The sequence below is a fragment of the Taudactylus pleione genome, unplaced genomic scaffold, assembly GCF_031769625.1.
Source record: "Taudactylus pleione unplaced genomic scaffold, aTauple2 ptg000188l, whole genome shotgun sequence".
In the NCBI taxonomy this organism is placed as follows: domain Eukaryota; kingdom Metazoa; phylum Chordata; class Amphibia; order Anura; family Myobatrachidae; genus Taudactylus; species Taudactylus pleione.
In genome coordinates this window covers 5,474,949-5,547,037 of record NW_028284590.1, presented here as the reverse complement: position 1 = coordinate 5,547,037, position 72,089 = coordinate 5,474,949, and the positions used below count along the sequence as shown (strand labels likewise).

The window sequence follows — 72,089 nt, the reverse complement described above, 5'->3', positions numbered from 1 at the left end:
GGGCGAAGCAGTATATATACCATTACCACCCTTCATGCAAATAAAGATGTGCCTTTGAATCATTGCATACTAGTAAGCGTTTGCACACAAGGGGAATTTATTAAAGAAATCCACAACCACCTAGCCCTCCATTTTTTAACACAATGGGGGTTAAGATTAAGTAATAGGTTCGGCGATTACAGAACCAGCGTGATTTTGGTGGGAAGCTGACGGACGGAATCCCGACCGCCGGCTTCCCGACTGTTTAATCCCGGCAAGGGATAAATGACAGGCGTCGAAATCCCAACGGGATTTAGAGTTAGGCAACCCCCCCTGGGAGGTTAGGGTTAGGTTAAGGGAAGGGTGGGTTAGAGTTAGGCACCCCCCCGGGAGACTTAGGTTTAGGCAGCGGGGAAGGGGGGGGGGTTGGGTTTAGGCACTGGAGGGGAGGGTAGGGTTAGGCACCCTTAAGGGAGGGTTAGGGGGGGGGGGTTAGGTTAGTTTATACTTACCTTAGTGCAGTCGGGATTTTCACCCGTCAGGCTGCTGCTGTAGGGATTTGAATCCCCGGCCGGCGGTAAATTATACTGATCCTGATTTTGGCAAGTATGTGCTAAGTTTAAAGAGGTAATCAGTTATAAGGCAAAACCAGCATGTTAACAGATTGGCACTTTAAATTTAGTGGTGAAATTGCGCCAGTTCCATAATCCATTACCCACCAAGTGTCACCAATAACAAGAGATATGGTAAGAACTTACCTTTGTTATCTCTGTTTCTACGAAGTCCATAGGGTCCACAGGGTGACCTTGGGGTAGTGCCTACATTTATCTTTATGCTGAATCTACTCTGGGAGGACTTTCTATCACTGTGGATATTTCAACAGGATCCGGACCAGTATATATTTTCCTTCTGAGACACCACTGGAATATCCCTCTATAGGAGGACATTATTGCGAGGACATCTTGCTAACCAGGATTGGTAACGTCTATTTCATTACTGGATTATTTTCCGGAATCTACATACCTACGTTTACTACCTACACCAGTGCCTCCCATATGAGTAAGACATCAGAGTCAATTGACTGATACATATATATATATTTATGATATATTATTCGTGCAGCTATATTACTGCTCCAATGCAGGGAGCAGTTTATCAATACTGTGTTTTATATATGATGTAATAAATGCTTTTTTAACCAAGCCAGATGCTAAAATATTTGTTATACATTAATATTACCCAGGGTGATATCCTGAACCCCACTTAGAATAGCACTTCCCACACTAGCGCTGTTTATTATTTTTGACCTTGGGGTATAGCTGGATCCTCGGGCACCACGGAGTTAAAGCTTTCAGCTGCTCCCAGGATGCACTTGGGTCCATCCTCCTCTATACCCCGCCCCCGAGCTACAGGCACCTCAGTTGGTAAGCAGCCCAGGCCGGAGGAGGAGACGAAACAGAGAGAAGGAAGACTGGAACACACAAGAACCATACTCACAGAAATGGGAGACGGAAAACCGGTGACCAGTCACAGAGCCCACATGAAGCCAGGTGCGTCAGGGCGGGTGCCCTGTGGACCCTATGGACTTCGTAGAAACAGAGATAACAAAGGTAAGTTCTTACCATATCTCTTGTTTTCTACTTCAGGGTCCATAGGGATCCACAGGGTGACCTTGGGGATGTCCCAAAGCAGTCCAACTAAGGGCGGGGACGCTCCTGTGCTGATAGGAGAACCCGGCGCCCAAAGGATGCATCCTGAGAGGCAAAGGTGTCAAACGCATAGAACCTCAAAAAGGTCTGAATGGAAGACCAGGTGGCCGCCTTACACAGCTGAACAGCAGAGGCGCCACGGCTAGCAGCCCAAGAAGGGCCCACAGACCGAGTGGAATGAGCCTTAACAGAGGCTGGAACAGGTAAACCCTCCTGCATATAAGCCTCAATAATAACAGAACGAAGCCAACGGGCTAGAGTCTGTTTGTTGGCAGGCCAACCCCTCTTGTGAAAACCAAAGAGGATAAACAAAGAATCCGACTTCCTCACAGAACTAGTCCGGTCCACATAAAACTGGAGTGGACGGACAACGTCTAAGGAAGCCTCCCCAGCCGAAAGATCAGGCGACTGAAAGGCTGGTACAACAATTTCCTGATTAATGTGGAAACTGGAAACCACCTTAGGCAGGAAATCAGGACGAGTGCGAAGCACCGCTCTGTCCTGATGAAAAACCAGAAAAGGGGGACGACAGGAAAGCGCCCCCAAATCCGAAACCCTCCTGGCAGAAGCAATTGCCAAGCGGAAAACCGTCTTAAAAGTTAGCCACTTGAGCTCCACTGACTCCAAGGGCTCAAAAGGAGGACCCTGTAAGGCCCGAAGAACCACCGCCAAATCCCACGGGGCCACAGGTGGCACAAAGGGAGGCTGGATTCTTAAAACACCCTGGAAAAAGGTGTGTACATCCGGCATAGCAGCAATCCTGCGCTGGAACCACACCGACAGAGCAGACACGTGCACCTTCAGTGAGGAAAGACGTAATCCTAAATCCAAACCCGACTGACGGAAACCCAGAATACGTGAAACCCGGAACACCTGGGGATCATATCTTCTGGCCTCGCACCACTGAAAGTAAGTGTGCCACACTCTGTGGTAGATCCTCGCGGAAGCAGGCTTGCGCGCCCTCAGCATGGTGGTAATAACGGAGCTAGAAAAACCCCGAGACCTCAGGACGGCTGTCTCAAGAGCCATGCCGTCAAAGATAGTCGACCCAGATCCGGGTGAAGACAGGGCCCCTGAGACAACAGGTCCTGTCGTTGAGGTAGGAGGTACGGAGCGTCGATGGACAGGCTCCGCAGATCGGAGTACCACGGCCTTCTGGGCCACGCTGGGGCCACCAGGATCAGTGTGCCTCCATCCTGCTTGAACTAGTGCAAAACAACCACTTCACCGACAGCGCGTCTATCAGACTTGCGCCTGCGTCCCTTGTCCTTGACCCGTATACGGGCAGCTTGTGATTGTGACGGGACGCCATCAGGTCCAGCTCCGGCAGCCCCCAGTTGTCCACGAGTAGTTGGAATACCTCTGGATGAAGCGACCATTCCCAGGGATGCACGTCGTAACGGCTGAGGAAGTCCGCCTCCCAATTGAGGACTCCCGGGATGAAGACTGCCGAGAGAGCTGGAAGATAGCGCTCCGCCCAAGCCAGGACGCGGGACATCTCCGACATCGCAGCTCGACTGTGAGTCCCTCCCTGGTGATTGATGTACGCCACCTTGGTGGCGTTGTCCGACTGCATCTGAACGGCCCTTCCATGAAGAGCGGTGCCGGACGACTGCAGGGCTCTGTACACTGCCCGCAGTTCCAGGATGTTGATGGGAAGAATCGCTTCCTCCGCCGACCAACGACCCTGAAGTGACAAGGAGCCTGTCACCGCCCCCCAACCCCGGAGACTGGCATCTGTCGTGAGCAGAACCCATTCCGGGACCCAAAAGGGGCGCCCCTCGAGGAGATGAGCCGTCTGTAGCCACCAGGCCAGGGACAGACGCACCTCCGAGGACAACACCAGCATCTGAGAGCGGATCCTAAGTGGCAATCCGTTCCATTCCGAAAGAATCAGCCTCTGCAGGGGCCTGGAATGGAACTGGGCAAACTCCACCATGTCGAATGCCGACACCATGGACCCCAAAACTCTCATCGCTGAGTGCACCAACACTCTGCCACTGCTCAGACAACTGTGAATCCGCAGCTGTAAGGAGGAGACCTTCTCTGGAGTCAGAAAAATCCGTTGCTGACGAGAGTCCAGCAGGGCCCCCAAATGAACCATCCGCTGTGATGGGATGAGGGAGGACTTCTTCCAGTAAATACCCTTGGTGCCGTGGAGAGGCCAAAGGGTAGAGCCCTGAATTGGTAGTGGTTGTGGAGAATAGCAAACCGCAGAAACCGTTGGTGCGACGTTGCTATAGGCACATGGAGGTAGGCGTCCTGGATATCCAGGGAGACCATATAATCCCCCGGTTCCATCGCCAGAATGATGGAACGCAAAGTTTCCATCCTGAATTTGGGAACCCTGAGAAATCTGTTCAGGGACTTCAAATTGAGGATGGGGCGATGAGAGCCATTGGGTTTCTGCACCAGAAACAGCGTAGAGTAATACCCCATCCCACATTGAGATTGTGGTACGGGTATAATGACCCCCGTCGTCAGCAAGGCCTCTATGGCTTCCTGAACCTGCAAGGCCTTGGTTTTGTCCTGAGAAGGACTCGTGCAAAAAAACTGGCGAGGCGGCCTGTGCTGAAAAGACAGGGCGTACCCCTGGGAGACCACTTCTCGCACCCAGGCATCCGTGGTGGTATTGTGCCAGCACTGGGCGAATTGAAGAAGTCGGCCACCCACTCTGGGGTCCCCCAGAGGGAGGCCCATCCCATCATGCAGAAGGCTTATCTTCTTGCTTGGAAGAAGGGCGCCTAGCACTCCAGGCTTGCTTCTTTGGCTTTGAGGCGGTCTTGGTTTCGGACTGCCTCAGGAAGGACTGACCCTTTGCCTTGCCCTGAACCCGAAAGGAGCGAAAAGCCGAGCTCCGGACCTTAGCAGGTGTCGTAGCTGAAGGGAGGAAGGCTGACTTGGACTTTGCCAGGGTATCTACTATTTTGTCCAGGTCCGGACCAAATAGTAACTCTCCATTAAAAGGTAAGGCCTCCAAGCCTTTCTTTGAATCAGCGTCTGCTCTCCAAGACCTCAACCACAAGGATCTGCGAGCAGACACTGCTGCCGCCGAAACCCTAGAGGTCAGCAGGCTAGCATCCAAAGATGCTTCTCCAATGTAGGAAGCGGCATCTCTCATCTGTCCTAACAACGCCCTCTGGACATCCGGAGCATCATCCGTAAACGTAACCTCCAAGGCGTTGGCCCAACCCTCAATGGCCTTGGCCACCCAGAAGATGGCCATGGACGGCCGGGCTACAGCCCCTGAGAGAGAATAAATAGACGAATAAATAGACTTCAGACAAGTCTCCACCTTCCTGTCCGTAGGATCCTTCAGCGAGGATATAGACGGCAATGGCAAAGTAGCACTCCTGATGAGGCGTGTTACATGGGAATCAACCGCAGGCGGAGTTTCCCATTTCTTACAATGCGCCTCCGGAAACGGATAATTGGATGCCAACCGCTTCTGTGGCAGGAATCGCTTACTGGGCGTCTGCCAGGCCACCGCCATGTGATCCGTCAACTGATCAGACAAGGGGAACGCTGCAGAAGTAACCTTAGTTTTTTTAAAACTAGGATACCTCGACTTGGGAGCGGGTGCCTCATCCTCAATCAGAAGAATGGCCCGCACCGCCCTAACCAGAGCCCACACATTGATGGAAGACTTAGTGTCTACCTCCTGGACTGAGGCATCTGAGGCTGAGTCATCCTGCACCTCGCCATCATCCGAGGATCCCTCAGAGTCCGAAAAATGCGCAGCCTGCGACATAACTGTGCGTTTAGATGCCCTGGAGGGCACGTCACTGTGCAACATCGACTGAAATGCCGAAGATGCTGCCGCCAAATCTTGGACAGTGTGGGAAAGCGCATCCACCCAGGGTGGAGGAGCTGCCACAGGAGCCTGAAACGGCACCACAGCCTGCTGCGCCACAGGGGTGGACTGTATATATATTGGCAACCCCGCATAGGGACCAACAGACTGAGACCCCGGGGGAGTCTGCAATAATTGTGGGACACCCGGGGAAAGGGGGATGGTAGGCTGGGGCAACGCCCTAGTAGGGACGGCAGTCGGGACCGACAGACGGTCCGCGATGGACACCAGCACCTGGGAAAACATCGCCCATGGTGGCTCCTGCGACATAGGAGGTTAGACGTACCAGGGATCGCCTGGCACCGTCCGCACAGGCCGTCCTGTGACAAATCCTCCCTATCCACTCCTGCAGAACAGCACCTGCAGGAGAACAATACCGGAGCCACGGAGTGCTCAATCTCCTCCTCAGACATGACAGACTATATAATTAAATATACAGTTATGACATAGGAAGAAAACGTGCGCATTCACCAGTGTGCTGGACAACAGCCCACAATATGGTACTGTGTAGCACACAACTGTATGTGACGGACCTCACAAATACGTGATCTATATAAGTGAGGTCAGTAGAAACACCCTTCCCCCGCACACTTGTAGGGCTTGTAGGAGAATTAAAGGGATAGGTATAGGCTGACAGTAAGTAGAAATTAGCACAGACAGGCAGCACTAGCAGAAGTCACATACCATGCAGGAAGATATACTCACTGCACCTTTCCACTACAATCAACCTGCCCAGATTCAGTGTCTGGGAGGGCTATAGTGCTGTGTACACTGTCCTTGTCGGGGGAGAGGTACACAGGGGGACCGGTCCGCGTGCTCCCTGACTGTATCTGCGCTGCCACAGAGAAAATGGCTGCTGGAGACCTCAGAGCAGGAGTGGCCGAGTATCTGCAGCTCAGCGACGCCAGACTACTAGCTGAAAGGCGCGCTGAGCTGAGGGGAGGAGCCGCTAGACAGGGAAGGCTTCCTCCCCTGGCTAGCATATTAACCCCCGGGTTGCCGGCATCCCGCTTGCCGTTTATTCACCCTGGTGGTCTAGTGGTCTGGCGGGGTATGCCTCCACTGGAGGGGGAGCCCGCCGCCACCGCTAGCGCCCCCGGTCTGTCCCCTAGACCGGGGGCATGGGACTGCATTTAAAAGGAACCTGCGCACCGCCGCTAATCAGCAGTGCGTGGCTTACCTTGCTCTCCCCGGCGTCTCCGGCAGCAGTCCCGGGGGAAACCAGAGTCCGGCTAGTACAGACTCTGGCTTCCCACGCCGCGATCCCCAGTTCAGTGCTGGCGTCGCGGCGCCAGCAGGGAGAAGGAGCGGCAGCGTGGGCGTCTGTACAGACAGCCCATCGCTGCCGCTCTGGAGAAAAACTATTAAAAATAAATTTAACTGTAAGTTAAATAAAAATTAAAAGCTTTAGGGGGCTGCTCCTGCAGCCCACCCCGCAGGGTGATCCGACTCCGGCCGGGCACCATCTTAAACTGAGGTGCCTGTGGCTCGGGGGCAGGGTATAGAGGAGGATGGACCCAAGTGCATCCTGGGAGCAGCTGAAGGCTTTAACTCCGTGGTGCCCGAGGATCCAGGATCCAGCTATACCCCAAGGTCACCCTGTGGACCCTGAAGTAGAAAGAATAATTTAAATGACTACACTATATTTGGTTTTCTTTCTTTTGTTGAAAAATGTCACAATCATTAAAAAATGTTTTGTTTTGTTTTTTTTAAAACCCAGCGTGAGGATCCCATAAAGTGATAAAACGGGGAAAATGGCGTGGGGTACCCCTTATTTTTCACTACCAGTACTAGGCAGAATCAGCCAGGGCAAGTGACAGTTCCCCCTCCGTTGGGCCATGGTCTTCCCCGTCCACTCCTCCCACCGGGACATACACTACTCACCTGGGCGGCAAGGTGAGTAGTGTATGTCCCAGAGGGAGGAGGGATGGCATAGACCAGTGGTAGCCAACCTTGGTCCTCAAGAGCTACCAACGGTGCACGTTTTGCAGGTCTCACAGAATCACAAGTGATATAATTAGCTCCACCTGTGGATCTTTTCAAATGTGTTAGTAATGAATACACCTGTGCACCAGCTAGGTGGTCTGGAAAACGTGAACTGTTGGTAGCTCACGAGGACCGAGCTTGGCTACCCCTGGGGTAGACCATGACCCTGGTGGAGAGTGAAATACCGAAGCAGCACCCCCTGTGTCGACTTCTGCGCACACCTATGACTGGCAGTAACTTCTCATTGGAAGTGCTACCTGCCAATCGCACACAGAACTGGTAGTCCCAGGGGGAGGTGTTTTCTTCAGGAGGTAGACATAATCCTGACCGTCGGGATATCGGTGGCTAGACACTTGTCAGAATACCGGCGCCGGCATCCCGACAGTAAATACTGGTTTTAAGTGGAGGACTAGTATCCGCTATTAAGGCAGTTGAGTTAGGGTAAGGCACTAAGGGGGGAGGGTTAGATTTATGGTGCGGGGGGGACGACGTTAGGTTTAGGCACTAGGGGGTTAGGTTTAGGCTGCAGGGAGGGAGGGGGAGGGTTAGGATACTGACAGACAAGTGTAGGTATCCTCACCCTGTCGGCATGCCGGCATCGGGATTCTAGACGCCGGGATCCAGAGCACCAGCACTGGGGCAGTCTGCAGTGCCCCAGTGCAAAGGGTGTTGGGACCAGAAAGCAGCTTGTCGGGCGCCACCGCTCCTCAAGGTAGGTAAAAGCTGCCACTGATTATGACCATGTCGAGATCCCACGGCGTTGTGAGATCTATATACTCACTGGTGACATAGAGAGTGTTGACCTACTGACCACATCCTGCCCTATACAGGTGATTACAGCTATCCATTACTCACAAGGAAGCCCTCGTTGGTGCATTCCGCTATGGATATATCACCATTCGCATGCATCTCACTTGCGGTTCACCAGCCACAGAACCCGGATCCCAGTTGGTGTTTGGCTGACAAATACATATTCCCCATCTATAATTGGCCCTCATGATATAAGCTGTTGCTGTTAGTTACACTTATTTAACAAAACACTGTTCAGGTGAAAACATGTTTGACCAAAACGAAGTAAAGTAGCCAGAAAGCAGAGCATCTGCTATATTTCACAAGTTGCAGGGACAGGCTCTTCCTGCCTGCAGGCTCTCCTTCCCCCACTCAGCAAAGTCCAAGTTCCTGGGGAAAACAAATAGTACTGACCATACAGCTCCCAGATCTAGGTACACTCCTTGTTTGTGTAGTTAGCAGCTGGTGACCAGCTCTGTTCATTCTCAGCATCAGGACAGGATTTGAAATGGGGCAGTAAAGATTTGGCATGAATGGGACCTTCCCGTGCATTAACAAATGTGACATTTGGATACAAATAATCATAAAATGATTTTCTCTACAGATGGAAATACAGCAAAACTATAAAACACTTCGGGGCCCATTTATCAAAGTGTATTTGGGGTAAAATCCCCGAAAACACCCGTTTTCCGGGTTTACCTCAAATACTAAGCATCCCCCGTATGTATTAAGGAGGGACCGCACCTGCTGTGATCCCTCCATTGCCGCTGGCAGCCACCTCCCCCATAGGAGATACGATGCTGCAAGATTTGCCAATATCCGGAATGAGATGCATTCCAGAATTGGCCCCCGCAGCTAACGCCATCTGAAGATGACGTTAGCCACTGTAGCCTATGGGCTACACCGCACACTATTAGCCAGTGAAGGGATCCGCCGATGTGCATGTGCAGTCCACGGGACTCCCCTGCTCTGGCCGGCAGCTCTCCAGAGACATCGCAGGGACGAGCTCCTTTCGGAGTCCGTGTCCCTGCATGCCCCTGATGATATATCTGGCCGATAGGATCGCTTTTTGCAATGTAATCATGGGCGTTACTGGCATGCCCTGAGCGCATTGCAAAAGCGATCATTGATAAATGGGCCCCATAGGGATATAAGCACATCTATAAAGCATTTTCACCAGAAGGGCTCATTTCAGCTTCCAATTTATTTATTACCAGTTATTTATATACAGTAGCACACACATATTCCGCAGTGCTTTACAGAGAATATTTGGCCATTCACATCAGTCCCTGCCTCAGTGGAGCTTACAATCTATGATTATAAATCGGAATTTGACAGACCCAAACAGCGCCCCCTACCCTGCGGTGCCCTGTGCCGTGGCACATGTCGCACCAACCTAGTTACGGCCCTGCATAGTGGTCGCCAAGCACAGATTTGTAGACAATCAGTACAGGCAGAATTGTAGGATACCAATTGATTCAGTATGTTACCATGTTATGGTTCTCATTTATGCCCGTCGGCATAAAATACCAGTAAACACTATACATTATTAGTAAAATACCCTTATTTGTTTACAGTAATGTTATTTCCAGAGGTGACACATGAGGGAAGCTGCGGGCATGTAGGTCCTTGGGAGGAGGCAGCCTGGTGGTCACATTTACACAATGGCATGTTGTAAAGGCCACGTTCCTCTTTCAATGTTTATTTGTGGACACACAACTTTAACGTTTCACCACAATAGTGAACTGTGAGTGTTGATTATGTCACCAATGCCAGCATAGTTGTGTGGGTGGAGATCTCCCAAACAAAAATATATAGATAAGTTATGTTGCCCTGTCTACAAATAGTCCTGTGTTTTGCGGATTCATGTTTATTTAAACATTATAGTTCTTGATTTATGTGTCATCAGAGATCATTAGACAGAACAACAAACCCAGCCACGCAACCAGAGAAGTGCAAGGATTGTGGTTAGAAGACAGTGGTACTGGAGAGCCACAGGTAAAGCTTGTTAAAAGATTACAGTAACATCCTCTCAGTCCAATAAAGCCATCATTGCTTCCTTTATAATGGCAACCCCAGTAAAGGAGTCACAGGTACAGTATTTACATCACAACATCCTAAATGTCGACATTGATAGAATGTCAGCGTTAGGGAGAGAATTAGGCAAAAAAAAAAGGACTTTTGGCCTGATTTGAGTCGCATGCACGACCGATGTCAGGCGCAGTGGAGCGATGTTTTTATACTGCGCATACATCTAAGTCACACCACACATGTCCAAGATGTTAGCGCACAGAGTTGCCGTATCGATTCAGACGTATGGTGATAGAAATGTATTGAGCGTTCCTGGGGGATGACAGGGGTGCTTTCAGCTAATTGCGGATATTTGTATTGCAGAGTTATCCACGTCATTGCCCCTATTATCGGATTCATACCGGTCATCATTATTTGCACCAGCCTTATCCCTGGTGTGAAAGATTGTAACCGGTGGAATGTAAGTTCTTTGGATACAAAAGGTTCATGAAACCGACAGTTGTTCCAATGAAAGGTTATTTATTATGAAAAGGTTAGAAAGTGTAAGTAAATGGTTATAAAACAACTGATTACATGAATATAAGTAACAGACTGAATATATGAAGTCTAACTGAAAGAGTATAAATCAACTTATCTAACAATATATATGTATAGGAATAAGTACAAGTATTAATCAGTAACAACACTAAATATACTGTAAATAAATTAGTAAAGTTCAAACAAACACAAACAATGTATTCATATGGTATTAATGTGAATATACAATATACAAACAATGCCCAAAAGCACTTAGCTGCAGTTAAGCATCTATGCTCTTCTCTGGATGCGGCAGGTGTTACGGCAACTCACACTCTGGATGCCCTCCTCTCGCTATGAGACCAGAGATTTCAGGCAGGAGACACGCTGTGCACTCACGCTTTCCCCACAGGACACTAACAATGACTCTAGGGTCCCCTGTTCCTGGCAACGGGCTAGAGATTCAAATGGAAGACACGCAGTCTGATTGCAATTGAAATAAACCTGCGTTGGAACACCCCATTACAGGCCAGTTAATATGATTATATATTTATATATATATATATATATATATATATATATATATATATATATATATATATATATATGTAGTCCAGTCAAAAACAATTAGAGCACACAACTAATTATGCAAAACATCAAAAATATTTATTGCCACTTAGGGTTAACAGGCCAAACAATATACAGTAGCACATATAGCACACATGTCAGCAGCTATAGCACCATGATACTTATCAACTGTGTCCGCATATGGGTTAACAGCTGTTCTCAAGGAATGTCAAAATGTGTCCCTGAAGAAGTCCTAAATGTAAGGACGAAATGCGCTGGAGGTCATTGTGTGAACCTTTGCTCCTCGATTAATTCTTAGTTCAGAAGAGCCTTCAGTTTTATTATTCAACTAGCTAAAGTACCCGGCATTGCCCGGGTTTAAATCTTCAAGTTATTACGTTTTATTATGTGATGTTGTCCAAAGCCATTCAGTGTTAGGCCTAGAACAGTCTCCCTGGGTCAAAGTTCTGCCCAGCGTACACCAACAGGAGGTCCGACCAGGATCTCAGCCCCCTAGTATGTCTTCTAGGATCCAATGTTACCACTCTGTGAAGTTTTCGTCCAAATTATGTGATGTCGTCCAAATCTATCCAGTGGAAGGCCCAGAATAGGCTCCCCGGGTCAAAGTTCTTCCCGGCGCACTCCGCTGTGAGGTCTGATCGGGACACCAACCACTTCATTAGGTATCCCAAACCAATTGCCACCCCTCTGTGAAGTTTTCATCCAAGTACATCCAGTGAAAGGCCCAGAATAGGCTCCACGGTTCAAAGTTCTGCCCAACATCCCGGGTCAAAGTTCTGCCCAGAGTACACCAACAGGAGGTCCGACCGGGACCTCAACCCCCTAGTGTATCTTCTGGGATCTAATGTGACCACTCTGAAGTTTTCGTCCAAATCCATCCAGTGGAAAGCCCAGTACATGCTCCCCGGGTCAAAGTTCTGCCCAGCGTACACCAACAGGAGGTCCGATCGGGACCTAAACCACCTAGTATGTCTTCTAGAATCAAATTTTACCACTCTGGGATATTTTTGTCCAAATTATATAATGTCTTCCAAATCCATCTTGTAGAAGGCCCAGAACAGGCTCCCTGGGTCAAAGTTCTGCTCGGCGCACTCCACTGTGAGGTCCGACCGGGACCCCAACCACTCCATTAGGCATCCCAGACCAATTGCTACCCCTCTGTGAAGTTTCATTCAAATCCATCCAGTGGAAGGCCCAGAATAGGCTCCCCAGGTCAAATTTCTGCCCAACGCACACCAACGGGAGGTCTGACCTCGACCCTAACTCCCCTAAAACCTGGTCAGGATTCAACTGAACCACTTTGCATTAGTTTCATCCCAATTGGTGTAGGGGTGTCTGAATTCATAACCGGACAGACATACAGACAAACAGACCAATTCATTTTATATATAAGATATATAGGCCCCCATTTACTAACGAGTTTTATCACCAAAACGAGTGATAAATGTCATTGTGTATGATAATGGTGCTCCAGCCAATCACCTCCCAACTGTCAACTTTTAGAAAAATATACTGACTGTTTACATATCAGATTTTGTATTTAGTTTAAAGTTATGTGTACGCTTTTCTATATTAGGGAGGGAATTTAATTATTGCTCCGATCCGGCGCGATTACCATGGCACCCACCTTTCTGCTCACACCCTTCTGAGGTGGCGAACAGAAATGTGCAAAAAAAGTCGTAACTTTTCACATTACGCCCTTTAGTTTGACGGATTTAGCCACTTTATGTGGCTAAACCTGATGCTTTTGGGTACAACAAGCACGACAGTAATTAATTATCGCCACCCAGAGAAAACAATTGAATCACCCCCTAGTAGTTTGGCTGTGATTTTCTACAATCGATCTTCTTGGGTAATGTTCTGCTAGAATGTGTGCGCATTTCCTATATAATATAATATATGGGGCAGCATTAAGTGTTTGCCTTGTACATATTTAGACTTATCATACTATCCCTTTAAACTGGGACACGCATGAATTACACAGGTTCTGTGGCTGGCTGACTTCAAGCCTAGCTCTCACCTGGTTTTAATGAGCCACAGAATCTCTGTAATCCATGAGTGTCCCAGTTTAAAGGGATGATCTGGTAAGCCTGTACATATTACATTTGTGGGTATATTCAATCTGATTTTGCACTTTTGTAGATGTGGCTTATTTGTAAAGGTACATCCTCAGTCAAATTGATTTAACCACCTGTGCTCAACCATGGATATCTCTAAAACCTGGACTGTTGGGTGCCTTGAAGACAGTGTTTACTCTGCCATAGGGAATATGTTTCATGTTTGGACTACGGATGCGCACAGCATCTATTTACAGTGTTAGGGGGAGCCTGTGGGCAGCCCAGCATTTTGGAGAGTGCTGGGCACGCCCTCACAGTGACGTGAACTGTGGTCTTGCGAGTCTCCGTCCCCTTTTGGACTTAAGTGTGCAGAGCTATACCTGCTTTTGCGCATATGCACAGTATAACCATTGCGATAGTTATACTATCAAATAGTTGCGATGCAATGGCTAGTTGCCAACGCATTGCTGGATTTGATGTCGGAAGCCCGGCAACCATTCGATGCCGGGCTTCCGATGTCCATCCCTAGGTTGGAGGGAATTCTTCTTCACAGATGGTCTATTCCTTGAACTTATTTTGCAAGTTTGATTTAAGTTAATCTTCTTTGTTTGTTAGCTCTGTGTAGATTGCACAACAACTTGTTAAATATTAAAAGGACGCAATCCTGTCTGTCTGCGCCTATGTCCTCTGTCCACCAAACGACTATTGTTTTGAACAAAACTGCCCTCTTTCCCTTTCATTGGAAGCTCTCAGACAATTGGTTAATTTGTAACTCCTGGAGATAGAGAGTTGTAGATTTATATACAGCAAGGCTGCTGGTTTGTGACCAGGGAGCTATAGGACGAAAACATGTCCAAGCTGGTGGAATGTGTCCCAAATTTTTCAGAGGGTAAAAACAAAGAGGTGAGTAAAAGTATATAGAGTGCTTTCATTTAATGAATATACATTGAGGTTTTTTTTTTATTCAGTGTCTGTGGTTAAACTGGCTAATTATTAGGTGTTCTGTTTAAGATCTGTCTTTTTAATGTGCAAGTTCAATACACCTTTATTAAAGGGAATGAGTGTTCTTGTAATGACTGGATTCAGCTCTGCGTGTGCTCTGTCTGCAGTTATGTGATTACCCCCCAATAATTGTGTTGCCTGCAGTTATAGTCCTATGGTGGATGTCATGTGAATACCCCCCAGTATTTGTGCTGCCTGCAGTTATGCCCAGGTATAGTCTTATGGGTGGATGTCATGTGAGTACCCCCCAGTATTTGTGCTGCCTGCAGTTATGCCTAGGTATAGTCCTATAGTGGATGTCATGTGAGTACCCCCCATGTGCTGCCTGCAGTTATCCTTTATTTATATGGCACCACATGGGTTCTGCAGCACCTTAAATAAACAAGTTATTAGCAGTTCAAACCAATGCATTACATGGAGGATAAACATTGCTGCATTAGTGCTCATAACCCCTCTATAAGCAGCAGGCTGCCAGCAACCAAGTGTTAAGTGCTGTTGTGGTTAGTTATGAATAAATGATCCTATAAGTAGGGGGAGGAGAAGCACATGAGGGTAGAGGGCCCTGCTTGTGAGAGATTACATTCTAAAGGGGAGGGGCGGACAGATAGGAGTGACACAGATGGGGTAGACAGTGAGGAAGGCGCATGGAGCAGTGGGTTAGGATGGGAACTAGAAAGGAATACGGTCAGAATCCCGGCATCCCGAAGTAAGTAGCGGGGTTAGGGGGGGTAGGTTTAGGGTGCGGGGAGAGGGAGGTTAGCTTTAGGCACAAGCATGGCTGCCATCAGAAAACATGGGGCCGGGACAGACGAAATAGGCAGGGCCCCCCAGCCTCTGACCCACTACAACTCTATTATCCTTATAGTAGCCCCATCTGCATTTTTCTTTTAGTGACCCCGTCTGTATTGTTCTTCTAGTGCCCGTCTGTCTGTACTTTTCTTCTAGTGCTCATCTATTTTTACTCTAATGCACCCTGTCTGCATTTTTTATTATAATGCCTCCTGTCTGCAATATTCTATTAGTGTTCTCCTGTCTGGATTTGTATTATAATGCCTCTTTTTTTTTTATTTTGCCCCTCCTCCATTATTATTTTCTTTACATACAGTAGCCCCTCACCCCACCCCCTGAATGTTGTTTGTCATTAATGTGCTGCGTTCTCCCCTTCTCTCACACACACCCCGTCTGTAACTCCCACAATGCTCCCACTCCACCTGTATATTCCAGATAGGGATCTCCTTCCCCCACCCACGATTTGTACCATACTCCCCCAGGAATATAGCCTACATACCTACAAAGGTAGGCAATCTTCTTATTCCTCTTCCTTCTGTTTTCTCCCGGGCGTCTCCTCTGAGGCATTGACGTGTCGTCATTACATCATGAGCATGACGCTGGTCTGTAGTGAACACTGCAGAGAGATCATCAGTGCTGCCCATTTTTAGGAAGGAGCACCCAGCTCCGGTAGGCCATTGAAAGGATTGGTGTGCAGCTTTCATCAGCATGTCTGGTTCAGCGCACTGGCGCCCCATCCACACCAGTGTTCAGGTAACATTGCCCGGTGCCCAGCCATTGTTACATGACTGATGGCAGTAGCGGGCGGTACTAGGAGCGGGCAGGCCCCCCGTGGCATTGGTAGGAGGGAGGGTGTCCCTGGGCTGGGCCTGTCAGTCACTCACTGCTATTGTGAAGCCGTGGCCGGGTAGGAGCGGACGGGCCCCCTGAGTGTCCGGGCCTGGGACTACAGTCCCGGCAAGCCAGGCCCCCCCCCTGATGGCGGGCCTGGGCACAAGGGAGGAGTAGGGGGAGGGTTAGGATACCTACTGTCAGGTGTCTGTATCCTAACCCCGTTGGGATCCCAAGCACCGGCATCCTGTACCCAACCCGCTGGAAAGTTCTGATGAAGTAGCAGGTTAGGATGGAAGCTGGAAGGCTTTGATGAAGTAGTGAGTCTTGAGAGACCATTTGACAATTAGTAGAGAGATGGAGAGTCTGATAGAGAGGGGGAGAGAATTTCAAAGGTAGGGAGCAGTACAGGCAAAAGCTTGAATACTGGAATGGGAGGAAGTAATTCATTGTCAGGAGAGGTGACATGCGTTTGTAGAGGGAGATGAGGTCGGATTGGGTGAGTGCTTTGTAAGTGAGTGTGAGAAGCTTGAATCGGGTCCTGAAGGGGAGGAGGATGCCCATGTATAGTCATATAATTCATGTAATATGAGCACCCCGAATAATTTAAAAGTTTGCTCCCGGGCTTATGATACTGTATAGCCATGCTGTGTGTATGAGCCTATATTATATTATAGTGGCAGCATTGCATATTGAGCATGTATTTGCATTGTCCCATGTGAAAGGGGTGCGGGCCGTAAGAAGTGGAGGCAGAGCTAATATGAGGATATAGGTGTGTCGGAAAGAGGAGAGAGATTGGCTGATGGTCATAGGCGGTCCAGGAAGAAGATGAAGGCAGGTCAGAGAATGGGGACGCATAATCGGGAGGAGGACACCAATGGGCCGGAAAGAGGAGGGAGGAGGAGAAGGGTGTCGGGGCTGAGCAGTGAATTTGTAATTCTACTTCATTATATTGATACATGGGATTGGCTGCAATTTAAGAGGCTCCACTTAAAATCTTTCCCACTCACCCAGAGTAAGATGTTGGTGCGACACTGCTTTGAGGTGGCCTCTATCAAGATATACTGCACAGTCCTACTCAATTTACCATCATGGCAGCTACCAGTTAGTTAAAACAGACTGCAAAATATATTGGTCAGAAAACTATTTCTAAATTGGTGAACGGAAGTCTTACAAATACGATCCTTTGTTACTTGCAGTTCAAAATGGGACAAATAAGTATGATTAAATGAAGGTTACAGGTAGGATCACCAGGTCAGTCACCGTAACTGGATATCAATTTACAAAAATGCCCCGCTGCAGGAATACGAGATCTTGGGATACCATGCACCTATTTTCCATGCAAAGGTGCCATTTTCATATTGTTTAAAGATCTTCTCATCAAAACTGTGGCTTCTGTGGAGCAGGAAAAATATTCTGATGGAAGGAGCTGGGCACATTGTGGCATTCTAGGCTAAATGCAGGCTGGGGAACACGACAAAAAAAAGGAGACATAGATTTGCAGGATGAAATGTTCCAGTGAGATGTGGGGGTTGGAGAGGGCAAAAAGAGGGTGATCCCTGAATAACTAGTGGTCAAAGAGCTTCCGTCTCATTGCAAGCTTTTATTTTTTTTTTTTTATCACTTTTGTTAAACTGAAAAATATATTATGCAGAAAATAAATAGTTTCATTGAATAATTGGTTTGTCCTGAATTGGTAGAGAGCGGGTCAGTGACGCGCTCCCTCTTTCCATCATGCGCATTCGGTCCATAGCCGCAATTCTGCGCAGTGATTTTATGGGGATAGTTCCTCAGCTGCTAACTCTTCCGGAATCTCCTGGAGACTCCGTTTTTTTACATGGGTGGAGAGTCTACCTCGGCCCTTTGGTAAGTGGACAGTCTCCTGCATCCTAATGATTTCCAGTTAAAGTGGGCCTGGACAATGGGACTTTTGACATGTTTAGGTATAAATTGTGTCATCGCAGCCCACCCCTAGCAACGCTTTAACAAAAATTAATGCAAACTGTCGCAGGTGGCAGGGCAATGATACAACCTACCATGCCCAGTCCCCAACTTTATTACCTCGGTCTCCCTCTCATGGGCCCATCAAAGCGATCAGAGCATGTCAGTACTGTCCACAATCGCATTGCAAATTGCGATCATAATATATCACCCATGGCCCTGGATCTCCTGCGTCACAATTACAACTTTACCTGGCGCCCCTCTAATATCAAATATTTAGGAGTTTATATAACAAGCAGTTATGACCCCCCCCCCCTCCATGCTTAAAACAATTAAACTGGATCTCCTTCGATGGCGAGATCCAATAATTTCCTGGCTGGGCAGGATAGTGGCCGTTAAGATGAACCTCGTGTCTAGACTACTCTACCTCTTCCAGACCTTCCCTGTTGCTGTCCCTAAATCAACCTTATTGCAATTACACAGGTGGCTTGTCCAGTTTGTATGGAAATCCAAGCCTTCCCGTATCAGTTTTCTCACTCTCCGTCGTCCCACTACCAATGGTGGCAACGGGTTTCCTGATGTTACCCTTTTTCTGCTATGCTGCCCATTTAAATTGGGCAATAGCTTGGTTTGCACCTTCCCAGATGCCCAGGTGGGTGGAAGTGGAAGCTAATGCATGTGACATCTTCTTTATGTTATTGTAGGCTTGGCTACACCTGACAGGCCTCAATCTGCTCGCTCACACCCGGTTATTTCATTCACATGCTCCGTTTGGGATCACTGTAAATCTCACTACAACATTACCTCTTATCCATCCCCCATTTCTCCTATATGGTTTAATCCGGCATTTTTTCCGGGTTTTAACCTCACTCGCTTTTCTCCATGGATTAAGATTGGGGTAAGGTGATATCTGATGTCTTCGATGCAGGTGGATGCGCCTCTCTGGGTACCTTACAAAACAAACTCCATGTATCTTCTATCAACAATTTTGCTTATATTCAAGTACGACACTTTATTAATTCCCTCCCCATTAATTCAGTTGTTAGATCTTTGACATCATGTGAGTCTCTATGCCTCCACAATCCTCTCATGAAAGGTATCATAACCGTCATTTATAATTTTTTGCTTAATGTAAATTTACCAGATACTGTACCCCAAGCCATGAACTTCAGTGGAAAAAAGATCTGGGGTGTCCTCCTGCTGAGGACACATGGTCTGTGGTACAGGAAAGGGTATCCAAGTCTTCTATTTCCACCTTAATAAAGGAAAATGCCTACAAGGTATATTATAGATGGTGCCTGCCCATTTGCACAGAATGTATCATCTAGCCTCTGACCGATGTTGGAGAGGATGTGGCGAGATGGGTACTTACACATATGGTGGTCATGCCCTAAAATAGCCAATTTCTGGGATGGGGTCACCATTCTCCTCTCAGAAATCCTTGCAGTACCACTGACTAAGTCTCCCTGGTCTTTCCTCCTTGGATGTCCACTTGAGGGTCTTAACAAACATGCTGATAAACTCTCCTCACATATCTTAAATGCAGCTCAATGTCTAATTGAAAGACACTGGAAAGATATTGACCCTCCTTCTCGACAACAACTCATGAGCAAAATTTGGCATGTGGCGGCTATGGAGAAAATATCAGTTACGATCCTCTAGCAGTTGCTAGAACCGAGATGAAGGTGTTGGAGATACGTGGCACATCGAAGAACAAACACAAGAAGTATAGTTAAATCATGGCAGTTTACAAAATAAATGAATTGATGGACCAGTGAAAACACAACATGTCAATGGTGCAATAAGGAGCTGAAACCATAGGACAGTCAATAGAATATACTGTAGGTTTACAGTCCAAACTAAAGTTGTTAAATGGCCAGGAGGCCTAGTAGACAGCAATGCTTGAAACGTGGTGAAGAAGCAGGATTGCTGGAGGGCCTAGCAGACAACGATGCTTGAAACCTGGTATAGAAGCAGGATTGCAGTATGGCCTGGAGGGCCTAGCAGACAGCGATGCTTGAAACCCGGTGTAGAAGCAGGATTGCTGTATGGCCAGGAGGGCCTAGTAGATAGCGGTGCTTGAAACGTGGTGTTGAAGCAGGATTGCTGTATGGCCTGGAGAGCTCTGTAGACAGCGATGCTTGAACCGTGGTATAGAAGCAGGATAGCTGTATAACCTGCAGGGCTCTGTAGACAGCGATGCTTGAACCGTGGTATAGAAGCAGGATTGCTGTATGGCCTGGAGGGCTCAGTAGACAGCGATGCTTGAAACGTAGTATAGAAGCAGGATTGCTGTATGGCCAGGAGGGCCCTGGAGACAGCGTTGCTTGGACCCAGGGTACTTGGGTCACTTAAAAGTCGGTGAGCAGAATACACGCAGCATGTAGAAAATATAGCTGGAAGTCTGGATGCACAGAGAGCAGCTTGCATAACCAAAAGTTCCACATGAAAACTCTATAGCTGACAGGGCGGCGACAGTCCAGGAAGTTCAAATAGGATCAGCTGCCAATCAGGCAACACTAGGAGGAAACATGTGAAATCCTCTGACGTCTGGGTCTCCTAGCAACCGGCAACCTAGAAGTATGGTCAGGAGCAGGAGGAATACTGGCAGGAGACAATTCCTGGACTGGACTTGTAACAATCAGCTTATCTCCACAACACCGCCCATAAGTTTCTCATGGTTTGGGGTGACTGGTTCCTATACAACAGCACCACACCACATGGGACCCTACCTTCAAGCTTCTCGAACCTCCTGTTTTGACGTTCACAATTTACTTTTATTTATGTGTGTTTATCTATTTTTATTCAGGTTTTCCTAATATGTGTTACATAGACCCGGATTTGGCCTCCACCCTCCTTACTCTGTCCCCCCTAACTTCTACTTTCTTCTTCCTTATACGTGCAGTCCGTACAGCCCTAGTTATTTATGAGGATGATCCCCCCGTGACTAAATCAAAATATGCCTTCTTTAAGGATATTAAGGGTGATACCACTGTGTTTCCCCTATCTGGTTAGCTAGTGGACCATTTAGAGGAGGCGTGGAAAAATCCGGGGAAGCTCAAAGACAGTTGGCCGTCGCATACCCTTTTGCGGATAATTATTTCTCAAAGTGGGAAACTCCTCCACAAGTGTACTCTCATGTCACATGCCTTGTGAAGAGTGCTACATTACCCATGCCCTCCATGTCCTCCTTAAAGGATGCTACAGATCGCAAGGTGGAAATATGCCTGAAGTCCATTTATTCCCTTGCTGGGGGAGCGTCCAGACCGGCTATGGCCGTGTGGTGGGTGGATAGAGCCATGGAGCGCAGGGCTGATAGCTTGGAGGCGTCTCTGGACATTGACTCGTCACCTGACCAGTGGAGTTAGTGGGTAATCTAAGAGACTCGGCTACATACATTAATGAGGCAGCCTTGGATATAGGTCTCCTTGCTTCCAAGATCTCCTCGGCAGCAGTGGCTGCTCGCTGTTCCTTATGGTTGCGTTCTTGGAAGGCGGATGCTGATTCCAAAAGGGGTTTGGAATGCTTGCCTTTTAATGGACAAGTCCTAATTGGTCCTGATCTGGACAAAATTGTGGCTACTCTGGCGGTGGCCAAGTCTGCGTGTCTGCCATCAGCTACTGTGCCATCAGGGTCGGGTTCGTCGTCCTTTTGGCCTTACAGAACCCAGGGTAAGTCCAAGGTACAGTCTTTTCCGAGGCAGACAGCAGCCAAGAGCACTGCAAAGCCGAAGAAACAGGCTTGGAGTACCAGACGTCTGGCTCCCAAGTCCGATGAGAAGCCTTCAGCCTGACTTCCCAAAGTGGGAGGCCGACTTCTTCAATTCGCCCAGTATTGGCGTCTGACCACATCAGACACTTGGGTAAGGAAGTAGTTTCTCAGGGGTACGCCCTCTCCTTCCAGCAGAGGCCTCCCAGCTGACTTTTCACCACAGGTCTTCAGTCCAATCAGGACAAGGCCCTGGAGTTCCAGGAAGTATTGCATTCTATGCTCCAGACTGGGGTCATAGTGCCGGTTCCTTTGTCTCAGAGGGGATTGGGGTATTACTCCAATATTTTTCTGGTACAGAAACCCGGTGGGTCCTACCGGCCAATACTCAACCTCAAATCCCTCAACAAATTTTTGAGGGTTCCCCGGTTCAGGATGGAGACCCTGCGTACCATCATCTTAGCGATGGAGCCTGGGGATTTCATGGTGTCGCTGGATATTCATGATGCTTACCTGCATATCCCTATTGTCTCAGCGCACCAGCGTTTCCTCAGCTTTGCAGTGGTCAATGACCATTTCCAGTTTAGGGCTCTGCCTTTTTGGTCTGGCCACAGCACCTCGAGTGTTTGCCAAAATTATGGCAGTTATGGCAGCTCACCTGCGGATGCAGGGGGTTCGCTTGTTACCCTATCTGGACGACCTCCTGTTGTTGGCGGAGTCTCCAGAGAAACTTCAGTGCCATCTGCAATTGACAGTCTCTGTTACAGAATCACGGCTGGCTGATAAATTGGAAGAAGTCCTCCCTGGTGCCATTACAGAGGATGCTCCATTTAGGAGCTCTGTTGGACTCCTAACATCAGAGGATCTTTGTGACTGAGGAGAAGATCGCTGCGTTACAGGCAAAGGTTCGCATTTGCCTGAGGAGTTGCCGGGTGTCTATTCACTCGGCAATGAGGTTACTGGGTTCCATGGTGTCGATGTTCGACTTGGTGGAGTTCGCCCAGTTCCACTCCAGACCTCTGCAGAAGTTGATCCTCTCCATATGGAATGGGTTGCCCCAGCGATAAAGACACAGACAATGGTGCTTTCCCCAGAGGTACGTCTGTCTCTGGCCTGGTGGCTGCAGACGGCTCGCCTGAACAGGGGCCGCCCCTTTTGGATTGCGGACTGGGTCCTTCTGACGACTGATGCCAGTCACCGAGGCTGGGGAGCAGTGACTGGTCCTTGCTTCTTCTAGGGAAGGTGGACATCAGCAGAAGCTGCTCTTCCAATAAACCTATTGGAACTTTGGGAAGTGTTCAAGGCTCTCCAGCAAGCAAGACAGGTCCTGCACGGAAGACCCGTGCAGGTACAGTCAGACAACGCCACCACGGTGGCTTACATAAACCGCCAGGGAGGGACCCGCAGTCAGGTGGCTCTGACAGAGGTGTCCCACATTCTAGCTTGGGCGGAAGGCAATCTCACTGCAATATTGGCAGTGTTCATACCAGGAGTCCTCAACTGGGAAGCAGACTTTCTCAGCCGTCAAGACGTGCATCCAGGAGAGTGGTCTCTTCACCAGGCGGTGTATCAGCTACTGGTGAAAAGGTGGGGCCTTCCAGAAATAGATCTCATGGCCTCCCGACACAACAACAAAGTGCCGCTGTTCGGGTCAAGAACAAGAGACGCAAGGGCTTGTCTAGTGGACGCCCTGTTGGTCAGGTGGACCTTCCAGTATGCGTACCTTTTTCCTCCGTTCTCCCTCCTTCCTCAAGTGATACGCAAATTCAAGCAAGAAGGCGGCACGCTCCTGCTGATGACTCCAGCGTGGCCCAGACGGCACTGGTACTCAGACCTTCGGATTCTCTCGGTAGACACTCCAATGCTGCTGCCTCAACATCTGGACGTGTTATTTCAGGGTCCTTGTCATCATCCGGACCTTGGTCGGCTGTCTTTGACGGCATGGCTATTGAGACTGCCCTCTTGAGATCCAGCTCGGTAGTTAACACCATGCTAAGAGCTCCGAAACCCTCATCTGCAAGAATTTACCATCGTGTGTGGCATACTTTCTTTCAGTGGTGTCTCCCTAGAGGCTATGCTCCTCGGGTGTTCTGGCTATCCAGCATATTGGCTTTCCTACAGGCAGGCTTAGATCACTGTCTTCGCCTTGCTTCTCTGAAGGTGCAGGTATCTGCCCTGTCAGTGTGGTTTCATCGTAGGATTGCTACGCTTCCTGATGTCTGCACCTTTTTATGCAAGGTGTGCTATGCATTCAGCTTCCCTCTGTGGCGCTTGGGGATCTGGCTGTGGTCCTACGGGCTCTTCAAGGACCGCCATTTGAACCATTGGGCTCAGTGGATTTGAAATGGCTTACGATTAAGACTGTTCCTTCTGGCCATTGCCTCGGCCAGAAGGGTCTCTGAATTGGGGGCTCTCTCATGTCTACCTCCATTTCTCATTTTTCATAGAAACTGGACTGTGCTTCGCACTCGTCCTGGTTTTCTCCCGAAGGTGGTATCTAGTTTCAATATCAACGAGGAAATTATTGTGCTTTCCTTTAATTCACCGGACCTTTCGGTTGGTGAGGCCACCTTAGATGTGGTGTGGTCCTTAAAACTTTATGTTGACCGCACTGCTTCTTTTAGGACATCGGACTCTTTGTTTTGTCCTTTTTATGGCTTTCGGAAGAAGGGTTTGCCTGCCACTATGCAAACGTTGGCAGGATGGATTCGGCTAGCTATTTCTGAAGCTTATGTTCATGAAGGCCTTCCTGTTCCATCTTCTGTTAGAGCTCATTCCACTAGGTCTGTGGGCAGTTCGACGTGGCGCCTCAGCTGTTCAGCTTTGCAAGGCAGCCACGTGGTCATCTGTCCATACTTTCGTACGGTATTATGCATTTGATACCTACGCCTCTTAGGATGCTTCCTTTTGGTCGGTGGATTCTCCTTTCAGCACAGGAGCATCCCCACCCTTAAAGGATACTGCTTTGGGACATCCCCAAGGTATCCTGTGAATACCCTATGGACCCTGCAGTAGAAAATAAGAGATATGGTAAGAACTTACCCTTGTTAGCTCTATTTCTACGAAGTCCATAGGGTTCCACAGGACACCCACCCTGTTGCACCTGTGCTGCAGATGGGCTTTGTTCTGGTCACCGGTTTTTCCGTCTCCTTCTGGTGAGAATGTGATTTCTTGTGTGTTCCAGACTTTCTTTTCTCCTCCTCCGGCTTGTAACGTAACTGAGTGCCTGAGGCTCAGGGGCGGGGTATAGGAGAGGGACCCCAGTGCATCCTGGGAGGATGAAAAACTTCTTCCTTCTTCTCCTGCTTTACCTTTGATGAATGGCCCAATAATGAACATTTTCACCTGCGATTGTAAAAATTAAGCGATGATGAATAGGCCCCTTTGTGTATACATGCATGTATAAAGACTTGGCAATGCAAAATTAACCAAACCCTGTCCCCGCTCCTCAGGTCATTGATGCGCTGGCAGCAGCTATATCTCAGACTGAGGGCTGTCGACTGCTGGATGTTGACCCAGGAGCATCCACAAACCGGACAGTGTACACTTTTGTGGGTACCCCAGAGGTAGTCGTTAATGGGGCTCTGAATGCGGCTCGTGTTGCCTTTAAGATGATAGACATGAGCAAACACAAAGGTAGGTGTTCCATTATAAATGTATATAGTTGTATCATCATTACAAAGATTTCTTTCTGCATTTTGGGGCTGATTCTGAGGTACAGTAGGAGCAAAGCAAGTAACTTTGTATCTGTACCAAGCAATGCTGCCATGCAAGGGATGCAAATACATTTATTGTATTTTGCGTGCAGGGTAAATACTGGCTGCTTTTGCATGTAGCCCACAGATGCTGAACAGCTTTATATTTCCGCTGCAATTTAGATCTGAGGTTGGAAACTCCTCTCACATCTATCTGCTCATTTTAAATCTGCCCCACCTACAGTGCAGCATGATTTCACGAAGGTTCAAAGTCGCTTTCTGTTCTTTGCTTTACTCCTTATTTACCTACTCTCCCGCTATGTCTGGGAGCCTTTCGGGGTGGTCCTCCAAATCCCCAGTGGGTGGATCTCCCGCGTCCCTCCCTCTTCCTAGGGAAATTGGTAGGATGGGGACATAATACTTCGAATGGTATACAATCGGGAAGCCGGCTGCTGGAATCCCGACAGCTGGCTTCCCGGCTGCTTTATCCCGGCGTGGGATAAATGACCGGGCGTCTATATCTAGACGCCTGTCATTTCCCCGACGCCGGGAGACCGGCGCCCGGCATCCCGATCGAAGGGATGCCGGGCGCCGCAAGCGGGGGGAGGGTTAGGTTTAGGGCACCCGGGGGGGACTTAGGGTTAGGCACCCCCCTGGGAGGGTTAGGGTTAGGCTAGGGGGAGGGTTAGGGTTAGGCACCCACGGGGGGAGGTTAGGGTTAGGCACTTGGGGGGGGAGGTTAGGGTTAGGCACCCCTAAGGAGTGTTAGGGTTAGGGGGTTAGGTTAGTTTATGCTTACCTTATCAACGATCTGGATTTCCAGCGCTGTTGGGCTTCCGCTGCCGGGAACTCTGCTTTTGTCGGCCAGGCGGCCGGTGGTATTTCATACCGATTCCCTTGGAATCACAGGTCAGTAGGGAGGGGCATTCCTTTTTATATCTATTTTACTGTTTATATTCATATAAAATGTATGTTCTCTTATGCTGAGCAATGTGTACAAAAATGAGTTTTAAACTAAACCTAGAGCCACTGGTATGATTAATGTACTTTGTGGTGAAGCTTTAATTTTGTCTCCTTCATATTGCACACATTTCCACTTGAGCGCGTACAGTTGTTCCCAAATACGGTGCTTTGAGGACCGTAACTGTCCAGGTTTTAAGGATATGCATGCTTGGGCATAGGTGACTAAATTGGTTCCTCAGTGGTTTTTGTTGGTTAAATAAGAAAAAAAAAAAAATCTGTGCTCATGTTTAACCATGGATATCCTTAAAACCTGAACTGTTAAGGTGCCTAGAATGGCACCCTGCAGCCAGAATTCATGCAGCAGTGCCGCCTGGAGTGTCCTTAGGATGCTTCAGATGGTCACATTGCTGCCCTTACAACCCCGCGGAGCATCCTCAGGATGCTTCGGGCATTGCTGTAATCACTGGTGAATGTGGCCCCACCCATGTGTGATGTCACACTAAGGGGGCGTGGCCTGCACAAGGCCCACAAATGTTCTATATATCAAAATGGCCCTCTGCAGAAAAAAGGTTCCCCACCCCTGCTCTAGGGGCTCTATTTACTAAGCCTTAGATGGAGGTAAAGTGAACGGAGCTGAAGTACCAGCCAATCTGCTCCTAACTGCCATGTCACAGGCTGTGTTTGAAAAATGAGTTAGGAGCTGGTTGGCTGGTACCTTTTATCTCTGTCGACTTGTTCTCCTCTGTATTTCTATTTTCTTCGTGCTACACAGTGACAGCTTAAATACAGCGTCGCCTACTGTCCGTCCAGTATAGTTTCCCAAGGAATACTTTGTAACTGTTACGTGCCAACATTTACCTTACAGTTTTTGTCTTCCCTTTCTATCAGGTGAGCACCCCCGTATGGGGGCCCTGGATGTATGTCCCTTTATTCCGGTCAGGAATGTGACCATGGCAGAATGCGTTTCTTGTGCAAACCGCTTTGCAGAGAGACTGGCGAATGAACTACATGTTCCAGGTGAGCGAAAAGCATCATGGTGGTGTCCCCGATGAACCTAGTCCAGGATTTCTCAACCTGTGGTACAGATTTCCCCAAGGGTGCTTAACTGGTGGAAATCTCGAGTGTTTGGCTTTGTAAAAAAATAAAAATAAATTGTTACCCACTGAGCATTTTTCTCCAATGTCTTATTGGGATGCAGTCAGGAAGCCGACGGTCGCAATGCGAGACTTAGGTTTCGGCTGCGGGGAAATGGGGGGGGGGGGGGGGTTAGGTTTAGGCACTTACAGGGGGGGTTAGGCACTTGGGGGGAGGTTAGGGTTAGGCACCTTTTACGGGAGGGTTAGGGGGTAGAATAGGGTTAGGTTTGGGATATTCACCCCTGCTGTGCTTCCGCTGTCGGGGTTTGAACCGCTGGCCATGCATTTTGTAGATTGAGGTTCCTTTCCCCGGCTCTTACAATGATATCTCCTTCCCCAGGGAGGACTATCATCGTCCCTGGTGACCTTTAGTAGTGTGCACACAGTGGTTTCTGGATCTGATGTAATGCCACCATTCCCCATCTAGGAAGGCACTTGCACATCTGTGTGCTGAGTCACAGGGGGGACCTTGTGCGATTAGAAATGGCTGATTGGTGTGAATGCAGCAATAGTGTATGAGGACACATCTGTGCTTGTTAATAATCGTGCCAGCATATTGTAATGAGGTGTTTGTTTTGTTTTTTGTTTTCTTTTGTTGGTAGGGGCCCCCACAAGTTAGTTGCCCTAGAGCCCCCGCAGACATTAATCCAGAACTTTGCTTCTTCTTAAGAGGAGTGTGTTATGTGATAGCTGGATTTTCAAGGTTGCCACCCTGCCTGATAATCAGCCAGATGAAGGTTTGTGGGGACCCTTATCAATAAAACTGTCAATATGATGTGCTGGTGATGTTTTATAAATTACAATGTGTAAATACTCCCGGTGCCACAAATGTGCTAAACATAGTGCCCCCAGTTCACATAGGCCACTGTGCCTCCTGGCTGGTGATTATATGGGGCTTTATTAACTAAACCTTGGATGGAGATAACATGAACTAAGATAAAGTACCAACCAACCAGTTCCTAACTGCCGTGTCGCAGGCTGTGTTTGAACAATGACAGTTATCAGCTGATTGGCTGGTACTTTGTCTCCACTTTCTCTCCATCCAAGGCTTAGTCAATGGACCCCATAGTTTTGCGTGCAGTGCGTGTGGGGCTCCCTGTTAATCCTGCTCACCTTCCCACTGCTTTGGGTTCTGCTGCCCTGCTGATTTGGGTACTATGACTGCTGCTGCAGAAATGTTTATAAACCTTGCCCATGTTCTGCTATGTTTTGTACAGTATTTTTTAAATTGTCTATTACATACTCTGTAAGGCAATATGGACCCCTTGTGGCGTCCTACATAATACTGTCAAGATTGGACAAAACACACGGTCACACTTTAACTACTAAGATTAGATCCAACACATTCAGTTTTCCTCCGATTTAGAGTTCTGGATGAACTGTGAGATTTGTGACAACAGTATGTAACCCTTTGAGCGTTTCAATCGCACCAGTCCAACCCAAATAGATTGCCTGCCCTAGTGTGACGTTTATATCCAATAAACTTTGTGCAATGAAAAAAGGTGAAACAGACTGGATGGAGTGTAATGCAAAGGCTGCGCTCACAGGATTTCTGTACTTGTATTTACTTGCTGACCAGACTATAAAATAAAATAAAAATATGGCCAACTAATAACTAGCAGCATAGACTGTGTCGCACAAGTGACATGTGAAAGAAAGTTTTTAAGGTATCAAAGAAGCCGTGCCTTATCAATTGGGGTTCATGCTAACAAACCTAAACCTTGGCATAATAAGGTCAGACACTCTGGTGTAGACTGGTAAATGATGGCCGGCCATGATATACGAAGGGTCTTCTGACCGCTGCAAGGTGGGGTGACAGTGTCGCTGGTGTAAAGTAACAACCCAAATCACCGGTGTACAGGAACTTATTATTATTATTTTCTGTAGTATTGTATCTTTATGCAGCTTGTACTAAGTATGCGCTGAACAGTCATCCAACTTTATTCACCAGTGTATCTGTATGGAGAGGCGGCTCGCAGCGAAAATCGAAGATCTCTGCCAGCAGTAAGGGCCGGAGAGTATGAAGCGCTACCTGTCAAGGTACGCGGGGGTCTCTGGCTGTAGGTCTTAAACGTATGGAAATGAGAAGTACTCTGCAATCACTTTATCTTAGAATGTAAGCTGTTACGAGCAGGGCCCTCTAACCTCTTGTGCTTCTCCTTTACTTTACATGTCCGCCCTGTTTTCTGGGAGTGGCCAGCCCAGAGACTGCGTGGAGTGGACGTACGCAGTCTGCTGGGCTCGCAAACCGGGCAGCCTGTGTAATTTTGAGGCTTACTCAGCAGGCCGTCCGCCTTGCGCCATCCACCATCGCAATCACGGATGGTTGCGATGGTGAATCCAGCACTGCGTCTCATTGCTGAGATCGCAAATGCAGCAGGGGGTGTCGTATACCTCCTGTTGCATTTGTATGATTTCAAGGATCGCATTGCAAAGTTGCCTTCGTGAACGGTTCTCTTCAGCGTCATGTATGTCTGTACTGATATTTTCAATATCAATACAGCGTGTGGCTTTATTGAGTAACAAATTTATTTTAAGAAATCTGTATGTGTTGTGTATATATGCCCCCACTTTGTCTAATTGATGGGAATCCTTCCGTAGCACATTGTTTTGTTCATTTTATCATCATTATTTCATTTTAAGCTGCAAAATCCAGAATGGAATCCAGATTTCGGGGAACCAGTCTTTGTTCCAAGTTGGGGGGCATCTGTAAGTGGAGCCCGCAAATTTCTTATCGCATACAATATAAATCTGCTGAGTACCAAAGAACTGGCTCATCGCATCGCACTGAACATTCGTGAAGGTGGCCGAGGGAAAGGACAGGTGAGAGGTAGAATTAATTTATAAATGATTTATTAGATAACTATAAAGAAGGTGACTAGAATCGTAGCAGCGCCCCAAAATATCAAAGACCCAAGTTCATAACAAATTTTATCTACATCACGTAATATTCTTAAAACATTTCTGTTTATATCAGTACTGATGTTCTACAACAATGTAAACAGATCAAATAAGGTGATATAAATAAAATAAAGACCTAGCGCAGTCACAGGGGAAAAGGAGGGGGTGCAAAAATTAGGGGCTCCCTTACAGCAGGGAGGGGGTTGGTTTATAAAACAGTGATTCTTTTACAACAAAGTGGGGGTTGGGTACTGGTAGGATTTTAGACTACTGGGGGGGGGGGGGTCTATTGCCAATGGGGGGTGGGAAGTGATTTTAGTGTGTGTGTGTGCTTCAATAAATAAAAAAATTAACTTCTGAAACTATTCAATTAAATAAAAAAAAAAACACTACAATTTCTGACTGGAAAATGATCAGTTAAGTGGTTATTTGAAAGCTGATTGCTGTTAGTACCTCTAAAGGCCCCCATACATCAACAATCGATTGTGGCAATTTGCAGATGATTGTGTATAAAAATCTGCAATGTATGGGCTTCACAGATCGCAGATTGCAACTAAAAAGTGATTGAAATTGGTAAATCAGGTTGTCCAAAATGTTGGATTTCACAGATGGATTGGGGCCAGGGCCGGTTCTACCGTTACGCATGGTACGCAGCTGAGTAGGGCACCACATAGTGGAGGGCACCTCAGCTGCGTACCATGCGGGTCACGGGCAGACTGTGTCTCTGTGACACAGGCTGCACCCTGTGTGTAGCGCTGACAGGATGTGTGTTTGTTCTAATTAGCAGCCAATGAGAGTCTGTCAGACTCTCATCGGCTGCTGCGCCCACTGCTGGAGCCATCTTCCGGCTCCCGTACTGGGTAATGGGAGAGACGTCATGACATCTCTACCATAGTGCAAAGCGGCCCGGGAGGACGGACGGAGGAGCTGATAGCGGCAGGAGCGGGGTTTCAGGTAAGTGGGTTTATTTTTATTACGTGTGTCTCTACTGGGGGAAGGGGTAGTACTGGGGGCACTACAAGGGGGGCTACTACTATGAGCACTACTAGGGGGATTACTACTGGGGGGGCTACTACTGGGGGCACTACAAGGGGGGTCTACTACTGAGGGCACTACAAGGGGGGGCTACTACTATGAGCACTACAAGGGGATTACTACTGGGGGCACTATACGGGGGAATTACTACTGGGGGCACTATAAGGGGGAATTACTACAGGGGGGGCTACTACTGGGGGGGCTACTGGTGGGGGCACTACAAGGGGGAACCTCCACTGGGGGCACTATATAAAGGGCAATACTGGGGGTACTGCATGGGGGGGGACTACAACTGGGGCCACTGTTTAAAGGGCACTGTATAAGGGGTAGCACTACTGGGGGCACTGCATGGACGGGGGACTACTACGGGGGGCCACTACTGGGGGCACTATATAAAGGGCACCACTACTGGGGCCATTGCATAGGAGGACTACTACTGGGGGCACTATATAAGGGGCTTACTACTGGGGGCACAAGGGGCACTGTAAAAGGGGCACTGCATAGGGGGGCGCCATAAAAAAATATACTTGCTTACCAAAAAATTTGGGTTAGGGCCGGCCCTGATTGGGGCTGTAGATTGCTAGTTTATGGACATGATCAGCAGATTTGCAGACCGTTACTAGTAAAATGGGGAGCCTTTCAAGATTGGCAGATCTGTGTTTGCTGAAAATGATCTGCAAATCACTGAAAAAGATCTGTAATGTATGGGATTGGGAAATCCTAAAATCGGACAACAAATCTTCAAATTGTTCAATTGTGGTTTTCAGTTGGCTGATGGCCTTATGGCTGCAAGCTGGCAATTATATCACGCTAGTCCCTAATGAGACTGTTCTTTTCCAGAGAAAATAATTTAACTTTATAAATTAAAATGATTTCCTGTCTTGCCATCTTCCTTTACCTCTACTCCCAGCCTGGACGTTTGAAAAAAGTGCAGGCCATTGGCTGGTTTCTCCAGGAAGAGAACTTGGCGCAAATATCTGCAAACCTCCTGGATTATGAGATCACTCCCCTGCATGCGGTATACGAGGAATCTCGCAAAGATGCCAAGGTATCTGATCTCTCTGCTCTGCTGTTAGGCTCCCTGTTCTGCAGAGTTTCCCATACTCCGCTATTACAGTCCAGGTTTTAAGGATATCAATGCTAGAGTCCAGATGGTTAAGTCACTCTAAAAGGCAAGGTTTAGGAATTTAAGAAGGGATCCCCCGAGCACCCCATAAGCTGACGCAAGTGTCATGGGTGTATGCAAAACCAGCAAAGCTTGCCGCCAGTTCTTGCTTTCGTGCCCACCTCTGAATCGGGCCCGGAGTATGCTACTTTGATGAGCGTCATTCACTGAGTTCTGTATTAAATATACTCTGAGGCTATGGGCCTGATTTATTAACAAGTTTTATCATTCACAACGAGTGATAAAACTTGTTGCATATGATAATAGTGCTCCAGCCAATCGGCTCCCAACTGTCAACTGTTTGGAAAATTGACAGTTGGGAGGCGATTGGCTGAAGCACCATTTATTATCACTCTCTGTGAATGATAAAACTTGTTGATAGATCAGTCCCTGAGTATTATAGAAAAATATAGAAATAGTCTATTGGTACAGGTAAACGATATTCACAAAAAGACGCATTTCAATTGACTGATAAGTGATAAGAAATACTCTGCTTTTGAGTGTCAGAAGCCGATTGTGTCTTATTTTTCAGGCAGTTGTCAAAGCAGACCTGAGCAGATGATGCTTCTTCTCTTTCTCGGTTGAATCTCTACGAACAAAGGGAAAACGCCTTTCTAACATACTGTGCTCAAGATAACTAGTGAAACTGGAATAATGTCCCATAATGCTCAGTGTCTCCTCTGTGTTCATCTAGAAATGCAGGGTCTTGTTATATTAAGGTCTTGTATGACCTACAAAGGTCAGTTAGTTGGCCATGCTGTGCTGTTACCATCACTGGGCCTCATAGGATATCCGCTACTCATGCTGAAATCACAATTTACCTCTTTACCATAGGCTCTTTACTGTATGGCCTTCACCTTATATTATGACACTATTTTGGCAAAATTGACAGTAATAATTTTTATCCTTTTCAATAGGTATATTTCTGTATTCTTATTATTATTTTTATCCCCACCTCTAAAATTGGTGTATTTTCTATATGGCAGGAAGTGCTATGCAGAGCCGGCCCTAGGCATAGGCAAACTAAGCAAATGCCTTGGGGCATCCAAGCCCACCTAGGGCCGGTGGTTTTGGGCAGGCACTGAGGCACCTAACTGCTGGCTGGGGCAGCTGTTACCGCTGCTGTGCAGTGTCCACTGTTTGCTTGCCGCCAGGCCCAATCGGAGCTGTCAGCTGAGCTCCGATCAGGCCCAGAAGCAGCAAAAAAAGAGGGGGCAGGCAGCGGCGGAACGGCTGGTTGCAGGAGTAAGGCACCTGGACGGTGGGGCTTTGCTAGTGGTTAAGTGGCCAACAACACTTCTCTCCAAGCTTTCAGCCCTGATCAGGCAGCTCAAAGCCAGAAACAGTGGGCTGCTGCTGTTGGGGACAAGAAGGTCCAGGGATGCTGGAGCAGAGTAACAGACTCTGCACTGTGGGGGCAGTGAACAAAAATGGCCACTGGTTACTGGAGGGCTGCTGCACATGCCCAGCCGCAGTAGCTCCTCCTCCCATCGGCCTTTGCAGAGTTCCTGCCAGCGCCACCATCACAAATCCCAGTGAGGAGGATTCAGCAGGAGCTGCAAAACAGCAGGGATGGACGTACACAGCCAGCCAGTTTTAAAAAGTGGCTGTGTTATTAAAATGTTGTTTAAAGTCTGTTCAGCATGTCGTGAAGGGTGCTGAGCTGACTGCTGTGAGGGATGCTGGCCGGGTGATAGGTGTTGGGTGTGGCCGTGATCTGTGCTGCTGGGTGAGGGGTGCTGTGCTAGGAGAGGGCAGAGGGGTTCTGTATGAGGGGTGCTGTTCTGGGTGAGGGGTGCTGGATGAGGATTGCTGTGTGGGAGAGGGGTATTGTTGGCTTCCTCTGTGATCTGTGCTGCTAGGTGATGTTTGCAGTGCTGTGGGTCTTGGTCAGAGGAGGAACCAGTGACAGTGCAGCTGGTACGTTGCACCGACCGGGGTCTGCCGCAATGCAGGAGCCCACAGCAGTATAATGAGTCTGACTAATTTTGCACTGTTCACCACTGCTCCACGGGCCGTGACCAAGGCGGATGCCTGGGTAGTTGTATGTCTTGTGCATTTAGCACGTGATTCTTTAAAAATACAAAATAAACCATAAACGAATGTGTTATTTTAGGTGTCCATGTATCAGGGACGTGCGGTCAGGGTAGGCAGGGGAGACCGAGCCTCCCCATATCATGCTGTAGAGCTTTGATATCAAAACCGGTTTTTATACATGTGTCTCCCCGACCATTGACCTCACCGCACGTCACTGCCGTGTGTAAACACAAAGCTTCAATTATATGATAGGGGGCACCAACAAAAATATTGCCTAGGGCAGTGGTTCACAAACATTTTTGAATCACAGCGCCCTAGAGTATCGGCATTGTTTTCAGGGCACCTGTAACTTTAAGATTGTTATTGAGAAATTCCGAAAAAAATGAAGTTTAGTGAAGTAAATTGTGCTAACCTGTCATCCTTAGGGTCAGTTATGTGGTGGTGGACATGTTTGTGCTTCTGTTTGCCCACATACTGTATTTACATTACATTGACCATAATTTGATTTGGTGGTGGACCACCAACCTGAGGCACCCCTGCAAGTGTCCCGAGGCACCCCAGGGTGTCACGGCGCACAGTTTGGGAACCATTGGCCTAAGGCACAAAATTGTTTAGGGCCGGCTCTGGTGCTATGGATGCGTTGTGCAGATTATTGTGATATAGTAACGTACGCCATCTTGTTTCAGGAACTAAACCTTCCAGTCATTGGCTCTCAGTTGGTGGGATTGATTCCTCTCCAAGCTTTATTGACTTCCGCAGAATATTATATCAAGGAAGAAAAGTTGTTCATGCTTGAAGAGGAACACAAAATCCGTCTGGTAACTTTCCTCCCTTATTTATACAACACCTTTTATTGCACTAAAAACAGAGACCTTCCACTAACTCTGATTGCATGCCACACTTCATACGGTTGGGGTTGGGGATGTCCTCCACTACTTAAAATCGTGAAAATACAATGTCAAACATATAATCCAGATGCCTGAGACTATACAAGCCTTCAAACCTAACCTGTGACTCCCTGAGGAACTAAATTCAGTAGACTTCACAATTTGTGGGTTCACTGACAATTAATGCACTGGTAAATTGCATTATAACTTAATACAATTTAATAATCTTTCAGGACTTTAAGAAATCATTCCCACAACCATACTGTCTGTCTTCCTACAGATTTTTGCATGACTGAACTATGTGACCTTGTTTTGTAGGTAATTAACCGGCTTGGATTGGATTCTCTGGCTCCCTTTGAACCTTGCAAAAGAGTCATTGAGTATGTGGAATTTTGTGCACCTAACATACTTGTTAATTATGAAAATAAGTTGACTTCATTCATAGTCGCACTAGATTCTAATTCGGATTTACACTGCTATACTTTATCCTGCTATACTCTATCCATGTTCTCCTCTTATCTTGTATACCTGTGTTTTCCATTTCCTGTTTTGTCACATACACTGTCTGTCTCCCAGGTACCTAGTCCAAGATGGCGTCTCTGGGGCACTTGTCACGCAGACCCTGAGAGGGTTTGTGCACAGTGTAAGAGCACGAAGTGCTACTCCTGGCGGTGGCTCTGTCTCTGCTGCAGTGTCAGCAATGGTGAGTACTTTTGTGGTTTGATGGGTAGGAGTCACTGAGTATTTTTAAAATGTCCCTATCATCTATATCCACTGGAAGCAGCCATTTTGTGATAGGCAATGGCCAGAACTGGCCACTAGATCAGTAACTGACAGAGCGACCCTGTGAATTGTAACTACATACTAGAGGCTCTACTGGCTGGACGCACCACTTGTGGCCAGAGACTCCATAGTGGAGACCAAGGGGCCCATTTATCAATCATATACTCAGTGTGATCCGGGTGCATTGCTAGCTTGGTAAATATGACTGGTTTGCAACGTTCACAGAAACCTTTGTGGGTTGCGGCTGCTGTCGGAAATGGCGGGACCACCGCAGAGATCTACTTTTATCTCTCCATAGCACATCTGGGCTATGCTTAATATGTGCAGGTACCTGCTTCGGGGAATATGCCACAAATCTTTTATGATAAATTGGCCCCCAAATCGCTATCCTCGACTCCATCCTCCGCCAGCAGTACTACAGGCCCCATATGCCAGGGGAGCTGTAAGAAGCGTCCTAAGGATGCTACAGGCGGCACTGCTGCATAGATTCTGGCTGCGGGGTGCCATTCTAGGCACCCCGCTAGACAGATGAGGCTAGCAGAGGAAAGCTCAGAGGGCCAGACCAAATGATTCCGCTGGCTTTATACGGCCCCGGGCCTGAGGTTCCCAATCCCTGGCTTACAGCATTGTTCCTAATACAGAAAAACTGAACTGTCAATATTGCACAATGTAAGCAGCTAATCATTGCAATGGCCACATTTACTGATTTTAGTTTCGTAGTGGTTAATTTTTACAACTAATTGATATGATCGTTGTTTTATTCAGTGCTCCCCTGCCCCCCTGTGGAAAAAGGTGCCGGTGCTCTCCTAAAGCTACAAGTTGATACAATAAATCTTGTATCTTCTATACTGTTATCATGTCTTCAGACTCTCTTGATTTTATTAATTCCTGCAATGATTTCACTGATTCATTCTTGTTTCCAGAGCGATTTTAAAAGCATTAAAAATGATACATTAATAAAGTGCTGCTACTATCAGTGGCAAACGCAGGATTTCTAGAGGGGGGGTTTCCAAATGCTTGATTTTAGAGTGAATGTGGCCAGTCCATGAAGAGGGCAGAATTGGTACTCAACCAGTTTTATTATGCATCATACAAAGTGTATTGTGTATCATAATTCCAGCATATACAGGACCAGTGATCACAGTAACCCATTATATGCGACAGTAGGGTCATCCTTCCTGAGCTGGATGTTTTTATTTTAGATGTGGGCACCATTCCAGTCTATTGGAGCAAGTTCAGGAGTCTGGGGGAGCAGCAGAAGAACCTAGCACTGCCCTGGACATATATATACATATTGGGCTCTATAGCAGTACATCCCTAATAGTGCATGTTTTCGAGATCTCTGTGGTGCACGTTATTTATTATTGTCTGATACATGTTAAAAGATCCACAGGTGGTGCTAATTATTCCATTTGTGATACTGAAAAGAACACGCAACACTAGCAAAATTCTATTCTAGTACTATTTCTACTGTGGTCATGTGTGCTGGAAGGAGTGCTTCCAGGCAGACGGAAGCCCCCCCCCCCCCCTGCGTTTGCCTATGACTATGTTAATCCCTCACCTGAAGTTGCGTCTTAGTGTTTCACAGTAGACTCCACAGTAGCGGAACATGCTAATTTCTTTCCTTTGGAAGAGAGTGGGGGCATTTCACCATGTTATCTAATTGTAATGCTTCCCTTCTAGGGGGCAGCACTGGGCTGCATGGTGGGTCAGATGACTTATGGGAAACGTCAGTTTGAATCCCTAGACGGCTTGATGAGAGAATTGATTCCTCCTTTCCATCACGCAGTGGATAATTTGCTGGACCTGGTAGATGCAGATTCTAATGCATTTGGAAGCTATATGGTAAATGCGGTCTTGGTTTGCTCTGCTCTCATATTGTTGAAACATACAATCCTCTAAACTGTTAGTTTGGGAGGTTAAATCTTATGGTAAATTTAAGATGTCCGACCTCCCGATCCATTGAACGTACACATGGAGCTAGACATAGCTCAGTGTGTATGGGGGTTGCACTGCTCGGATAAATGGTCTGTGGATAGGAAAGTTTCTGATCTGCCGAGTGATCGGCATTATGTGTACCCACCCTTGGGGTTGGTGAAATGCCCAGAGCCATTCTCTGTTGGAATGCTGGTTAATAGTACAATATAAACATACGACTAGGAGGAGATATACTAAGCCGTGGAGAGTCAAAGTACCAACCAATCTCCTAACTGACATTTTTCAAACACAGCCTGTAAAGTGACCGTTAGGAGCTGATTGGTTGGTGCATTATCACTCTCCACTTTATCAATTTTCAAAGCTTAGTACATCTCCCCAATAGAGAGAAAAATATTCAGAATGGGAATTGCTGCTTGCCAAAAGATAGAACAGCAGATTCATATCATGCCTGTAAACACTCTATACTCTTTGTATAAACACATTGGGCCCAGTGCTCCATGCTATAACCATTTCGGTATTGTCAATTTGTCACTTTTATTATCAAATAGATATAAATTAGAAACCAACATCTAATGGTGCATGCACACTGTACGATATCTATGAACAATATATCGTTCATATTTATGCGGAGAACAACCAATGTTGCGCGTCCCCGCATGAACGATAACTATATCTATGATCGTCCGTACATGCAGGCCAACTTGCACAATATTGTCAACTTTGCCTGTTCAGAGATGTGGCTGGATGACTTCACTGAAAGATATATTTGAAAGATATCTTAATAAGTCGTTGCTGGTACAGATCGTACCGTGTGTATGCAGCTTTAGGTGTTGCTGGTACAGATCGTACCGTGTGTATGCAGCTTTAGTCGTTGCTGGTACAGATCGTACCGTGTGTATGCAGCTTTAGTCGTTGCTGGTACAGATTGTACCGTGTGTATGCAGCTTTAGGTGTTGCTGGTACAGATCGTTCCGTGTGTATGCAGCTTTAGGTGTTGCTGGTACAGATCGTACCGTGTGTATGCAGCTTTAGTCGTTGCTGGTACAGCTCGCACCGTGTGTATGCAGCTTTAGTCGTTGCTGGTACAGCTCGCACCATGTGTATGCAGCTTTAGTCGTTGCTGGTACAGCTCGCACCGTGTGTATGCAGCTTTAGTCGTTGCTGGTACAGCTCGCACCGTGTGTATGCAGCTTTAGTCGTTGCTGGTACAGATTGCACTGTCTGTATGCAGCTTTAGATTCTGCAGCGCATCATGAGTTTACATTTCCCTTTAGCTGAAAAGCTGCTGCCTGGGACCATTTAACTGTAGTTTGGCCTATTACAGAGAAAATGAATGTGTAATCCTGTCACTTTGTGCCTCAACAAATGCATATAATACTGCAATAATGTATGTGGACTATAATATGTTGTGACTGTATTTGGGGTTTTTCCTTTGCTTCTCCTCATATTGTCTCTTATTCTCAGGCTGCTCTGAAGCTCCCCAAAAACACAGAAGACGAGCAACAGAAGTGAGTTTCCCTTTAACTAACTTCTGGAAGGACGGTGTGTGTGTGTGTGTGTGTCCAATTGTGTGTTTGTACAGCTACTTAATTTGTGTCTCAGTTTCCCACATTTGTAAGTACTGTATGTGATCAGCAGCTGGCCACAAGGAGGCGCCCCTGCTAGTACTGGGCCTAACTGTAACTAATCTGAGTACATGTACTGGCTCCTATTTATCTAGTTTTTTTTTGGTTAAAGTGAGCATTAACTTTGTTACCAAATAACAGACTCTTATGTTCTGAAATGAAGAAGTCACTTGGCTGTAATTACTATGTCGCTTGATGCATTGTGGCACTGGACTGGGGTTATATACCCGTAATTTGCAAATGTACATTTGCTTTCTGTATATTTTCACCAGAGTGATCAAATTCAATTATGGATTGGTCGCTGTAGGCTGTCCCACATTGTTCCTTTTTTCGCTGTAGGTGAATAAGCCCCATACTGCACTGAACATGGGTTTGGATATCTATTACTAGTGCTGGATAATAGAAGTGCATAATACACAAGAAGTGTTTGGTCTTTACCTCTTATTCTGAATAACCCCCCCCTCCCATTGCAAATAATTTGGTACTGTAGGTCTCCTGTAGCACTCAGATGTTATCCTTTTGTGTGTTCTAATGTGCAAGCCACAGGGAGTAGGGGTCTGCTCCTTGCTGATGGTTGTCAGCTGCACACTTTACTCTAAGGAAAGTTCTGTCGCTAGTACTAGCCCAGCGCTCCTGAGCTTTGCTGCACCCATGGTGCCTGCCTCTTGTCTTTGCTCTGCTCTTCCTCAGGCAGTGGCGTAACGTGGGGGTGTCACGCGGGGTACGTGCCGCCAGAGGTGTTTGTTTTGGCAGCCAATGAGAATCAGACTCTCATCGGCTTCTGCGCCCACTGCAGGAGCCGGGCTGGAGATCACTCATGAGGGTTGAGCTGATTTCCCCTTTGCGCTAGGGACCTCGCCACAACAATACAGTATATTCCCCCCTCTATGTCCACGTGGATGGTAGGGAAGGATGTTAGACAGTAGCTGATGACGGTAGGGTCCTCTCCGCGAAGGGAATCTAGACACTACCCACTCATGAGCTCTACCTTCTGGCTCCCGTAGTGGGTGATGGGAGAGACGTCATGACGTCTCTAATAGTGCAGAGCGGGCCGGGAGGACGGACGAGCAGGAGCGAGGATTCAGGTAAGTGTTTGTGTCTTTTATTTGTGTGTTTTTATATAAGGGGCACTGCATAGGGGGCCTACTACTGGGGGCACTATATAAAGAGCACTGTATAGGGAGGCAGGGCCGGCTCTAGGGGTGTTCGACCAGTGCGGTCGCACAGAGGCGCCACCCACAGAGGGCACACCCCTCCCCCAACATCCCGATTTCAGCAGAACAGTACTGTCCTCCTGTTCCACTCATGGGCCAAAGTGGCCAGCAGGTGGTGAAATCGGAAGGTTGGGGACCTCCACCGCCGCAGCTGTGCGCCAGTGCCGGAGCCCGGAGTCTGAATGGATGATGTGCACGGCATCCATTCAGTGACGGGAGATGGGCTGGGGGAAGCCCAGCTAGTGAGGCCCCTTCAGCCTGACGTTCTTTGGGGGCGTGCCATGCGCCACACCTCCAAATGTCATATAGGGGGCGTGGTCTATGGTAATTAGGCCACACACCCAGTTTTGGTCACGTCTGCTATGACGCGAGCGATGTCAAGGCATACTTTCAGGAGCTGGCACAGGGTGCTCCGAACCCTGGAGCCGGCCCTGCAGGGAGGACTACTACTGAGGGCACTGCATAGGGGGGCTTCTACTGGGGACACTATATAAGGGGCACTGCATAGAGGGGACTACTACTGAGGGCACTGCATAGGGGGGGGACATCTACTGGGGACACTGTATAAGGGAGACCACTCCTGGGGCACTGCATATGGGGACCACTACTAGCAGCACTGTATTGGGGGCACTGTATATTGGGCACTACTACTGGGGGCATTAAGGTGCATATGGAAAGGAATGTTCCGAGAGTGATAAGAAACGGTGGTGCGTCATGTTGACACAACCCCCCATTTTCCACTGGCCACACCCCCTGTGGAATGTGACCACAACAACTTTTTCAGTGCACAGGCCCTCGCACATATTTTGGGGTGGGCTCCGTTTATTTAACTTGCCCTGGGTTCCAAATACCCTAGTTACGCCACTGCCCTCAGGACCCTGCTTACAGTAGACTGTACATTAGAAACTAGTTATACCAATCTCCTTCTGCCACCTGGCCTGTACAATATCTTAGCCAAAAACCACTGTATGAATCTGTGTGACCTTGTCTGAGCCAGTCCTGTGTAATCTCTCCATAGGCGTTCTGCGGCCCTCCAGGATGGCCTGAAGGAGGCAGTGTCCGTGCCGCTAAGTCTGGCTGAGAAAATCAGCACTCTGTGGAAGCCTCTGTTGGAGCTCTGTAAACACGGCAACGCTGCATGTATGTCTGACTTGCAGGTACTGACCACAGCATTAAATGCCCTCTACAATATTAATAACCATATATTTTTTTTGAATAACATGTATATTGACCTCTGTATAGTGACCCTTCTCTGGATATGTGATATAACAACAATATTTAAGTTGTGTGGGATGTTTAATTTTCATTTTTTTTAGTACATTAAACTGACATTTTCTAGTTACTTTTGTACTCTACTCACTTTCTATCCAACAGACCTTCTGCTGTGTTCTACTGCTGGTACAGTATGACCTTCTATACCACACCATGTATACTGCACTAGTTTGTGCTTTCTTTATGGGCGGATGTACTAAGATTGGCATCGCGACGTGGTACATCCCACCTCTCTGTGTACATACTGCGGGATGTACCTAGGAATGCGATTTACATCTCAAAGGACAACGAGGGACTTCCTGGTTTAACACCCAGAAGTCCCTCTATCGTCCTTCTGCGCATGCGGGGGGTGATGGGAGGAATCCAATAAGAAGCCCATAAACTTCTATTGGGTAATGACACCTGAAGATGGCATTACCCACCGGGACGAAGCACCAGAATGTATCGCATTCGGTTTAGTACGTCCTGCCCTATGGCTGAAGGATGCTGCAATCACCCTCTTCTAGTCACGTTTTAAACATCTGATTGTAAACAATAATAACTGCATGGCAAAAATCTTAAGTTTGGTCAAGTTATTAATACTTTTACATACATCCACTATATAGTTGCAAATGTGGTGGCAAGTCATGCTTGTCCGGGAGACTCTAGGGAGACTGCCAGTTTTTCGGGTAGTCCCCCAGACCTCCGGGAGAGTGGGTGGATATCACGCTCACTTCTTGGTAAAGTGGGCAAGATGGTGAGTATAATACTGGGCATGGCGGGGCCAATATGATACACATTGCATAATTTTGGTTCTGCCTAATGGTAGATGTGCAATTTGTGGGATTATGCTGTGATAGGGAGGGGCTTTATGACCCTCCCCTGTCCCCTCATTGGCCAACTGCAACTCCTCTCTAAGCTTCTCCTGGAGGGGAGATAAAAGAAAAAGTAGGCAAGTATGGCTAAGGTATTAAATCCTTCTAATGGTTCTAGTGATATGTTATATAATAAATGCTATAGAAATACAAGTATTTATTGCTTTACACATACCTCAGTGTTAATAATTTTGAGTCTGTGTTGTCCACTATGTGCGTGCACAATATCCAGTCATGTTAAGGCCCCCATACATCTGCCACTGATCGTTGCGATGTTTCGATCCTGCAACCCGGCATCGCAGGATTGCTTAAATCCAACATGTTGGATTTCACAGATATGGCGATGACTATCAAAATATGATCGTGATTGGCAGGTCGGTGAAATTTAACATGTAGAATTTCACCGATCCTGCAACGGATCGCGGAACATCGATGGCCGGCATTTCCGACCGGCGGATTGGCGTTTCTGATCACACCACATCGCGATGATCCGTTGCAGATGTTTGGGGGCCTTAACTTTATTGCCTGCCTTGTCCACACACACCTGACAGTGAGTGTTTCCTAAACCTAGTCCTCATGGAACCCTTTCCAGATCATCTAGCTTGGAGCACAGGGGTGTTATGGGCCCCATACATCTGCGACGGATTGCTGCGATGCTGCAACCCGGCATTGCAGGATCGCAGAAATCCAACATGTTGGATTTTGACGATCGCGATCGAAAAATTATCGCAATCGTCAAATCGGGGACATTTAACATGTCAGCGATCTGGCGACGGACCGCTGAACATCGATGGTGGGCGATCGGAAATTCTGATCGCATCCCTGCATCGCGACGATCCATCGCAGATGTATGGGCACCTTTAATTGACTTAAGGTGCCCAAACATAGCGTGGTTTTTTTTTTTTTTTTTTTTTTTTTTTTTCCTCGATCTGGCCGATTCCAACACATTGGAACAACAGATCGGGTAAAAAATGCCCAAATCGTGAGTCCCCACTCACGATACGATGCACACCCCCGCAGGTCGCACATCGCATCTTCAGATCTGCCGCGCAGTACGGCAGATCTGACAATCTAGACACAAATGCACTGTTAAAAACTCTGGCTGCAGGAGATCGGATGAAGATTGGACAGCATATCGTATGCATATCGTGTTCAGAGCTGCCGGGGAGAGTTTCAAGGGAAATTGGACACATTGCCGGATCGTGAGTACATCGGTATGTGTGTGGGCACCTTTAGGCAATAAGATATACAGATTCTTCCTGAGGATACCTTTTATAAAGAGAGAGAGAGACTCATTCAGAGGCGGTCGTTAGTTGCAAGTGGTCGCACTGAATCAGGGCGACCGTTTGCATCCTGAACGACCGCCTCCTTGTCGATCGCTAAGCTGTGGGTTAACACCCACAGCTCTAGTGACCGACATGGTTGATGGTCGCGATGGTCAAGACCATTGGGTCTTACGACCAGACCCTAAGGTTGGGTCTGGGCACTCGTAAGCCCCAGGGAGCTTCCTGCTCTGATCGAGCAGGAAGCTCCCCACTGACATCAGCAATGATGTCAGTGGGGCTGCCCCCAAACTGCAAGTGTTCTGGTGGGAACGCCTCCGTTTGGGCAGGCACGCCCCCTGCCCCCCTCCCAAACGGGGTGAGCTGTCACTCACCATCGACAGCTTGCCCCGTCTGCTGCGAGACACCTAGCGAATGAGCGTCCGTCGCTAGCCGGCTCCGTCGTGCGCATGCCCAGTGGGGCAACATCGAACTGATCGCGCCCCCCATTGGCTGTGCGCCGGGCTGAGGGGCACACAGTGCCCCTCTTATCCAGCGTGCAGTGGCGCTTTGCAGTGCTGCAAAAATGATTTTTTAAATGTTTTTATTTCTTTCTAAGGGGGCGTGGCCACACCTCTCGCGATTAGGCCACACCCCCTGTCACCTGGGCCCGGCGTGGCTGTCGGTGGCCCTGTACATGAAGCCTGTATGTCGGCTTTAGTAAATATACTCTTAGTGTTTTTGCATCATATGTCACAACAGGTAGAGGTACCTGTAATTTTTTTTTTTTTTTTATTCTGAAATCTGCTGCAGACACTTATGGTGCATACACACGGTCAGATTTTTCCTTCAGATATGAACGATAAAGATTTAAAAATCGTTCAGTCGTTCATATCTGAAGGAAAATCGTTCATATCTAACATGCCTGGACGATCAACGATGCGCGTTCCCGATGGTCAGATAACGATTTCTGACATCTGATGTGTTTGCAGTCAGACTTGGACGATTCCATTCATTTTAATGCAGTCAAAAATCGTTCAATTGTTCAAATCGTTCAAAACGTTCAAAACTTTGGTAAAATCGTTCAAATCGTTTAATCGTTCAATCGTTCATCTGACAAATCTGACCTTGTGTATGCTCCATAACTCTCAGTGCCCTAGGCAGTTAGGATTAGTAGTTTTGTTTTAAAGGAATTGGTATTAAGTCGCAGATTGTAATACTAAAATACTGTATGCTCCGCAGTATGGCTGGCCCTTGCACTTTTTTTTTTTTTTTTTGTGTGTGTGAGTTATCATCCGGTTGTGGGTTGGCGTATTTCATTCTTATATTCTCTACCTTTTTTTTGCCAGCTGACAATTTCTTTCTACTTTTTCATCAGGTGGCCGCTAAAGCTTTAGAAACCGGAGTATTTGGAGCTTATTTTAATGTTCTTATCAACCTTCGAGATATAAAGGATGAAGAGTTTAAAAGACAGGTAATAAGTGCGGAATGATATATCTACAGCAGAGGTTGCAGTAAGGCCGGATTGAGGTGTGCGTTGGGCCCTTGGGAAACTAACTTGTGGGGGCCCCTACCAATAAAAAAAAAAAAAAAAAATCATGCTCAAACATCCAATCCCTGCCTCCCATCGTGCCCCCCTAAGACTAACTTACCTCGCTCTGTCTCCGGAGTCTGACTGGTGTCTGACTGTACCGTAATTACCACAAGTGGGGGCGGGTAGAGAACTGGGTACCTCTTCTGGCTCCCCTAACAGGTTACAACCATGTGGGGGCCTCTGGGCGACTGCACCTATTGCCTTGCCTATAATATGGCCCTGGGTAGTGGGCTGTAGTATTGGTCTTTGTATTTTAAGGTATGTGTCCTCAAAGTGATACTTTGGATGCAGTGTGCCCTCTCTGAGGGCAATGTCCTGATGTGTTTGGCATTGTATGCATAGGCCTATTGAAGTGCTCTGACATTTACAACATTTATCATATATATATTTTTTTTTTTTTCAGACTCTCAAGAAAGTTTCTCAACTGTTGGATGAGGCGAAAAATTGTGCTCAATCTGTGCTACAAATCAGGGATGCAAATGAGATCTAATTAAAATAAAACGGAGTAATCTGTAGCCACATCTATGGGAGTGCCCTCTGTGCTCATTTGTGTGTAAATAAACTTTAGCCAGCACAACAGGTGTCCACGGATATATTTTTTGGGGGGGAGTTTCAGAACTACGTAGCCTTAACACGTGCACTGATGATGGCAGTGCCCATAGGCTCAGGGTTTTATTTCATTTTTGTTTAATTTCTTTTGACAAAAGCTTTGCATATTCTGCAAACTTTTTGGGTGTTGGATGAACATTGTTGCATCAATAACCTTTTCCAGGTGCATGAGGGGACTGAATTCAAATAAAGTATACTTAAACAGTCATTATTTATGTATATAGCACCACCGGTTTACACTGCCCTGTACAGAGCGCATATACAATTTTACCTCCAGTTTGTTCCTGCCCTGTTGGAGATTAGTCTAAATTTACTAACCTACAAGTGGTCACACACATACAGTACGTGAACACTAGTGTTAATTAGTTTGTGTTACTTGGAATACGACAAACCTAACTGTATGTTTTTGTTGTGGAAGCCAGAGCAGCTGGATTGAGAACACTTAAACTTTACACAGATCTTCTATGCCTGGGAATTGAACTCATGACATCAATGCTGTGAGGCAGTAATGCTAACCACTACGCCACCATGAATGCCTCACTGATAACAGTAGTAGTGCTTAGGATGGTAGTTGGGACTCTGGACTGTATGGGGTCCCAGAACTCTACTTTCAGACGCAACATAGCAAGTATGTGTTATGCTGGGTGAACACTGGCCAATCAATTGATCAGCCAATATATCTGCTGGCCGTCAGCCAGTGTGTACAGGCAATATGTTTGTGAACGACGTAGTTCAGACATATCGCATTGGCTGTGCTGCACAGCCGATGGGACAGATATATCTGCAGCCATGTCTGTCCATCTGCAAATGTGTACGGGCGGTCTGCAGCTGCGGGGAGGAGGGCGGGACCCGCAGGCAGAAGCAGATGATAGCCGTTAAGTGTGAACGAACGACCATTCTCTTGAGATTACTCGATCTGCAGATATATCGTTATAGTGTGTGCCCAGCATTTGTGCAGGGGGTGTGGTACGCACAGGCTTCTGGATCCAGGGGGGCCCAGGCCCGGCGACAGGGGTGGGGTGGGGGTGGAGACTAAGGGGACACCCATACCTGGCCCCAAGGATCAGAGGGGCCCCGACGATCAGGAACAGAATAAACGTCGGGCCCTGCTGCTACCCCAGTCTTGTTGATGAGCTGCTGCCCCCTGCTGTTGGTGGGATTACCGGTGCCTGGTGCTGATGATGAGAGGAGACCCCGTGACTCACAATGCTTCCACCCTAGCGCGCACTGGCGCTGCAGATAGGGTTTTTTTTTTTTTCCTCTAAGGGGGCATGGTCATGCCCCCTCAATAGTAATGGGGCCTGGTCTTGCTCTCTATGGCCCAGCCGGAGAGAGCTGCCAGTATGTCGGCAGATATGGGGGAAAAGAAACATGCTCAATGTAGGTGGTGGGACAGGTATGCATTAAGCACCACCCAGGGTTGAATGTACTTTTTTAGCAGCTGAAGTTTGGTCTGAAACCTGGCCAAAGGCCCCCATCTCCCCATATATGCTTGGATCAGGTGAACATGGACTGTGGCTATCACTCCTAGATAATCCAATGGTTACCACATGGGCTTTGAACTTGTGGAGGTTTCAGTCCAGCTGCTGTATCTGTAACCACCACAAGGTTTTAACACTAAGGGGCCCATTTATCAACGAGATTTATCATACGCAACAAGTTTAAAAATTTGTTGCGTATGATCAATGATGCTCCAGCCAATCAGCATCCAACTATCATTTTTCAAACAGATGACAGGAGCTTATTGACTGGAGCACCATTATCATACGAAACAAGTTTTAAATCTCATTACATATGATAAATCCTGTTGATAAATGTGCCCCTTACATTAAAGCTTTTGAGATGAGTGAGGAACCGTAATTGATTTTCCAGGAAGATTGAGGTTCCAGGACAGAATTGTGCATTTTAAAATGGTGGCTTGTCTGCTCTCTGTGCTGGGGCAGACTTGCCGATAATCTGGCTGCCTCTTCCTAGAGGAGGCAGCCAGGTCGGCACAGTGGGGTTGGCGAGACGTGAGTTTGGGGGTGGGGAGGAGGTATGATCGCTACATCACGGCCCTGCCCCTGCTACACAGTGCTAAGATTACCAGCATTGTGCAGTAGGGAACAAGGTAATGGTGACGCCATTCAGCTTGAATCGTGACATCAGCTCCACCGGACCGCCCACTCATACAAGGGGGGAGCAGGCAATTTTCGGGAGACTCCAGGCTGCAGACCCAGACATAGGCAAATGCCTAGGGCATTTGGAATGAGTTGGGGCATGCATTCCAAACCTAGGACTGGCTCAAATTGACAGTGGTGGGACCAGAACAGGTGGACAACGGCAGCACCTCTGCTCTGGCTGTCCTACTGCAATCGGAGCTCTCAACTCCGCTCCGATTGGGCAGCAGCTCATACAGCCGGCAGCAGTGGGAGCAGAGACAGTGGGGGCAGTAGGCACTAATAAAAATGGCCACTGGAAAAGGGCTGTTGCGTATGTCCAGCCACAGTCTCTCCTGTTACCATGAGCCTTTGCAGAGTCCAGCAGGCTGAGCCTGTCTGCTGGGAGAAACAAAGTGCCGAGCTGAGCATAGAGTGAGGAGTGCAAGCTTGGTGGCTTCAATATCTGCATAGTCTAGGCAAGCTGACGTGACAAGGTTGCAGTTTTATTGGCCGGGTGAGTATGTGCAGGGAGTGTGGGGCGGTTGGGGTGTGTAATAATGTGTGACATAATGTGTAAGGGGCATTACTGTGTGACATAATGTGTAAGGGGCATTACTGTGTGGCATAATGTTTAAGGGGCATTACTGTGCGGCGCACCCTGTCCCTGTTGGAAATATGGGGGGTGGGGACGCCAATGCATTTGCTGGCACAGGGCACCAAAATGTCTAGTTACAGCTCTGTGGATGAGAATTGCTGTGGGTGAGGGGAGATGGGTGCTGTGCTGGGTCAGAGGTGGAACTAGCTGCGGTGCTAGGGGTGGCACAAGCCAAAATTTTGCCTAGGGCATCAAATTAGTTTGGGCCGACTCTGCCTGGCCGTTCCAGGAGAGTTGGCAAGTAAGGTGCTGGGGACCTGTCATTCACAGTAGACTGCTCCCTGCACTCTGTTGAATAGTATTGTTCATTATTTGAGCAGATTTCAAGCCGCTCCTGACTTCTCACATGTATATAACCCACTGAACAAATAGGTCCTAGCGGTGTTCCCTGGCAACTGCAGATTTGCTTATTATTCTCTGTGACACCTGAATCATCATTAAATGGTCTTGTAACAGGTGATGGGTGAGTATTTCAGCTGCCAGAGAGAGTCCCCATAGATCCTCCACTTGTCTCACCCATGACATAACGTAACAATGCATGGTAAAGTGTTTATTTAATTAGGACCATGAAGGTAGAAGCCGGATAATTATAAGAGCAGTAATAAGCTAAGGCAATTATAAATTAAAATAACAGTGCTTTGCAGCATAGAAGATCTGTGTTTAATTATACCCCTTTTAAACCGGAGCTAAAACCCGGGTTTTTGAAGGGTTAACCCGGGAAGCTCCCTGGTGTAAAAGGGGAGAGAGTTGGATCGCCGGGTCGAGTGACACGGCAATCCAACCCAGGTAACTAGCAGGGTTTAACACGGGCGTAGCAGGAGCCATCTGCCGCAGGAGCCATCTTCGGTAAAATAAAAAAGGTCCACTGCTGGCTTCTCAGATCCGCTGCTCAACCATCGGGCATCTAAGCAACTTTAAGGTTGTTCAGAATGCTCGCCATCCCTAAGCTGCCGGGGCCAGAGAATCTGCATCCAGGGGCACAGTCACTGGCTTTGGCACGCTCGCAACACACCTTTGGCACGCTCCCAGCTCCACCCCCTAAAGCCTGCAGCCTGTCAATCAGGCTGCGGCTAGCTCCACGCTGCAGCCACAGCACCATCCCGGCACATGCACACTGCATCTCTGGAGCCTTTGCAAAGAAAAAAACATCTTTCAATTGCGACCAAATCGGGACTGCGTCCGGGTCTGAATCAGGCCCACAGTCCCTTTTACATCCAGCCACTGCAGAAAAGGAGTGTCTTGAATCACAAGGACTCTGAGGTACTGAAAAGCATTATCTGCTCTCTCTTTCTCTGCTGGCATCTCTTTAATATTGCCTGCTGTGGCTGGGCAGTGTAGTGCTGCAGAACTGACTCTTGCAATTCTCTAAACGTCTCTGTTCCAAGCAGAGGCGAAACGGCTTCTCAGCATGGGTTTCTAGATGTTCCTTCCAGAGAACAGAAGGCTAAATAAGCCTGGAGTAGGTTAAATCATGAAGCGAGGGTCTGAATTGAGCTGAGGTTACATGTTGCTATTCTAGCTTATCAGAATGGAGGGGAGTGGTTTAGACCTTCTCTATTTAAGTGATTTCTGCACAGGGTTAGGCCTCTTTGTAGAAGGACAACCCAATGTGCTTTTTCTCAAGGAGCAATGTGATTCTTTCTGTGGGGGAGAAATGTGCTTCTTTCTATGGGGAGCAATGTTATTTCCTCTGAGGGGGAGCATTGTGTTTTTTTCTCCGTGTGGGGGAGGGGGCAACTGACTGTGTGATTTAGAACAGGAAACAGGAAAACAGCAGTTGGTTTTGCTGTTCTTAATCCTATGGTTATGTTAATGTCACTTATACATGAGGTAGTCTTTTCATTTGAGGTCATGTCCCTTATTGTGAGGCAATGCCCCCTTTCTGGGGTGCGAGCAAACTTACAATCTTATACTTGTTTGAGGGGGGGAGGGGTTCATTTTGACTGTTCGCACTGGGAGTCCCAGCCCCTAGAAACAGCCCGGAGGTTGGTCTAGTCTCCCAGACATTCCAGGAGACTAGGCAGGTATGAAATAGGCCCCTATTGAGAAATGTGCATTATATGCTCCTGCTCATTGCAGGGTGTAATGGTTTGGCTGTGCTGTCTGAATGCATCATGTGATGTCAGATTTTACTGTTGTTCCTCTGTTTTGTTGTCATCTATGACTGTACATGTGGAAGTATTAGTGACTAGGAGGAGTGTCCTGTCACACTTTCCATGGCGACTCAGCCATGAAACCTGTTCTATGCCCCTCCCATGTCCTATCACAGTCCCCCTGTGTAATAAAAACAGCAGGTTTTGCTACTGAAGCAATCACATCAGGACTCCTCTGAGGTAAGTGCATACATTGCTCTTGTTGTGCTAGTTGCTGGTATGTTGCAGACTCCTTATCAGGAGCTGATCCCTCCCAAATTCCTGGCAATTGTAAAAAATATTGCTCAATTATTGCAGAGTGGAGAAATAATTCTACATGAATGTGTGTAAATATATAAAGCCTGTTGCTGATTGTAGCAATGTATGTGTGTGTGTGTATATATACACAGTATGTTATCATATTTCACATCTTCTACAAATGTGTCTATAAAATGATTCTAACAAGGTTCAGTGTGTTCTAAAGTTATATTGCTAGATTGAAACATTCTAAACTTCCAAACTACAACAAATACAGGATAGATACATTAGTACATAAAGATTCATGCTTGCTGGAAACTACTCTGAACAAGCAATAAGCCCCCTAAGTGCAATCTATAATATTTTACTCTTGATCCTTATTTGCATTATAAAAATATGTCCGGTATTACTGTGTTTGCTTTGGAACTAATAAAAATATTATTAAAATAAAAAATAAGATTTAACAATTGCACACATGCTGCAATTTTCAGACTGGGAGGAAGTGTGACTGTTCACGTGTATGGATTTTCCAGTTTATAAATGACTCCCAGTTCTCTGTAATATCACATGATTCATGTAACTTGTACCCTGTGCAGCTAATACCCATATTAAGCAGGGCTGTTGCTAGTTCCTATGTAGAGAAAGGCCCTCTGTGATGTTGCAAGTACATGACCGCTGCAGATGGGCCAGACTGTTCCAGTGTTACTATCCACGTGGGTATAGAGGGGTAATATATTTTTGAGGCGAGCGCAGCGAGCCACCATGCCCGATATGTGGCGAGCAACCTCTTTTGCCCCCCCCATTCTCATCCTTGCCCTTCCCCTTTTGGGCGCGAGTCATGTGGGTGTGACGTCAGAGGTCCTTTAAAGCTCCCACTTCTAGACATAACCATATTGGCAGCTCCCAGTCCTTGATGCAAATGACCTTGTGCTTGTGCCAAGCAAGGTGTGTGCGAATAATTATAGGAAGTACATAGAGGATGGCTGCACACACACTTTATTGCAGATAACCAACATACACCATTACCATCTGCTCCAGCACCTTAACGTTTTCTAGGTATCACAGCACATAAGGTGTTATGGTCCCTATCTATTCTACCGCAAGCAGCATGGAATGATTGGCAACATTGTGTAATAGAAAGAGCCCATCCCTAATTGAGGGACGTACACCCCCACCTGCCTGGCCCTATAGATTCCAGGGGTTTTGTATACAGCTCATACTATAGGAATGTGTCAGGGATGTATTCTGGGTGGGTACGTCTACATATATATTGTGCATTCCATGGGTGTGGAGCAGACTGGAAATAAACCGGTTTGGCAACAGAGCTTCATACACCTACGTGCAAAAAACTCTTGAAAGGTAAGGACTCTGGTAAAGCAGGTTTATAACAAAAAGAGGGCAAGAACCAAGTGTGATGGGGGTGATAAGAGCTGAGTTTTTATATTCTATACCCCAATTACAGTACTTTTATATATCAGCAAAGCAGATTAATTCCAAAGATCCTTATTCCCATATTGTGATTATCTCTTGCGATTTATTGCACGACTAAATGCTGCTGGTGTCATTCTTGCCTTAATACGACTGGGCTGGAGGAGGGGAGTTCTGTAAAGTTGGTAGCTGTGATTTGAGTTACTACGCCTAAATATATTTATTATGTGGTGGTTAGGACACAATTGTTCTATCGTAAATGCACGTAGCTCCTTGTATTATAAGGGTGTGCTAAAAAAAAGTGTTAAATTAGCTTTAATGGTAAAAATAAATATATCCAGAGATTTTACATGGTTTTGTAACAGCAGCAAAACATTTCCTGTACGATTGTTCATTTCTATTTGCTCTCATGTACAACATACAGGGAGACAGTCGGCAGCTTCTCGGAGAAAAAGCTTTGGGCCTGATTCAGATTAGATCGCAAGTGCGATTGCAATAGCGATTACGCACACACTCCCACTGCGAAGATATGCTAATCCTCTGCGATCGATGTGCCACCGCAGCACAACATAAGGACGCCCACTTTACCTTACACACATCCGTAATGCTTAGCAAGACTGCAAAACCATCGGTAACATCGAGTACCATAGCAGCCTCACGCACACTTGCACAAGGTCTGACCTTACTCAGTAATTGCTAACCTCATCGCACACCCCTGTAACTGCGTTCAAATGCACTGGCACACCTGCGTTTTGCCAACCCCCCCCCCGTCACCACCCCCAAACGGTACTTCCTGTCAATCTCTCTGAGATGGGTCTGCGTAGTCACTGCGATCACAGTCCCGATCGCAGGGAGGCATTCACGCACTCGCACTGCGATGCTGACGCATGCACAGTACACAACGATTGGCCGTCTGTGTACGCTGTCGCAGTTGCGATTCAATATGAATCAGGCCCTTTGACTGCAAATGTAAATAGCATTTCACAACCTGGAAATGTTTCATATTGCAGAACTTTTTCTTTAAGTTGCTGCCACAAGGCCTCCGAGCTGACATGAGTAACAGTACCTCTGCTTCCTTCTCTCCCTTTTCCCAAATTGTTTTTATGTCAAGAATAACATATTGCACATGCTGTGAAATTGTTGCTTTGTTAGATGCTTTGGGTCTACTTCAGGATCAAATAAAAAATGGAGCAAAATGGAAGCAATTTTGCTCCTGGAACAACCATGTTGCAAAGTAATAGGTGCAAATGCATATGTTTTGGGGGGTGTTTTGCATGCAGGGAAAATTAAAATACTCACTTATTTTGGATTTACCCAACAAATACTAGACCGCATTGTTTTTACACTGAAGTTTAGAATTAAGCTAGGACACACCTCTGTTCACTTATAAATCTCTCTGTACATTTTAAATATGCTCCACCTGCAGCTCAACCTGATTTTGCCAAGGTGCAAATTGCTCATTTGTTTTATCCTGGCTCCTAACTTTGAATCAGGCAGTGTATGTCTTCGTGAGCCTTCCCAGCTGTCTGTTATGTGGGCGGCAGGGCTTCATGACAGTTGCTAGAGAAGAGCATGCTATCTGCTAAAGAATGAGTGGGAGAGCATGATGCAGGCCATAGTTGTCTACATATTCCTTCCAACATTTGTGATTGTAAGTTCGGGCCCCCCCTGTTCCTGAAAAGGAGGAGTGTCCTGTCAAGAAAGAAGCATGGCCTCACAGCACGCCCCCATTGTCATCACTCTGGGGGCTTGCCCAGCACTCCCAAGATGTGCTTCCCCCAGGCCATATTTACCGACTTTACAATACTCTTCTCCAGGAGCAGCCGGGTGAGGAGATGTTGCTGACAGTTTCGGAGGGCAGGGCCGGACTATAGAAGTCGTTAGGCCCTGCCCCTTCACAGGAAAAGGCCGTGATTCGTGGGTCTGCGAGGAGGGGGCGGGCTAAATGATGCGAGTCACATCAATTTAGCCCCGCCCTTCACTGCAGACCCGTAAAATCCCCCAGGATGCAAGAGATCTGTCAACTCTTCCAGGGGTTCTGCCCGAAAAACCCGGAGCCTCACGCAACTTCCAGGAGAGTAGGCAAGTATGCCTCGGGCTCTCCAAACACTGTGAAGAGATGCCGTGCGCATCATCTATGCATCTGCTGGGGGACAGCATAGAGAGTGATGTCCCCAAACTTGTAATTTAACCATAATCATCACCCTAACCCATCCCCCTAGTGCCTAACCCTAACCCTCCCCCTAGTTCCTAACCCTCCCCCTAGTGCCTAACCCTTAACCTCCCCCTAGTGCCTAACCCTAACCCTCCCCCTAGTGCCTAACCCTAACCCTACCCCTAGTTACTAACCCTCCCCCTAGTGCCTAACCTTAGCCCTCCCTCTAGTGCCTAACCTTAACTCTCTCTCCTTAGTTCCTAACCCTGCCCCTAGTGTCTAACCCTAACCCTAACCCTACCCCTAATGCCTAAATCTCCCCCTAGTGCCTAACCTTAACCCTCCCCCTAGTGCCTAACCCTAACCCTCCCGCTAGTGCCTAACCCTCCCCCTAGTGCCTAACCCTTAACCTCCCCCTAGTGCCTAATCCTAACCCTCCTCCTAGTGCCTAATCCTAACCCTCCTCCTAGTGCCTAACCCTTAACCTCCCCCTAGTGCCTAACCCTCCCCCTAGTGCCTAACCCTCCCCCTAGTGCCTAACCCTCACTCTAACCCATAACCTTAAACATGTTGAAAAACAATAAGTCAACCTGACAACCTTTTGCACTTTGACCTTTTGTCTCTGTCAACCGATGGCATGTCAACCATCGGTGTATACCCATTCATTGTCGATCTGTTTACCCTCCCCCGTACAGGGTGAGATTCTGCACAGCATTTAGTTTGCATGGAATGTAGAAAAATATAGAGAAACAAGGCTTATTTGCAGAGCTCTATTAATATCTGGTGCATTTATAAAATATGACTTTTAATAATAAAAGTATTATTCGAGAACCTATTTAGATGAGAATGAAACATTTACACACAATAATAACAATAGATTGAAATCAGGACTATATCCAAGAAATATATACTAATGCAGTCAGAGGGCCTTATTTAGAGTTCTACACAAACCCAATGGTTAGTTCACAACTCCGATTGGCGTAGTGGCAGGATCTGTACTGAGCATGTGCTGATCATTGTCTGTGACTATGGTCGCAGTGCCTCCAAAGCCACAGCATGTTTGACATGCTACAGCCGTTTGGAGGTGGGAAATGGGCGGCGACGGCCAGCACCAAGTGTCGGCCTCGTTTCCTGGGTGTGCCAAAACCAGCAGCGCATCCTTGGACGCAGCTTCACTGGCCTGAGCTGTGTGATTTACCCGGACATCTTTATATAAAGATCACAGAAGAGGTCAGGAGGTATCTAAATTGACAACAGGAGATGATAATCCCATCGCAGAGTTGGGCAACGTGCGGCCTTTCCTGTCACGGTTTTATCATGCCCTAGCACTGAAGAGGTTCCAAAACTCTGTCCTCAAGATGCCCTAACAGTCCAGGTTTTAAGGCTATCCACGATTTGAGTACAGTTGGTTAAATCAATTTGACTGAGGTACTTGTGAAGTCACCTGTGGTCAAACATGGATATCCTTAAAACCTGGACTGTTAGGGCAGAGGTTCCTAAATTTGGTCCTCAAGGCACCCGAACAGCAAATCTGTGTTGGGGCATGCTGGGATGTGTAGTTCCACAGCAGTTGGTGTGCCGCACATTGCCTACCCCTGTTCTACAGCTTGAGGTCCAAAAAATGTAGAGAGAAAATCTGATGACTATTTCCAACGGGTTTCTGATAAAAGTGGCGTGTCCCCTGTAACCTTGTGCATGGATTGTGTGCGATCATTTAGAGATTTTCCATAACATATCACTGTGATTGGTATGACAGCTATACAGAGCTGATTACACACACCACAGATGATATTGTAACAACTTCTATATAGAAAGTTCTAGTTTACAGATGACTTTCTATGGGCACAGTTTCCTGTGCGTGAGACGCTAAAGGCAAATGCAGGGTACATAAATAGGAGAGGCCATGATACATCAATCACAGGGATACCTCAGTGGTTTTGCTGGCATTTAGCCAACACAGATAAAGTGGATTGAAAGGGAAATTTTCTTTACGTTCATATTGATATTACTCACAATGAATCACTGCACTTAGGTCTCAAACCTGTAAGCAGAGCTAAATGAGCCCAGACATATGCATATAGGGAATTATATAATTCACTTTATTATGTCAGTGTATTTTTCGGTATAGTCAGCTCGTACAGTACTGTAGAGGTATGCGTGTATAGATAAGGAGATAGCTGCAAGGTATTATAATAAGTCCTCTGCTTCCGCTGTCCTTCCAGGTGCAGTAGCAGTGAAAGGTAAGGTGAGAGGGCAGGAGAGCTAAACCTTGAATAGGAGAAGTTAGTTTGAGGTATCTGATGTTCGGTATCAGGCCATCAGTGCCCTGTTGAATAAACTCAGTGCAGGACTACTGATGTGGGTGAGCTGTAATACGAATATGTCTATAGAGAATATAAAATATACCTGAAGGAGATGAATAGGACACTGGACCTATTGTGAACAAGCTTGCTAGAGGCAAAACGCATGTCATTCCACGTTATCCCCGTCCGTGTACGGATGGGACCGAAGAGCAAACACTTATTTTGCTCTGCTGGTCCTCTGCAGTATCATGGCCATCTCATCAAGAACTGAGTGGTGTGTGACACCAATAGCGGGTATGTTATTGCATGATCACCCAAATTATACTTTCGGCTTTACGGAGTGGGGCTGTGCTTGATGCTGAATGCCCTACTACCTTGATGAGTTGTGGCATCAAGCTCCCTCCAACCTAATTTTTTTTGTCTTACCTGACCTCCACATTTTGCAGAAGCAAGGTAGGAAGAGCAGACAAGTATGAGGCGAGTATGTAGTCTGAGTGAAGAGGCTCTAAATTGCAAATGTTTATGATCTGGCTGTAACCGTGCTTCACACTTGTGCTATATATCCACCATTATAAAAGTTGTGAGTCTCACACTGTAATCCTGTTATTCTGGCCTTTGACCTATTTAATTATCCTTCATAAGGTTAACTTGAAAGAAAAGTACTTTTAGAAGTGTCACACCCTTAACCATCCTTATTTTAATTATCAGGCAAAAACATCTTTCTGTCTTCCCTCTTCCCATTCTGCATGACTGGGTTTTACAATGCTGTATCCACAGAAAAATTCCCAATTTAGATGACATTTTTTTTTCTGATAATGTCTAAGGCTACATTCATAAAGCTGGGTACACACTTATATTGTTCAGTCAATCGATGAACAATATATATGGCGAGTGCATCGATGGGTGTGTACACCCGTAACGTCTTTGAGTGACGTCATTCGCAAACATAACATGTTGGCCAATGCCCGTATATCTGAAGGATGTATCGTTGTGTACAAGCAACCCGCAGACCGCCCGTACACTTGCTGCATGGCCGAAATGGACATCTCAACTGGGTGGTCAAATTTAAATGCCTGCCCAGTTGTGATGTCAGGCTAGAGAGCTATTGAGCGGCTGATTGGTCAGTATGTATAGCTTATAAATCAGCCGTTCAGATGGCGTTATCAGTCTGCTGACCGATCGTGTTAGTGTGTACCCAGCGTAAGGATGAGTAATTATCTACCACTTCATCAGGTTTATGTCCTGCCTAATTCTCACTTTACCCCCTTTCCAACATGGATTTGTGTAATGGCCACATGGGCCTGGAAATGTGGGAGCACCAGGTTTCTCTTAATTTCAACATCTTACCATGCTTATGTTGTTGTTATGCATTCCTGCAAGCATAAAATAGTCATTCTATGTAATTACTTGTAGGATGCATGTGTTTATATTGTATATGAACACCTACATAGATGATGGAGTGGAGGTTGGGATCATTGGGCCTGATTCATTACCGATCGCAACTGCGATTACGCATGCAATCGGCCGATTGTTGCGTACTGTGTATGTGTCACAGGGCGCGTGCGCGAACCGGCCACTGTGATTGACAGGAAGTGACCATTTGTGGGTGGTGACGGGATGGTCGGTGAAATACCGTTGCATGGGCGTGCATACATTATCCACTGCAATGCCGAACGCAGCCTGAGCACTCATAGCGTGCGATGAAGTTGGCAAACTAACCCTAGTGTGTATGTGTGTGAGCATGTGATAAGGAACATAGGGCCTGATTCTGACCCGCTCGCGAGCGCTGAGTGCTCGCAAGCGGGTCGATGGTGCCCAAGTGCGCATGCGCACGATGGAGGCGGCTCCGTCGTGCACATGCGCGAGACCCGAATAACGACGGCCAAGCCGTCGTTATGGGTCTCGCACCAAAGGGGGCGTGCTGTCGATGGTGATTGACAGCACGCCCCCTTTGGTGTGCGTGCCGGGGGCGTGGCTGACAAGACGGAGACGTTCCCATGGGAACGCCTACCGTCTGGGTCCGGCCCCACTGAGATCACTGATAGAGCCAAAAGCACTCCAGGGCTTGCGGCAGCGAGACCCTACCGCAGGGTCTCGTCGCAAGCACGATGGTCGCGATGGTCTTGACCATCGCGACCATCTTTTTGGCCGCTCGCATAAGCTGTGAGTGGTCACCCACAGCTATGCGAGCGGCCAGGAGGCCGCTCCAATAATAGGTAGGACGGCCCTGATTCAGAGCGAGCGCTCTTGTCAGAGCATCTGGCTCTGAATCAGGCCCATAGATTGTAGGCTCCACTGGGGCAGGGACTGACGTGAATGGTCAAATATTCTCTGTAAAGTGCTCCGGAATATGTGCGCGCTATATAAATAACTGGTAATAAAGAGAGAGAGAGAGAGAGAGAGCTAGTAATGAGGAATAGCGCCCTCTACTGGTTACAGTCACTCAATGTAAATAGAAGAGAATAGGAGGCTTATCTGTCAGTGTACAGGTGTCCTAAGCAAACAGGAATCCACCAGGGGGAGGTAGTATACATTCAGACGAAATGCGTTAGAGGCGTTGCTGTATCCTCCTCCTCAATTATCTGTGTAGAAACTCAGATATATGTTCTATTCCAATTTGGGCTTTTGGATTTGGGCATTTTCGTGGTGGTACCTGCAAACATTAAGTGTTCCCCAAATGTTCCATGATGTCTGCTGCGATCCCCTATTTATTATCACAAAAGCAACCCCCATAGGTTTCTAAGACGGCTTTTTTAGTGCCAAATTTACCCCCCCCCCCCCCCCCCCCCTGTCCTTGCATGTGTTTGATGATACGTCAGCAGTACATCATTTCTTATTGTCCGGATACAAAATTATAATTATTGGGTCTAAAACCAAATAATTAATAAATGTGCACCTTTAAGCTTGCAGGCCACTTCACGGCTTCCTCTTTGCTGCAAGTCTTACACTAGCATATTTGCTTTGAACACTATTGAATTGCAATTAAATGCGCTCACCTCTCACTCAGGGGCAGTGGGGGATAAGCACTAATAATAATTGTTCTGTTTTGTGTTTTACATATGGAATTTTTGCTATGCAGCTGGTATGGGGTCTATTTCTCGGATTTAACTATATCATACTTGGGTGTCTATTTACTAAGCCTTGGATGGAGATCAAGTACCAGCCAATCAGCTCCTGTCATGTTACAGGCTGTGTTTGAAAAATGACAGTTAGGAGCTGGTTGATTGGTAAGTTATTTCTCTCCACTTTCTCTATCCAAGGCTTAGTAAATAGACACCCAAGTATGATATAGGTAAATCTTAGCGCTGGCATATTATTTTAAGTTTTCGTTATATAATATATAATTATTATTTTTTTTTCTGTTTCGGTTTATTTTTGCTGTACAAGCTTCTGTATCACAAAGCACAGCATCTCCCACATATTGTGTATTGCAGATGTCTGCAAGGGTATTGCAGGTAGACATTACAATGTGAATGGGTTTGGCACACGGCATTCTCCCTGATTGCCTTCTGTAGTACAGTGCGCACAGTTTCACTGTCATTTGTATCAGTGCCAAGTTGATAACCTAAATCCGTGTAAAGCTCTTTAATGCTTAACATGTTTTTTTTTGTTGTGATATCCAGTTACATATGTACAGATTACTGTAAAGTCCTAGATTACAGCATCCGCTGTAATGGAGCCAGGCACAGTGGCAGAAGCTTGTGGTAATGATAACTATTTGGGAGGCCAATGCTGTTGCACAGCTAAGTATATTAGTTTAGCTGTAATCTGTGGTCTGTTTAAAGGCAGCGGTGACACAATCAGATCAGTAGGTTGCGGAATGTGCTATCTGTTATGGGGAAGCAGAGGAACCTTTATAACTCCAAGGTCACATCTATTAGACCTTTATATTCTCGAGATATAGCTCGTATATTTTTAGAATATAAAACTAGAATGACCTAAAGTCATATGTGCCTACTCTCCTGTAATGGCCGGAAGGCTGATGAATTTTGGGGAGTCCTCTCGGATTCCAGGGAGAGCAGGTCACCCCTCCTATCCCTCTCTTTTCCCTGGTCAAATTGGTGGGTGCTTGATGACGCAGTTTTCATCACCATGGCCCCACCTCCAATGGGTAATGTCTCAAATCACAGCATTGCGCAAAAGGGGGGATGATCCACAAAGCGAATCGCATTGCCCCCGTCCCCTCACCCCTGCACTTGCCACTTAGATCCATCACTGGGATTTCCCGGAGGTGAGAGAGAAAAAAAAAAAAGTAGCCTAATACTGTGTGCCTGAAGGTTGCCCAGGTTACAAGGTCCGTCCCCATACTACCTACTGCGTCCAAATGATACTAGATCGCTGCATGACCTATTTTTCACTTATGTTGTTAATTTGGGGACATCAGTGCTGTGATTTATGGGAAAATAGGCAAATTATAGATTTCAGGTGGAAAAATAAGGAATGTAGTGGGAGAACTGAATGTAGGGCATCCCTATGTTGGTTATTAGTGCCCACCTGTCCCCACACACACAAGAGATACACCCATGTGCGTACAGATAATATATATATATAAAATTTAATTATACACCCCACAGGTAGAGGTTGAGTAACCATTTTTGCCACTCAGACTTTTGCTGTTGTTGTCTACCTTGAACTACTCTAGTGGCAGGGGCAGAACTATGAGAGACAATGGAGGCACGTGCCTCCGGGCTCCAGCACTGAAGGGGCACCTCCTCCATTACCCACAATATATTCACTCCACTTAGGACTGTAACTATGTACCTGGAGCATACTTGCCGACATTTTTGCAGGGGGCTCTGGGAGGAATCTGCCAGGTCCGTCCAACAGGGAGGGTGGGGGCGGTTCAGGTAGGTGGAGTGGGGGCATGCTGACGCGATCGCATCATAGAGGCCCCGCCCCCCGCTTTATAATGCCAATATTACTGGCATTATAAGGCAGGGCTAAGATGATGCGATTCAGCGTGAACCGCATCATCGCACCCCCGGACCGCCCACTTTTGCGGGGTGCCAGCGGCCATTCTGGGGGATTTGCCTAGTCGTGCCGGGAGCTGCACCCGATTATCGTGAAGCTCCTGGGAGAGTAGGCAAGTATGACCTAGAGTGTGCCCGTCACTGTTGCCCAATACATGGCACCTTTTCCGGACGTAGCCACTGTACACTAGTGGAGAGCTAGGTGTCAGTGTCAGTATCAGCTGCCACCTCCTTCTATCTATAGCCTGTCCCTACTTATTGTTTCTTTTGTCAGTGTGACAACTCTCTGTCTCACTCCTCCCTGGCAGGTGTATCTGCATACATTACAGCGTCAGCGGCTGTGATGGAGAGCACCAATTATAACTTGCCTCCGGGCGTCTGGGATGAACTTACGCCACTGTCTAGTTGTAGCTAATTGTTACACAGTAACTAAATATACTGGAATTATACCAGCTATATACTGAATGTTTTTTGATGAACTCCAATTTGTCTAAGCCAGGAATTGTTTTTAAAGTGATGCAAGAACAACTTTATTAGAAACTTTATTTTACTTCAAAATGTAAAATAAATTCTAAAACGTTTAGAGTCATAAATATTTGTTGCTCTAGCCTGGGATGCTAGTGAACCATTGTTTATGTAAAGAAATCACATTCAGAATAGTTTTCATTACTTTATGCGTCCACCCTCCCAAGAGTTTCATCTTTGTAGCTGAGATTTGGTGCGTATCCACTAGCACAGAGGTTTTCAAACTCGGTCCTCGGGACCCCACACAGGTCACGATTTCCAGGTCTCCCAGCAGGTGCACAAGTGCATTAAGTACTCACTGACACATTTTAACAGATCTACAGGTGCAGATAATTATATCACTTTTATTTCTGTGAGGAGACCTGGAAAACGTGCACTGTTTTGGGGTCCTGAGGACCGAGTTTGAGAACCTGTGCACTAGCATATAGTGGAACGACAGTACGATTACAACATCGTAATCGTACAGTCGTTCCTCTTCCCCTGTAGTGCCTACATTGAATTATATGTCGTTCAGCGCAGGCACTCTCCCTCAGCCCTGAACATGGTCAATCTGTCATTATCGGCAGATTGACCAGCATGTTCAAGAGATGATTGGTGTCGAAAACGACCAGCGGGAGCCCCCATCGCTGGTCATTTTCGTAATTTTCATGCACGATTAATGAGCGATTTAACGATATCGTTATCGTTCAATCGCTAATTTTAATCGGCAAGTGGATACCCGGCTTTACAGTACCCCAAACCTTTTAATTCACACATATCAAAGTGTTAATCCACTTCTGTTTGGGACCCAAAGGATAACCCAGCTCTAACCCATATACTCTCTTGACAAAGGCTTGTGGGATTGTTAGTCTTTTCTCTGTATATGAAATGTATTGTTCCAAAACAGACACTTTTTTTTTTTTTTTTTAATGAAAATTACAGAAATATGTAAAAAAAAAAAACATAATTAGATGACTAAACACATAAACCAAACTCCAGATTGGTTATATTTTGTCTTCTGGTCATGGACATGTCTGCTAGTCATTGTCTAGACAAACTGACTCCTAAGGTGGGGCTGGGATCCCCTCTCTCCACCCTCCCTTCACCTAGAATTGCACAATTCTTTTTTGAGCTGAGGTGAGGCAGAGGCAAAGGCTAAGGAAACAGCCATATCACTTTCATAGTATATGGTACAGATAACTATTAAGAAAAACATAATTTCCAGAGCATGTAGCGCAGCTCCCAAACCATCTCCACGTGTCTCCGTATCCCCTTCCCCATCTATACTGGGTTGCTGAGGCCACAGTAGTGTAGCCAATGGCAGCCAGCCTTGTCTGGCTCCAATGATGTAGCTTGTCTGTATATGGAGCCATGTCAGATTAGTATCTCATTCCTATAGGGTTGGTTCAGGGAAGCACTGAGCGCGGCGTCTCTTCCCTAATAAACTGCTCATGCGTCGAGGTACATTACCGTAGTTGCCTGCAGCTACTTTTTACCTGCAGTTGATGACACTCAGGAACTGTTTGTGGGAGGTAACGGGGGCGTGGTGATAAAAACGCAGGCGTATCGCAATTGTCTTTCGGGATGTGTCAAAGCATGCGTCTGCGATCCAGTATGCAATCAAAATCTATTCTGCCATCTCAGTTCACACGACCAGTCTGCACCACCACAGGGCGACTTAAAAGGTTGACCAACGAAGGATCTATGACCGATACTGTACGCCTGTGGGCGTCTTAATACAAGGTGGCTGCGATACAAAAGACGTGTTTGGTGCCTGAAATATGTTTAGAGACATGTAAATGGAATTTCCACCCTACTATATATATATATATATATATATATATATATATATATATCTCTGAATCCTTGCTAAAATGACACTAATCAATGTCCCATAATGCATCTTGTCAGCTATAGCCCATTCATTAAAAGTATAATATCACCAGGAGATCGCAAATAGTTTCCTTAACCAACTCAAACAAAAGGGTAACATTATTTTCCTGGCTAGGAAATATCATAGAGGATAAATTACAAATGGGAGGAGCTAAATGAATAGTCACTACCATTGTTTTGGCGGATGGACATGAATTAATCATTGAAATGATTTACTATAACTGATTCCATGTTTTTATTTTTGTTTTTCCAGGCACACAGCCATGTGGAACCAAAATCAAGGTGAGTCCCTTCTCATGTCTCATATTTCCTACAGCACATAGATTATAAGCATCCGTGGACTTTGCTGCTTTTCTCATGTAACAAGATTCTCACATGTCTTTCAGTATGTAACATGTTAGCTACTGTATAACATAGAAGAAAATTATTTTCTTTTTGGAAAAAAAAACCCCAGTAATGTATAATCCCAACATTGGGCCCGTTTCAGAGTGACACACAATGCGTCCGCATTGCGTGCTCGGAAATAATTGCCCCATCCATCCGTGAAAGCGGCTGTCGTCTCCATCAGCGGAGACTTCTATCAGCCCTATCCTAAGAGATCAGTCTGTTTTTCAGGCACACAACTCTGAAAAGCCAGAAATTCTGTCTACATTACGTCCATGGCACAATTATACTACATGCAAACTCCCAGTGGCTGCCCAGTCACAGCGACTCATCCCAGCAACAAGATGTAGCTGGGACAAGTATGAATCTCAGACCCATTTTGTTCTTAATCAGCCCATTTCATAATCATAGGCAGGGCCGGCTCCAGGGCTAATAGCGCCCTGTGCCGGCCGAGTGCTCTGCGCTCATTACTGCGCGCGGCAAAATTGGGGGCATGGCCTAATTACCATAGGCCATGCCTCCTTACATGACGTTATCTGAGGGGCATGCCCGCATGGTATGCCTCCAAATAACGTCAGGCTCGGGGTAGCCTCACTAGCTGGGCTTCCCCCAGCCCTCTCACGGCACTGAATGGATGCCGCGCGCATGCACGCAGCATCCATTCAGACCCTGGGGTCACGGCACCGCCGCACAGCTGCAGCAGTGGGGGTCCCCAACCCCCCGATTTGACCACCCGTGGACCACCTCAGCCCACGGGTGGAACAGCGGGACAGTGCTGTCCCGCTGAAATTGGGATGCTGGGGAAGGGTGCGCCCTCTATGGGTGGCGCCCCTGTTCGACCGCTCAGGTCGAACACCCCTAGAGCCGGCCCTGATCACAGGTCATAGAAATACAAATCTCCCTTATGTCCTATATACTGTGCTTGCTGTACTGGGCAGGTCTCACATGTAATGCTCGCTCTAATAACTGTTATTGTATATTTCAGGAACACCCTATGGGCAACCCGGATACGCACCATCAGGTTGTCCTCCCCAGCAAGGGCCTTATCCAGGGCAGTACCCTCCTGGCGTCAACCCAGGATATCCTGGACCTCCCATGCCAGGATATCCTGGACCACCTCAGCCAGGATATCCTGGTGGTTGCGCTCCTCCTCCATGCCAACCGGGACCACATGGGCAACATGGGCATCATGGGCAACATGGGCAACAGGGACATGGTGCGCCTGGGTGCCCTCCTCAGTACCCACCAGGATACCCTGGTGGCTGTAACCCAAATCAAGGGCATCATGGGAAGCACAAAAAGCATAAGCACCATGGACACGGGCATGGACACGGGCATGGAAAAGTAAGTGTCATTATGCATAAAGATGTTATTTACAGTGTATCAGTGTGACCTTCATATAAATGAGAGCCGCAGTACACGATTTAGCCAATGGGGGGCATCTGGTATATGTAGGGGAAAAGTGTAATAATAGAGTACAGCAAGTGGAAAACCCTTTGAAATAGTCTATGGCTTGTAAATAGAGAGAGCCTACATTATATGTCTATCCAGCTATGCGTGTAACCTTCCTACAGGTAGAGGCTGTTTCTAATGCTGGGTATACACCGGCAGATAAAAATCTTGTCAGACCGACAGGCAGTGTATCTGGCAGTCAGACACCCAGCAGATATCATGGGCATACACTGTATATGGCACCTGATATCTGTGCCACTCTCTGCTGGGGAGGAGACATTTCCCCCGTTCCTTCCCTGTGAAGGAACAGGGGAAATGACTGCCCAAAGCGGTCGATCTTTAACTTACAAAATATTGCATCGGGCAGGTATGCCCAACCGATCAATGCTTTCAGATGGGTCTTTCGCATACACAGTACAATTATCTGGGTGATCTGCCGATATTAGGCAGATTGCCCAGAAAAAAAACTGAAATCTAGTTGGTGCAAAAACAACAACTAGCTCCTAGCGCTAATAACACAGGTGTGTAAATAAAAGAATTCAAGCTGCTAGTCCCAGTAGACCAGTACCACCTGGTCTCCATAAAGTCACCCACAAATAAACTACAAATTGGGACTGCGCTATAGAGTATAATATCTCTCATATATCGCTTGTTTGAAATAAATCAACGATCAAGGCTCCTTTAAATATAAAACAACAAATTCATTCACAGCCTACAATGTATAGAAAAAAGGAAAAATGCTAAATAATAAAACAAAAACACGTATCTAAAACACACAGTAATTGCATAAAATAGCACTGGTAACAATTGAATTTAAATCACTAGTGACATGCATACGATCCTTCCACATATCTCTTAGTACATCAGCAAATGTCCTGATGGAAAAGACGGAGATATCTCTCCTTTAGTTGATATACAGTATACTGTATCTGTCTGTATATGCTCTTATCCATCTGCATATTATCGGTTAAAGAAAGTCTTTTCATGCACTGTGAATGTCTTTAGTAGCTATAGCGCAGTCCCAATTTCTATAGCGCAGTCCCAATTTCTATAGCACAGTCCCAATTTCTATAGCACAGTCCCAATTTCTATAGCACAGTCCCAATTTGTAGATTTTTTGAGATTGTCCAGATAATTGTATAGTGTATGCTCAGCATAATGAATTGAAAGTGTCCAGCGAAGACATGATTATTTAATCAGCCAATGCATGATACAGAACGTCAAGCATAGGGGGTTGTGTAGGCACATTTATATGAGAGCGGAAATCATGGCATGTCTGGTGAGCTTTAAAGATGTTCTTCTTGTGCATTATTATATAATCTTAGTAAAAGACACATATTTGATATGGGTTGGGCACGGGATGCTGGCACTCGGGATCCCGGAGGTCAGAATCCTGACGCAGGCATCCCGACAGGGTTAGGATTCCGACACCTGTTGGCAAGTATCCTAACCCTGCCTCTCCCCCTCCTTGCACACTAACCCTCCCGCTAGTGTCTTACCCTAACCCCACGGCTTACGGTCAGGATGCCAGCGTTGGGATTCTGACTGGTGTCGGGATTTCAGCATTGGCATTGTGGTAGCCTGCATCTCGGCTGTCGGGATTTCAACTAACCTCCCTTTGATATTACCTGTCTGTAGTGATACCTAAATTATTATGCCAGGTCTGCTGACTATAGAGTGACATTCAGTAACACTTGTCAGAAAACTTACTTACATGTCATGTAGACACATGCCTAAAACACGGGAAATGTTTTCATAATAGATACTTTGGTACCAAGGGGTCTCTTCAGGAAGAATGAGAAATCAGAATTGTTACTTTTCACTACACATTGCATCAGTTCGATGGTGAAAATGTTCATTTTCTCCTGCTTTTGTAGAAATTAATGGAGCATAGACACGGTCAGATTTGTCAGATCTGTCAGATGAACGATTTTACCAACGATTTGAACGATTTTTGACTGCATTAAAATGAATGGAATCGTCCAAGTCTGACTGCAAACACATCAGATGTCAGATATCGTCATCTGACCATCGGGAACGCGCATCGTTCAAATCGTTCATCTGACAGATATGTCAGATATGTCAGATTTTCCTTCAGATGTGAACGATTGAACGATTTTTAAAATCGTTATTGTTCAGATCTGAAGAAAAATCTGACCGTGTGTATGCACCATAATGATGATGAACAGGCCCCTTAATCTCACTACTTCATAAAAATGTACAAAGACTCATACAATATACAGTACGTTATAGTATATTAGTAATGATAACCTAACTCTCCTTTCTCCCTCTTACAGCATGGATCCAGCAGCAGCTCCGATTCCGACTGAGAGCCATCAGGATCATTGCTCTAAATACAAATCCAGTGTTCTTCCTATAGTCATTCTACATACAGTCGGCAATCTAGTAACAAAAATAAATGTGTGTGTAACTATCTATACACAGAGGGCACACACTATATTTCACTTGTGTGTGTGACTATTTGCTGTGTGTGTCCTGCAGTGTAGTAACAATAAAACTCCAATCATTTTTTTTGTGTGGGTCACTGTCTCTCTAACGTTATTGTGTGTATTAATCATCGCTGCAACATTATTATTATTATACTCCAAGTCATTTATATGGTAACAATCAGCTGATTTGATGGATATTGACATTTACACTGTACGGTCACAATCAGTTTAATATATGTTATGTATTAATGTAATTATCCTTTATTTGTAAGGCACCAAGATTTGCTATCCCCTTCCCCCCTACCAAACCCTTGTGGTGCCAAATGTACATAAAAGATAGTAATATTAATAACAGGATATATTAAGTAGTGCTGTACATTGAGGGTCTCATGATACATATAAATAGCATACAGTGACATGGAACAGAGTGCCTGATTCAGAGCCGGACTCTCTGACAAGAACGCTCGCTCTGAATCTGGCCCGTCCTACCTAAAATTGGAGCGGCCTCCTGGCCGCTCGCATAGCTGTGGGTGACCACCCACAGCTTATGCGAGTGGCCAAAAAGATGGTCAAGACCATCGCGACCATCGGGCTTGCGACGAGACCCTTGCGGTAGGGTCTCCTCTGCCGCAAGCCTGGAGTGCTTTTGGCTCTATCAGAGCCAAAAACACTCCCACTGACATCACTAGTGATGTCAGTGGGACCGGTCCCAGACGGTAGGCGTTCCCATGGGAACGCCTCCGTCTGGGCAGCCACGCCCCCGGCACGCCCACCAAAGGGGGCGTGCTGTCAATCACCATCGACAGCACGCCCCCTTTGGTGCGAGACCCCGAGCGACGGCTTCCCCGTCGCTCGCCGGGTCTCGCGCATGTGCATTTAGGTAACATCGACCCGCTTGCGAGCGTACAGCGCTCGCGAGCGAGTCTGAATGAGACCCAGAAAACACAGATGGCGTTCCCAAATGAGCTACATTCATATATTTTTTTAATGGGTGGCTGAAGAAGTGTTTTTTAGGACACTGGTATCTGTATCAATCATCACGGAACCGTGGCCACTGCTTGATGCTGTGATCTTGCCATTGAGCAGTAGGGGAGGGGACAATGACACAATACACTTTTAATTGAGTCACCAAGCCCCAAATTCACCCACTTCACTGGTGATAGGGGCAGGATTCAGAGGGCTGGTCTACTTCCTGGGAGTGAGCGGCCCAAAATGTGGTAGTCTCCTAGACATTCCGAGGGAATAGGGGGAGTATGTGCAAACCCTTTTATAATGCTTCAGAAGATCGCTGAGTCTTACTGCACAAACAGCTGTAGCACGAAGCTGCTCTCCGAAGGTAAAAGGGGGATTTCCTGGGGGGGATGAGCCCCTTCTCCTACAAACAGAAAGAACCACTCTGTGAGTACAAAATGTGCTTCTTGCTTGTGAGAAAAAAAAAAAACATCTAAAAAGCAAACAAGAAAAGGAAATATCTGCTGCTATAGATCATACACTACCTGCCAGCAATCAGAACAAATACAGGGCCGAAACTAGGATATCTGTCACCCGGTGCAAGGCAGCAATTTTGCGCCCCCCCTCCCTTCCCGTACCTGGATTTTGTCCTTGCTCCTCCATAAGGCAGTGCATTACTCAGACGTCCCTGGTATAGTGACTTACATTATTCCATACACCATAATGCCCATTACACATTATGCCACACACTGTAATGCCTATTACCAAAGTGCCACTTACATATTTGCCCGACACCATTTTATGCCCCACAGTAATGCTTCTAATTACTTTGAAATTACCTGCTCATTGCCATGGGGTTTCATGTTCGTTGCCAGGGGTTACATGTTCATTGTCAGGGGATTTATGCACGTTGCCAGGAGGTTTCATGCTCGTTGCCAGGGGGTTTCATGCTCGTTGCCAGGGGGTTTCATGCTCGACGCCATGGGGTTCCATGCTCAGCCAGGGGGGTTTATGCTCATTGCCAGGGGGGTTTGAAGGGAGAAGATGCAGCTCTCAGCATCCTCTGGCTGCAGTGCCAGCGTTCCCGGCACTTCCGGGAACGCTGTGTGCATTGCGCTCTGCTAACAGACACTAGAGATCCAGTAGGACCTCTAGCATCTGTCTCTTCCTTGGTGGCGGCCATTTTTTGATGGCCGTTTTCAGCAGAGTCCATGCGGACGGCTAGTCCAAAAATGGCCGCTGCCAAGAATGAGACAGACACTAGAGGTCCAGTAAGGACCTCTAGCATTAGTCTCCTCTTTGGCGGCAGCCATTTTCAGATGGCAGAGTCTGCTTTTTCACCCCCCCGCAATCCCCTCCTGGTGCACGTGCACCTCTAGCCCCCCCTAGTCGCGGCCCTGACAAATAGAACATAGCTCTATGGGGTATATTTACTAAAGTGCGGGTTTTTAGAAGTGGAGATGTTGCCCAGAGCAACCAATCGCATTCTACATATAATTACAAACCTCCCAACATTGAATGCATGCACCCGATAAGGGGGCATGGCCTAGAGTGGAGGGGGCCTGGCCTCGCCACGCTGCCCCTGTTTCATCAGTACTCCCGGAGCTGCTGGGCTGCCCCCAGAGACTCTGCCTGCACAGTATAGATGCCGTGCTCACCCAAAC

The 72,089-nt window shown here is 47.0% G+C and overlaps 2 protein-coding genes across 4 annotated transcripts; both read left to right on the top strand.

Annotated features, from left to right (window-relative positions):
* The first annotated feature begins 13,470 nt into the window (after positions 1-13,470).
* On the top strand, positions 13,471-47,130 carry FTCD (formimidoyltransferase cyclodeaminase). 3 transcript variants are annotated; one of them, XM_088476432.1, is made up of 15 exons: positions 13,471-13,535; positions 25,232-25,415; positions 27,326-27,454; positions 29,525-29,613; positions 30,217-30,396; positions 32,420-32,557; positions 35,398-35,529; positions 35,917-35,978; positions 36,175-36,301; positions 38,065-38,226; positions 39,784-39,827; positions 42,177-42,315; positions 42,533-42,556; positions 45,925-46,020; positions 46,544-47,130. In XM_088476432.1, exons 2-15 carry the CDS (start codon positions 25,391-25,393, stop codon positions 46,628-46,630), a joined length of 1,434 nt encoding a protein of 477 aa, XP_088332558.1. In that variant the 5' UTR covers positions 13,471-13,535; positions 25,232-25,390; the 3' UTR covers positions 46,631-47,130. The 3 variants fall into 3 exon arrangements, with proteins under 3 accessions (XP_088332558.1, XP_088332556.1, XP_088332557.1); XM_088476430.1 differs by lacking the exon at positions 13,471-13,535 and adding an exon at positions 14,270-14,411 and having other exon boundaries at positions 46,544-47,120; XM_088476431.1 differs by lacking the exons at positions 13,471-13,535; positions 42,533-42,556 and adding an exon at positions 14,273-14,411 and having other exon boundaries at positions 46,544-47,112.
* A 6,094-nt stretch (positions 47,131-53,224) lies between these two features.
* Positions 53,225-69,553, top strand: LOC148519599 (uncharacterized). Its single transcript, XM_088476388.1, has 4 exons — positions 53,225-53,294; positions 65,442-65,470; positions 66,558-66,916; positions 69,322-69,553. Exons 2-4 carry the CDS (start codon positions 65,452-65,454, stop codon positions 69,352-69,354), a joined length of 411 nt encoding a protein of 136 aa, XP_088332514.1. The 5' UTR covers positions 53,225-53,294; positions 65,442-65,451; the 3' UTR covers positions 69,355-69,553.
* Positions 69,554-72,089: the final 2,536 nt, after the last annotated feature.

What these genes read in the sequence shown, in the direction of transcription:
- FTCD (XM_088476430.1), top strand. Translation starts at nt 14,358, where the DNA reads ATGTCCAAGCTGGTGGAATGTGTCCCAAATTTTTCAGAGGGTAAAAAC. An exon ending in CATGTATGTCTGACTTGCAG is followed by an intron (nt 42,316 to 42,532) that starts GTACTGACCACA and finishes TCTATCCAACAG; the next exon opens with ACCTTCTGCTGTGTTCTACT. An exon ending in ATGAAGAGTTTAAAAGACAG is followed by an intron (nt 46,021 to 46,543) that starts GTAATAAGTGCG and finishes TTTTTTTTTCAG; the next exon opens with ACTCTCAAGAAAGTTTCTCA.
- LOC148519599 (XM_088476388.1), top strand. An exon ending in ATGGACACGGGCATGGAAAA is followed by an intron (nt 66,917 to 69,321) that starts GTAAGTGTCATT and finishes TCCCTCTTACAG; the next exon opens with CATGGATCCAGCAGCAGCTC.